We start from the raw sequence: 72089 nt of genomic DNA, 5'->3' as shown, positions 1-72089 counted from the left end.
TATAGCCGTATACTCCGTCCCCCTCACCTTCGGGATCAACGCACTTCCCAAAACAAAAAAGTCTATTCGCGAATAAACTTTGTGGACATAGGAGAAAAACGAAAACTCCTTACTCCTAGGTCTGCTAAATCTCCATGGGTCTACTCCTCCCATCTGCTCCATAAAGTCTTTAAGCACCTTGGCTGCTGCCGGCCTCCTTCCAGTCCTAGACCTCGATCTGTCCAGCCCTGGTTCCAGCACCGTGTTAAAATCTCCACCCATTACCAACTTCCCCACCTCTAGGTCCGGGATACGTCCTAACATGCGCCTCATAAAATTGGCATCATCCCAGTTCGGGGCATATACGTTCACCAAGACCACTGCCTCCCCCTGTAATTTGCCACTCACCATCACGTATCTGCCCCCACTATCCGCCACTATGGTCTTTGCCTCAAACATTACCCGCTTCCCCACTAGTATAGCCACCCCCCTGTTTTTCGCATCTAGCCCCGAATGAAACACCTGCCCCACCCATCCTTTGCGTAGTCTAACCTGGTCTATCAGTTTCAAATGCGTCTCCTGTAACATATCTGCCTTAAGTTTCTTAAGGTGTGCGAGTACCCGTGCCCTCTTTATCGGCCCGTTCAGCCCTCTCACATTCCACGTGATCAGCCGGGTTGGGGGCCTCTTTACCCGCCCCCCCTTGTCGATTAGCCATCCCCTTTTATCCAGCTCCTCACCCGGTTCCCACGCAGCTGTGTCCCCCCCCAGGCGGTGTCCCCCCACCCACCCCACCCCATACCAGCTCCCCCCTCTCCCCAGCAGCAGCAACCCAGTAAATCCCCCCTCCCACGCCCCCCCCCCCGCTAGATCCCCCACTAGCGTAGTTACACCCCCCATGTTGCTCCCAGAAGTCAGCAAACTCTGGCCGACCTCGGCTTCCCCCCGTGACCTTGGCTCGCACCGTGCGACGCCCCCTCCTTCCTGCTTCCCTATTCCCGCCATAATTATCATAGCGCGGGAACAAAGCCCGTGCTTCCCTTTTGGCCCCGCCCCCAATGGCCAACGCCCCATCTCCTCCACCTCCCTTCCTCCCTCCCCCACAACCTGTGGAAGAGAGAAAAGTTACCGGGTCGCAGGATGAACAACATAAAACTCATCTTTCCCCCCTTTTTCCCCCCTCTTCGCCCCCCATATTCGCCCCACCACTTTGTTTCAAACGTTCTTTTTTAATAACCCGCTTATTCCAATTTCTCTTCAACAATAAATGTCCACGCCTCATCCGCCGTCTCAAAGTAGTGGTGCTTCCCTTGATATGTGACCCACAGTCTTGCCGGCTGCAGCATTCCAAATTTAATCTTCTTTTTATGAAGCACCGCCTTGGCCCGATTAAAGCTCGCCCTCCTTCTCGCCAGCTCCGCACTCCAGTCTTGATAAACGCGGATCACCGCGTTCTCCCACCTACTGCTCCGAATTTTCTTTGCCCATCTGAGGACCATCTCTCTGTCCTTAAAACGGAGGAATCTCACCACTATGGCTCTGGGAATTTCTCCTGCTCTCGGTCCTCGCGCCATCACTCGGTATGCTCCCTCCACCTCCAGCGGGCTCGCCGGGGCCTCCGCTCCCATTAACGAGTGCAGCATCGTGCTCACATATGCCCCGACGTCCGCCCCTTCTGCACCTTCAGGAAGACCAAGAATCCTTAAATTATTCCTCCTCGCATTATTCTCCAGCACCTCCAGCCTTTCCACACATCGTTTATGGTGTGCCTCGTGCATCTCCGTCTTCACCACCAGGCCCTGTGTATCGTCCTCATTCTCGGCAGCCTTTGCCTTCACGATCCGAAGCTCCCGCTCCTGGGTCTTTTGGTCATCTTTTAGCCCTTCAATCGCCTGTAATATCGGGGCCAACAGCTCCTTCTTCATCTCCTTTTTAAGCTCTTCCACGCAGCGTTTCAAAAACTCATGTTGTTCAGGGCCCCATATTAAACTGCCACCTTCCGACGCCATCTTGGTTTTTGCTTGCCTTCCTTGCCGCTGCTCTAAAGGATCCACTGCAATCCGGCCACTTTCCTCTCCTTTTTCCATCCGTATCCAGGGGGGATCCCTTCTGGTTTACCGCACAGTGCTTTTAGCCGTTAAAATTGCTGTTGGGGCTCTTATTAAGAGCCCAAAAGTCCGTTCCACCGGAGTTTTATGTTATTAATCCTGCAATGTGGTAACTTTTCTCTCTTCCACAGATGGTGGTGGGGGGAGGAAGGGAGGTGGAGGAGGTGGAGGAGATGGGGCGTTGGCCATTGGGGGCGGGGCCAAGGGGGAAGCGCGGGCTTGGTTCCCGCACTATGATAATCATGGCGGGAATAGGGAAGCAGGAAGGAGGGGGCGTCGCACGGTGCGAGCCGAGGTCACGGGGGGAAGCCGAGGTCGGCCAGAGTTTGCTGACTTCTGGGAGCAACATGGGGGGTGTAACTACGCTAGTGGGGGATCTAGCAGGGGGGGTCGGAGGGGGGAGTTATTGGGTTGCTGCTGCTGGGGAGAGGGGGGAGCTGGTATGGGGTGGGGTGGGTGGGGGGGCACTGCCTGGGGGGGACACAGCTGCGTGGGAACCGGGTGAGGAGCTGGAAAAAGGGGATGGCTAATCGACAAGGGGGGGGGGTAAAAGGCCCCCAACCCGGTTGATCACATGGAATGTGAGAGGGCTGAACGGGCCGATAATGAGGGCACGGGTACTCGCACACCTTAAGAAACTTAAGGCAGACGTGGTTATGTTACAGGAGACGCACTTGAAACTGATAGACCAGGTTAGACTACGTAAAGGATGGGTGGGGCAGGTGTTTCATTCGGGGCTAGATGCGAAAAACAGGGGTGTGGCTATACTAGTGGGGAAGCGGGTAATGTTTGAGGCAAAGACCATAGTGGCGGATAGCGGGGGCAGATACGTGATGGTGAGTGGCAAATTACAGGGGGAGACGGTGGTCTTGGTAAACGTATATGCCACGAACTGGGATGATGCCAATTTTATGAGGCGCATGCTAGGACGCATCCCGGACCTAGAGGTGGAAAAGTTGGTAATGGGGGGAGATTTTAATACGGTGCTGGAACCAGGGCTGGACAGGTCGAGGTCCAGGACTGGAAGGAGGCCGGCAGCAGCCAAGGTGCTTAAAGATTTTATGGAGCAGATGGGAGAAGTAGACCCGTGGAGATTTAGCAGACCTAGGAGTAAGGAGTTTTCGTTTTTCTCCTATGTCCACAAAGTTTATTCGCGAATCGACTTTTTTGTTTTGGGAAGGGCGTTGATCCCGAAGGTGAGGAGAACGGAGTATACGGCTATAGCCATTTTGGATCACGCTCCACATTGGGTGGACTTGGAGATAGGGGAGGAAACAGAAGGGCGCCCACCCTGGAGAATGGACATGGGACTAATGGCGGATGAGGGGGTGTGTCTCAGGGTGAGGGGGTGCATTGAAAAGTGCTTGGAACTCAATGATAATGGGGAGGTCAAGGTGGGAGTGGTCTGGGAGGCGCTGAAGGCAGTGGTTAGAGGGGAGCTGATATCAATAAGGGCACATAAAGGAAAGCAGGAGAGTAGGGAACGGGAGCGGTTGCTGCAAGAACCTCTGAGGGTGGACAGGCAATATGCGGAGGCACCGGAGGAGGGACTGTACAGGGAAAGGCAAAGGCTACACGTAGAATTTGACTTGCTGACAACGGGTACTGCAGAGGCACAGTGGAGGAAGGCACAGGGTGTACAGTACGAGTATGGGGAGAAGGCGAGCAGGTTGCTGGCCCACCAATTGAGGAAAAGGGGAGCAGCGAGGGAAATAGGGGGAGTGAGGGATGAGGAAGGAGAGATGGAGTGGGGAGCGGAGAGAGTGAATGGAGTGTTCAAGGCATTCTATAAAAGATTATACGAAGCTCAACCCCCGGATGGGAAGGAGAGAATGATGGGCTTTCTGGACCGGCTGGAATTTCCTAAGGTGGAGGAGCAGGAGAGGGTGGGACTGGGAGCACAGATCGAAATAGAGGAAGTAGTGAAAGGAATTAGGAGCATGCAGGCGGGGAAGGCTCCGGGACCGGATGGATTTCCAGTTGAATTTTATAGGAAATATGTGGAGTTGCTCGCCCCGCTACTGATGAGGACCTTTAATGAGGCAAAGTAAAGGGGACAGCTGCCCCCGACTATGTCAGAGGCAATGATATCGCTTCTCCTAAAGAAGGAAAAAGATCCGCTGCAATGCGGGTCCTATAGACCTATTTCCCTCCTGAACGTAGACGCTAAGATTCTGGCCAAGGTAATGGCAATGAGGATAGAGGATTGTGTCCCGGGGGTGGTCCATGAGGACCAAACTGGGTTTGTGAAGGGGAGACAGCTGAATACGAATATACGGAGGCTGCTAGGGGTAATGATGATGCCCCCACCAGAGGGGGAAGCGGAGATAGTGGTGGCGATGGATGCCGAGAAAGCATTTGATAGAGTGGAGTGGGATTATTTGTGGGAGGTGCTGAGGAGATTTGGTTTTGGAGATGAGTATGTTAGATGGGTACAGCTGTTGTGTAGGGCCCCGATGGCGAGTGTGGTCACGAATGGACGGGGATCTGCATACTTTCGGCTCCATAGAGGGACAAGGCAGGGATGCCCTCTGTCCCCATTATTGTTTGCGCTGGCGATTGAGCCCCTGGCAATATCATTGAGGGGTTCCAGGAAGTGGAAGGGAGTACTCAGAGGAGGAGAAGAACACCGGGTATCTCTGTATGCGGACGATTTGTTGTTATATGTAGCGGACCCGGCGGAGGGGATGCCAGAGATAATGCGGATACTTCGGGAGTTTGGAGAATTCTCAGGATATAAACTGAACATGGGGAAAAGTGAGTTGTTTGTGGTGCATCCAGGGGAGCAGAGCAGAGAAATAGAGGACTTACCGCTGAGGAAGGTAACAAGGGACTTTCGTTACTTGGGGATCCAGATAGCCAAGAATTGGGGTACATTGCATAGGTTAAATTTAACGCGGTTGGTGGAACAGATGGAGGAGGACCTTTCGAGATGGGACATGGTATCCCTGTCATTGGCAGGGAGGGTGCAGCCGGTTAAAATGGTAGTCCTCCCGAGATTCCTCTTTGTGTTTCAGTGCCTCCCGGTGGTGATCATGAAGGCTTTTTTCAAAAGGATTGAAAAGAGTATCATGAGTTTTGTGTGGGCCGGGAAGACCCCGAGAGTGAGGAAGGGATTTTTACAGCATAGTAGGGATAGGGGGGGCTGGCACTACCGAGCCTAAGTGAGTACTACTGGGCCGCCAATATCTCAATGGTGTGTAAGTGGATGGGAGAAGAGGAGGGAGCGGCGTGGAAGAGATTGGAGAGGGCGTCCTGCAGGGGGACTAGCCTACAAGCTATGGTGACGGCCCCATTGCCGTTCTCACCGAAGAAATACACCACAAGCCCGGTGGTGGTGGCTACTTTGAAAATTTGGGGGCAGTGGAGACGGCATAGGGGAAAGACAGGAGCCTCGGTGGGGTCCCAGATAAGAAATAATCATAGGTTTGCCCCGGGGAGAATGGATGGGGGATTTGGAACATGGCAAAGAGCAGGAGTAACACAATTGAAAGATCTGTTTGTGGATGGGACGTTTGCAAGTCTGGGAGCGCTGACCGAGAAATATGGGTTGCCCCAAGGGAATGCATTCCGGTATATGCAACTGAGGGCTTTTGCGAGGCAATAGGTGAGGGAATTCCCGCAGATCCCGACGCAGGAGGTGCAGGACAGAGTGATCTCAAAGACATGGGTGGGGGACCGTAAGGTGTCAGATATATATCGGGAAATGAGGGACGAGGGGGAGATTATGGTAGATGAGCTGAAAGGGAAATGGGAAGAAGAGCTGGGGGAGGAGATTGAGGAGGGGCTGTGGGCGGATGCCCTAAGTAGGGTAAACTCATCGTCCTTGTGTGCCAGGCTAAGCCTAATACAATTTAAGGTGTTACACAGGGCGCATATGACTGGAGCACGGCTCAGTAAATTTTTTTGGGTAGAGGATAGGTGTGCGAGATGCTCGAGAAGCCCAGCGAATCACACCCACATGTTCTGGTCATGCCCGGCACTACAGGGGATTTGGGTGGGGGTGACAAAGGTGCTTTCGACGGTGGTGGGGGTCCAGGTCGAACCAAGCTGGGGGTTGGCTATATTTGGGGTTGCAGAAGAGCCGGGAGCGCAGGAGGCGAGAGAGGCTGATGTTTGGGCCTTTGCGTCCCTAGTAGCCCGGCGCAGGATACTGTTGATGTGGAAGGAAGCCAAGCCCCCGGGTGTGCAGACCTGGATAAATGACATGGCAGGGTTTATAAAGCTGGAACGGATTAAGTTCATCCTAAGGGGATCGGCTCAAGGGTTCACCAGGCGGTGGCAACCGTTCGTCGAATACCTCACAGAAAGATAGAGGGAATGGAAAAGAAGAAGACAGCAGCAGCAGCCCGGTTTTGGGGGGGGGGGGGGGGAAGGGGTGGGGCGGGGGAGGAACCAGAAGGACTCTCAGGGATGTTAATATATATGTATAATATGTATAGGCTGTTGTTATAGATAATTGTATATTGGGCTGTTAAATCATATTTTTGGAGAGTATTTATCTGGGACAAGGCAGTTGCCATTTAGTTTTTGTTATATATTATTTATTTCTTATTTATAAAACTGGCCATTGTTATTTATACTGTTATATTACTGTGTAAAGGATACACAATGTACTGTGATGGTTGGCCAAAAATTTTCAATAAAATATATTTAAAAAAAAGAAGGCATACGGCGTGCTTGCCTTCATTGGCCGGGGCATTGAGTATAAGAATTGGCAAGTCATGTTGCAGCTGTATAGAACCTTAGTTAGGCCACACTTGGAGTATAGTGTTCAATTCTGGTCGCCACACTACCACAAGGATGTGGAGGCTTTCGAGAGGGTGCAGAAGAGATTTACCAGAATGTTGCCTGGTATGGAGGGCATTAGCTATGAGGAGCGGTTGAATAAACTCGGTTTGTTCTCACTGGAACGAAGGAGGTTGAGGGGCGACCTGATAGAGGTCTACAAAATTATGAGGGGCATAAACAGAGTGGATAGTCAGAGGCTTTTCCCCATCGTAGAGGGGTTAATTACTAGGGGGCATAGGTTTAAGTTGAGAGGGGCAAGGTTTAGTGTAGATGTCCGAGGCAAGTTTTTTTTACACAGAGGGTAGTGGGTGCCTGGAACTCGCTACCGGAGGAGGTGGTGGAAGCAGGGACGATAGTGACATTTAAGGGGCATCTTGACAAATACATGAATAGGATGGGAATAGAGGGATACGGACCCAGGAAGTGTAGAAGATTGTAGTTTAGTCGGGCAGCATGGTCGGCACGGGCTTGGAGGGCCGAAGGGCCTGTTCCTGTGCTGTACATTTCTTTGTTCTTGTTGTTCGAAACTCCATCTGCCATTCATTTGTCCGCTGGCCCAATTGATCAAGTCCCGTTGCAATCCTAAATAACCTTCTTCACTCGTCGTTAAGCCACCAACCTTGGTGTCATTTGCAAACTTACTAACCATGCCCCCTACATTCTCATCCAAATCATTAATATAAATAACAAATAAAGTGGACCCGTAATTGATCCCTGAGGCACACCCTTGGTCACAGGCCTCCAGTTTGAAAAACAACCTTCTACAACCACCCTTTGTCTTCTGTCATCAAGCCAAATTTGCATGCAAAAGTAGGCTTCAAATGAAGTTACTGTGAAAAGCCACTAGTTGCCACAGTCCGGCGCCTGTTCGGGGAGGCTGGTACGGGAATTGAACCTGCGCTGCTGGCCAGCATTGGTCTGTTTTAAATGTCAGCTATTTAGCCCTGTGCTAAACCAGCCCCTGAACCTACCTCACCCTGGATCCAGTGAGATTTAACTTGTGCAACAACCTACCACGCGGTACCTTGACAAAGGCTGTGCTAAAGTCCATGTTGACAACATCGACTGCACTACCCTCATCTACCTTCAAAAAACTCAAATCAAATTCGTGAGACATGATTTTCCACTCAAAGCCATGCTGACTGTCCCTAATCAGTCCTTGCCTCTCCAAATGCCTGTAGATCCTGCCTCTCAGAATACCTTCTAACAACTTACCACCCACAGACGTTAGGTTCACCGGTCTGTAGTTCCCAGGCTTTTCCCTCTGGCCTTTCTTAAACAAAGGCACAACATTTGCTACCCTCCAATCTTCACTGTGGCTGTCGACGATTCAAATATCTCTGCTAGGGAACCTGCAATTTTCCCCCGAACCTCCCACAATATCCTGGGATACATTTCATCAGGTCCCGGGGATTTATCTACCTGGATGTGCTCTCCGCTTTGTGGGTAATCTGCGATCCCAAAACCAGATTTTAACAGTCCCAGCTCTTCATACCTTCCATACTGTCTCTCCTAGCCTTGGCATCTAGGGATGGTTTTGCGAACCTGCCTGTGTATCTGCACCGAGCAGTGTTTGATGATAGAGAGGAATTGGAGCTTTGCTCTGTATCTAACCCCGTGCTGCACCTGGCCTGGGAGTGTTTGATGGGGACAGTGCAGAGGAGGATATACTTTGTATCTAACCTTGTGCTATACCTATCGTGGGAGTGTTTGATGGGGACAGCATCGAGGGAGATTTACTCTGTATCTAACACCATTTTGTATCTGCCTTGGGAGTGTTTCATGGGACAATGTAAAGGGAGCTGTGCTGTAACTGATTGGAGAATGGTTCAAGCTGGCACTTGGTACTCATCCATCTAACCTGTGCAGTTTTGGACTGTGGGAGGAAACTGGAGCACCCGGAGGAAACCCACGTAGACACGGGGAGGAAGTGCAAACTCGACACTGTAACCCAAGGCCGGAATTGAACCCCCTCCCTCTGATCTCCAGTCAGCCTCTGTTCGAATGAAAAGAGCCCCAGTTTCTCTAATCTCACCTGATAACTAAAGCCTCTCTTCCCTGGGATCATCTCAGTGAATCTCTTCTACACCCTCTCCATGGCCTTGACATCCTTCCTGATGTAAGATCCCCAAAACCTGATCTAATATTCTAACTGCAGCCGAACCAATGATTTGTACAGGTTTACATGACCTCTGTCCTTTTGTACTCCACACCCAGAATTATGAAACCTTGGATCCCATGTGTTTTTTAAACACTTTATCAACTTGTCCTCCCACATTTCAAAGTTTATGTATCTGAAACTCCTTTTAGGGTTTTGGAGACATTAACATAACATGGCTGAAATACATTGACACACAATGTCTGCTATAATGTGTGTTATGGGAGAGAGAAGTTTAGTCTGAGTTAGAAACTCAAGCAGGTGCTTCACTGCAGACAGATCACCGTGGAAACGCTGATCAGACATTCCTTCACTGCAGACAGGTCACCGTGGAAATGCTGATAAGACATTCTATTCCACAGAATCGTCCCATTGGAAACTCTGATCGGATCGGTGAGAGGACAGAGTTTGTTTGTTATTAACCTCGACATAAACTTAAACCAGAGTGCATAATGGAACAGATTAAATTCTAATGTGTGATGTTTATAGCTACAGTAATGGAATTATCAGAAATAATAGAATTAACAGGCAGGGTAGTTTAGGGAAAATGAGGAAATTACCGAAGAAACTTAACTGCTGGGAACCAAGAATGTGTCCTTGTGTCCTTGGGCAGCACGGTAGCATAGCGGTTAGCGCAATTGCTTCACAGCTCCAGGGTCCCAGGTTCGATTCCCGGCTGGGTCACTGTCTGTGCGGAGTCTGCACGTTCTCCCCGTGTGTGCGTGGGTTTCCTCCGGGTGCTCCGGTTTCCTCCCACAGTCCAAAGATGTGCAGGTTAGGTGGATTGGCCATGCTAAATTGCCCTTAGTGTCCAAAATTGCCCTTAGTGTCCAAAATTGCCCTTAGTGTTGGTTGAGTGGGGTTACTGGGTTATGGGGATAGGGTGGTGTGTGCTTGGGTAGGGTGCTCTTTCCAAGAGCCGGTGCAGACTCGATTGGCCGAATGGTCTCCTTCTGCACTGTAAATTCTATGAATGAAATCACAGATTAGAGAAATTCCTGCTGTCTTTTCCTCACTTGCTGCATGAACTATGTTCCGTACTGGGCACCAAACCTCAGGAAAGATACATTGCACTTGATAACAGACCAGTACACATTGACCATGATGAAGTGAGGTTGGTGAACTGAGTGAATCCCTTCCCACACACGGAGAACATTAACGGTCACACCTCAGTGTGAACAGGTCGATGAATCTCCAGGTCTGATTAAATCTATTCCACAATCCCCAGATTTCCAAGGTTTCTTCCAGCGTGACTACATATCGTTCGAAAGGTCAGACCATCGGCTAAAATGTCATCCACATTCCGAACACGTGAACTGTTTCTCCTACATTGAACAGGGTCTTTGAACAAAGAACAATACAGCACAGGAACAGGCCCTTCGGCCCTCCAAGCCTGTACCGGTCATAATGCCAACCTTTGCCAAAACCCTCAGCGCTTCCTTGTGCCGTATCCCTCTATACCCATCCTATCCATGTGTTTGACAAGATGCCTTTTGAACGCCATTAATGTACCTGCTTCCACAACCTCCCCGTGGCAATGCGTTCCAGGCACTCGCCACCCTCTGCGTAAAATAACTTGCTCGCACATCTCCACTAACTTTGCCCCAGGGACCTTAAACCTACGCCCCCTGGTGATTGATCCCTCCACGCTAGGAAAGAGTGCCTGCCCATCCACTCTGTCGATGCCCCTCTTAATCTTGTCGACCTCTATCAGGTCACCACTTAACCTCCGACTTTCTAACGAAAACAGTCCTAGTCTACTCAGCCTCTCCACACCGCTAACACCCTCCTGACTCGGCAACATCCTGGTAAACCTCCTCTGCACCCTCTCCAAAGCCTCCACATCCTTCTGGAACTGTGGCGACCAGAATTGTGGATAATATTCCAAGTGCAACCTTAACAAAGTTCTATACAACTGTAGCATGACTTGCCAGTTTTTATATTTGATGCCCCGACCAATGAAGGCAAGCATTCCGTATGCTTTGTGTTTAAAAACACTTGTCTTTGCAGGGGCAGGCCAGTCGATTTCGGTGGGAGAGGAGCTGGTGATTCAATTTCAGCGGCGGCAGTGCGGAAGTGATTGCTGGGAGGTAAGTCTGTCCTTTAAAAACACTTGTCTCTGCAGGGGCAGGCCAGTCGATTTCGGCGGGAGAGGAGCTGGTGATTCAATTTCAGCAGGGGCAGTGCGGATGTGATTGCTGGGAGGTAAGTCTGTCCTTTAAAAACACTTGTCTTTGCAGGGGCAGGCCAGTCGATTTCGGCGGGAGAACAGCTGGTGATTCAATTTCAGCGGGGGCAGTGCGGAAGTGATTGCTGGTAGGTAAGTCTGTCCTTTAAAAACACTTGTCTTTGCAGGGGCAGGCCAGTCGATTTCGGCGGGAGAGGAGCTGGTGATTCAATTTCAGCGGGGGCAGTGCGGAAGTGATTGCTGGGAGGTAAGTCTGTCCTTTAAAAACACTGGTCTTTGCAGGGGCAGGCCAGTCGATTTCGGCGGGAGAGGAGCTGGTGATTCAATTTCAGCGGGGGCAGTGCGGAAGTGATTGCTGGGAGGTAAGTCTGTCCTTTAAAAACACTTACCTGGTCCAGTTTTTGGTCCCTCTTTTCTGTTTTTTTTTATATTTTAGTATTTAAGGCGGGAACAGGAAGTTCGACCCGCGGACTTCTGGGAAGACCCTCACCAATAAATTCTGGTGGCGAGGAAACCCGAGACACTACGCGTGTAGTGTCTCCCACCCGCCCTCCTCCTCTAACCTAATAATAAAACCCATTGGTGTGAGGTAAGTACCATATTTTGTTATTAATACTAAGAAGGTAAGTAAGTGATTTTTACTCATTTTTACTTTTGTACCTTTTTCAAATTGTGTGTATGGTGGGGGGAAACTGAAGTGACATAACAGAAAAGCTGTGGCCTGAGTGGCTAGTTGGGATTCTACATTAAATTAAAAAAAATTGAGCTTTGGTAACTAATTAAACATAATTACTTAATTATAATTTAGAGGGATATCTAAGCCAGAGATCGGAGAGTACTATATTTAGCTTTCGCATTTCTATTAGAAATCTAGTGCTAGGAAACAGATAGTTAACAGTAACTTTGAAATTTAAAAAAAATATATTAAAAAAAAAAATTTAAATTTAAATTTTAATTAATTGACGCAATGTCAGTTAGAGGGGTGCTGTGCTCTCATTGTGAGATGTGGCAGGTCCGGGAGGCTTCCAGCGTCCCGGATGGCTTCATCTGCAGAAAGTGCACCCAACTGGAGCTCCTCACAGACCGCATGGTTCGGTTGGAGCAGCAATTGGATGCACTTAGGAGCATGCAGGTGGCGGAAAGCGTCATAGATCGCAGTTATGTAAATGTGGTCACACCCAAGGTGCAGGCAGAGAAATGGGTGACCACCAGAAAGGGCAGGCAGTCAGTGCAGGAATCCCCTGTGGTTGTCCCCCTCTCGAACAGATATACCCCTTTGGATACTGTCGGGGGGGATAGCCTATCAGGGGAAAACAGCAGCAGCCAGAGCAGTGACACCACCCTGTCTATGCCCCTCATAATTTTGTAGACCTCTATCAGGTCACCCCTCAACCTCCGTCGTTCCAGTGAGAACAAACCGTGTTTATTCAACTGCTCCTCATAGCTAATGCCCTCCATACCAGGCAACATCCTGGTAAATCTCTTCTGCACCCTCTCTAAAGCCTCCACATCCTTCTGGCAGTGTGGCGACCAGAATTGAACACTATACTCCAAGTGTGGCCTAACTAAAGTTCTATACAGCTGCAACATGACTTGCCAATTCTTATACTCAATGCCCCGGCCAATGAAGGCAAGCACGCCATATGCCTCTTGACTACCTTCTCCACCTGTGTTGCCCCTTTCAGTGACCTGTGGACCTGTACACCTAGATCTCTCTGACATTCAATACCCTTGAGGGTTCTACCATTCACTGTATGTGCCCAACCTTCATTAGACCTTCCAATTGCATTACCTCACATTTGTCTGGATTAAACTCCATCTACCATCTCTCCGCCCAAGTCTCCAAATGATCTAAATGCTGCTGTATTCTCTGACAGTCCTCATCACTAACCGCAATTCCACCAACCTTTGTGTCGCCTGCAAACTTACTAATCAGACCAGTTACATTTTCCTCCAAATCACTTATATATACTACGAACAGCAAAGGTCCCAGCACTGATCCCTGTGGAACACCACTGGTCACAGCCCTCCAATTAGAAAAGCATCCTTCCATTGCTACTCTCTGCCTTCTATGCCAGTTCTGTATCCACCTTGCCAGCTCACCCCTGATCCCGTGTGACTTCACCTTTTGTACCAGTCTACCATGAGGGAAGTCCATATAGACGACATCCACTGCCCTACCTGCATCAATCATCTTTGTGACCTCTTCGAAAAACTCTATCAAGTTAGTGAAACACGACCTCCCCTTCACAAAACCATGCTGCCTCTCACTAATACGTCCATTTGCTTCCAAATTAGAGTAGATTGTGTCTTGAAGAATACTCTCCAGTAATTTCTCTACCACTAACATAACGCTCACCAGCCTGTAGTTCCCTGGATTATCATTGCTACCCTTCTTAAACAAAGGAACAACATTGGCTATTCTCCAGTCCTCCGGTACATCACCTGAAGACTGTGAGGATCCAAACATTTCTGTCAAGGCCTCAGCAATTTCCTCTCTAGCCTCCTTCAGTATTCTGTGGTAGATCCCATCCGGCCCTGGGGACTTATCTACCTTAATATTTTTCAAGACGCCGAACATCTCGTCTTTTTGGATCTCAATGTGACCCAGGCTATCTACACACCCTTCTCCAGACTCAACATCCACCAATTCCTTCTCTTTGGTGAATACTGATGCAAAGTATTCACTTAGTACCTCGCCCATTTCTTCCGGCTCCACACATAGATTTGCTTGCCTATCCTTCAGTGGGCCAACCCTTTTCCTGGCCACCCTCTTGCTTTTAATGTACATGTAAAAAGCCTTGGGATTTTCCTTAACCCTCTTTGCCAATGACTTTTCGTGCTCCCTTTTAGCCCTCCTGACTTATTGCATAAGTTCCTTCCTACTTTTCTTATATTCCACACAGGCTTTGTCTGTTCCCAGCCTTCTAGCCCTGACAAATGCCTCCTTTTTCTTTTTGACGAGGCCTACAATATCTCTCGTTATCCAATATTCACGAAATTTGCCGTATTTATCCTTCTTCCTCACAGGAACCTGCCGATCCTGAATTCCTTTCAACTGACACTTGAAAGCCTGCCTCATGTCAGATGTTGATTTACCCTGAAGCATCCACCCCCAATCTAGGTTCTTCAGTTCCCGCCTAATATTGGTACAATTAGCCTTCCCCCAATTTAGCACATTCACCCTCGGACCACTCTTATCCTTGTCCACCAGCACTTTAAAACTTACTGAATAGTGGTCACTGTTCCCTAAGTGCTCCCCTACTGAAACTTCTACCACCTGGCTGGGCTCATTCCCCAATACCAGGTCCAGTACAGCCCCTTCCCTAGTTGGACTGTCTACATATTGTTTTAATAAGCCCTCCTGGATGCTCCTTACAAACTCTGCCCCGTCTAAGCCCCCAGCACTAAGTGAGTCCCAGTCAATATTGGGGAAGTTGAAGTCTCCCATCACAACAACCCTGTTGTTTTTACTCTTTTCCAAAATCTGTCTACCTATCTGCTCCTCTATCTCCAGCTGGCTGTTGGGAGGCCTGTAGTAAACCCCCAACATTGTGACTGCACCCTTCTTATTCCTGATCTCTACCCATATAGCCTCACTGCCCTCTGAGGTGTCCTCCCGCAGTTCAGCTGTAATATGCTCCCTAACCAGTAGCGCAACTGCGCCATCCCTTTTACATCCCTCTCTATCCCACCTGAAACATCTAAATCCTGAGCATTTAGCTGCCAATTCTGTCCTTCCCTCAACCAGGTCTCTGTAATGGCAAAAACATCGTAGTTCCAAGTACTAAACCAAGCTCTAAGTTCATCTGCCTTACCCGTAATACTTCTTGCATTAAAACATATGCACTTCAGGCCACCAGACCCGCTGTGTTCAGCAACATCTCCCTGTCTGCTCTGCCTCAGAGCCACACTGTCCCTATTCCCTAGTTCTCCCTCAATGCTTTCACCTTCTGACCTATTGCTCCGGTGCCCACCCCCTTGCCATACTAGTTAAAACCCTCCCGTGTGACACCAGCAAACCCCGTGGCCAGGATATTTATGCCTCTCCAGTTTAGATGCAACCCGTCCTTCTTATCCAGGTCACACCTGCCCTGGAAGAGCTCCCAGTGGTCCAGATAACGGAAACCCTCCCTCCTACACCAGCTGTTTAGCCACGTGTTTAGCTGCTCTCTCTTCCTATTTCTAGCCTCCCTGGCACGTGGCACAGGGAGTAATCCCGAGATTACAACCCGAGTGGTCCTGTCTTTTAACTTTCTGCTGAGCTCCCTGAACTCCTGCTGCAGGACATCATGCCCCTTCCTGCCTATGTCGTTAGTTACAAAATGATCAGGGGGTTGGATAGGGTGGACAGTGAGAGCCTTCTCCCGCGGATGGATATGGCTGGCACGAGGGGACATAACTTTAAACTGAGGGGTAATAGATATAGGACAGAGGTCAGAGGTAGGTTCTTTACGCAAAGAGTAGTGAGGCCGTGGAATGCCCTACCTGCTACAGTAGTGAACTCGCCAACATTGAGGGCATTTAAAAGTTTATTGGATAAACATTTGGATGATAATGGCATAGTGTAGGTTAGATGGCTTTTGTTTCGGTGCAACATCGTGGGCCGAAGGGCCTGTACTGCACTGTATTGTTCTATGTTCTATGTTCTATGGACAACGACCTCTGCCTGTTTGCCCTCCCCCTTCAGGATGTCTGCTACCCGTACGGAGACCCCATAGACCCTGGCACCAGGTAGGCAACATACCATCCTGGAGTCTCTTTCACGTCCACAAAAGTGCCTATCTGTGCCCGTGACTATAGAGTCCCCTATGACTATTGCTCTTCTGTGCTTTGACCCTCCCTTCTGAACAGCAGAACCAGCCGTGGTGCCACTTCTCTGGCTGCTGCTGTTTTCCCCTGATAGGCTATCCCCCCCCGACAGTATCCAAAGAGGGTTCGAGAGGGGGGACAAACACAGGGATCCTGCACTGACTGCCTGCCCTTTCTGGTGGTCACCCATTTCTCTGCCTGCACCTTGGGTGTGACCACATTTATATAACTGCTATCTATGACGCTTTCAGCCACCTGCATGCTCCTAAGTGCATCCAACTGCTGCTCCAACCGAACCATGCAGTCTCTGAGGAGCTCCAGTTGGGTGCACTTTCTGCAGATGAAGCCATCCGGGATGCTGGAAGCCTCCTGGACCTGCCACATCTCACAGTCAGAGCACTGCACCCCTCTAATTGACATTGCATCAATTAATTAGTAACTTAAATTTAAGAATTAAAAAAAAAAGTTTACTGTTAACTATATGTTTCCTAGCACTAGATTTCTACTATAAATGTGAAAGCTAAATCCAGTACTCTCCGATCTCTGGCTTAGATACCCCTCTAAATTATAATTAAGTAATTCAGTAATTATGTTTAATTGGTTTAACAATGTGGAATTTTTAAATTTAGTTTAGCTTCCCTGCTGTTATTGCTGCTGTTAATCACATACAAGGTTGATAGTCTTACAATATTTGGTTATTTCTGCTGATGTCAACAACCCGTAGAACTGGCTGCAGTTTAATAGTCTGGATTCGTCACTGATTTTTGGGGCTGCAGTATCTCTTTTTAAAAACATCTTTCGTCTTTATTCAAGATCTTTCCCAGGAACACACTTGCAATAGCGTTATGAACTTTTACTTTAATCTTAAATAGTTTTTGGTGCAAAATCTATAATTCAGTTTCTGAAACATTCTACTGTTCTCCAATTGGAAAATGCTGATTAATCATTGCTGACAATTCTTTCTGACTTACACATTCTTCCCTGTGACACCACCATTATGAAACTAAATTATCAACATGAAATAAAGCCGTAAAATATTTTACTGGCTCATCAATAGAAACGTAATCAATCAACATTGTTACCGATGAAGTTTGGAAGTCACTGAGTTGAACCATTTCTGACACAGCAGCAGCAACATTTGGTAAAGGTGGAACCCACAACAAAGACTGGTTTGAGACCCACTCAGCAGAGATGACATCTCTTGTTGAAGCAAAAAGCAAAGCCTACCCGATGCCCAACATAAACCCAAGAGCTAGAACAGTGCATCACTTGGGACTTGAACATTGCCAAGACCATTGTGTAAAAGATGGAGATGCTGTGCAAATAAACACTGGAGCAGCCGACGTCAAGGAATCTGAAACAAAAGATGGTTTCAGATTTCTTTTGGTTTCAGATTCCAGCATCCGCAGTAATTTGCTTTTATCAAGAAATATAAACTGCCTTTGATTATGGATTATTTTTTAAAAATGTATTTAATAACTGGGTGCTGCCTTCTCTGTCTCTGAATTTACTCCACTCTTGTTCACTCCCCACTTTTGTAATAAGCATTGCCATTAGGATGGCACGGTAGCACAGTGGTTAGCACTGTTGCGCCACAGCGCCAGGGTCCCAGGTTTGATTCCCGCTTGGGTTACAGTCTGTGCAGACTGCACATTCTCCCTGAAAGACTTGCTTGTTGAAAGACACCTTCATGACCTGCTCCTCCTCTGTTGTTAAGTTGTCGGCTGTACCTCATTTCGAGGGTGACATCTACTCAGGGTCATGTGTTTTCTTGTGTGGTCTTTCTGAGATTGGCGAAGGTGTTTCTTGACCCGCAGATCTTTGGCAGAGATCCCTCTCTGCCTCTTCATTGAGGCATTGGAATTCAAAAGTAATAATAATAATAATATTTATTATTGTCACAAGTAGGCTTACATTATCACTGCAATGAAGTTACTGTGAATATCCCCTAGTCGCCAGTCTCCGGCGCCTGTTCGGGTGAATTCAGAATGACCAATTCACCTAACAAGCAAGTCTTTCGGGGAGAACGTGCAGACTCTGCACAGACAGTGACCTGGGACACTGGCGCTGTGAAACAACAGTGCTAACCACTGTGCTATTGTGCCGTCCTAGTGATGCAGTTTGATGGGCACGCTGTCATGATAGTGACTGATTGGCAGCAAACTCTTGCCAGTCATTACGGTCAATGTTTATTACATAAGTGGGGAGTGAAGAGGCAGGAGTGGAGTACATTCAGAGACAGGCAAGGCAGCACCCAGTTATTAGTCTTGTCCAGAACACCAGCTTTTACAGCATTGTTTCTCCAGAGTTATTAAAGCTTTTGATTGTCTCACAGGAAGGAAACACAGGCTCAGGTGCTGATGGAGACCTCGTGCATCCTCAGCCATCAATCGTAATTATATATAAAACCGAGGATTTGAAATATGTGAAGGTACAATCGATAAGTTTGCAGATGGAAAATTGTTGGTGTAGAAACTAGCGAGGCAAAAGCCTTAAATTATGGGATGATACAGATGGGCTGGTTATATGGGCAGAACAGTGGCAAATTGAATTTAACCAGGAAAAGTGGTAGCTCTTGTACAGAGTCAGTACAGACATGGTGTGCGGGTGACTTCCATCAGTGCTGGATCATTTTAGATAACACTGAACATTCAGTATCACGAGCAAGAGGGAAGAATATGGAGGAATTACTGATTCTGGGATTGAACCCAACAAGAATTTGCATCTTCTGGGGAGGAGAAAAAGGACCCATTGGGGAAAAAAACCTTAAGTTCTGCACTGTTCCACAGGAGAGCAGCATTTAATCATTTTGAGAAATGAAGAATAGCAGAATATGCATTGATAATTTGTTTGATTATTTTATTGGTAATCACGTTATTTTGTATTAACTGCTTGCGATGTCAATGGTGCGGCTATTACCCAACATTCCCTGCGACTGTGAATGTGCCCTAGTCACTCCACAGGAGCCCAGATACGCCCAGCAGTCGCAATGCTGGGCGTATCTGGAGCATGCGCAGTGTCACTTTGCTCGGAGGTCCGCGAGTGAGGGAGCGGCCGTTTCGGGCGATGAGAGTTGGTGAGGCGGAGGGAGGAATGGAGCCGGGAGTCGGGGTGGGGAGGGAGTGAAGGCTTTATAAACACCTCCTGGTCACAAGGCCGGAATAAGACCCTGCAAATCCCGCGTTTGCAGCTGCAGAGCTCTTATCCGGTATCAGGCCCAGTTACACGGCCGCCATCTTTGTTTAGGGGCGCGGCTGAGGGGCCATCTTGATGACGTAACAGAGGCGGTCCTGGTGACCAGGAGAGAAAATCATTGTCTCGATGATTGACAGGCCCCTGCAGAGGACCATGTGTGGCAATCTGAAAAACAGAAGAATAATAACATCAGAATTAGCAACAGGAGTAGGCCATTCAGCCTATTGACCCTGCTCTGCCATTCAATAAAGGCATGGCTGATCCGAATGTACCCTTAATTACATTTTCCTGCCTTCCCAAAAAACCTTGTCAACCCAGTGTATAAAAAACTTAACTTTGAGTTTATTCAGTGACCCAGTGCCACTGCTCTCTGGGAAAGAAATTCCACAAACTCAGCTTTGACAAAGCGTCATCCAGACTCAAAACGTTAGCTCCCTTTTCTCTCCACAGATACTGTCAGACCTGCTGAGATTGTCCAGTATTTTCTGTTTTTGTTTCAGATTCCAGCATCCGCAGTAATTTGCTTTTATCCACAGACTGATGACCCTCTGAGAGAAGACATTTGAAAAATGAAATGAAATGAAAATCGCTTATTGTCACAAGTAGGCTTCAAATGAAGTTACTGTGAAAAGCCCCTAGTCGCCACATTCTGGCACCTGTTCTGGGAGGCTGGTTCGGGAATTGAACCGTGCTGCTGGCCTGCTCTTAAAAGCCGGTGATTTAGCCCAGTGTGCTAAACCAGCCCCTTTCTCCTTATCTCAGTGTCAAATTGGATAATTCTTATCTTTAAACTGCCCCCCTTAGTTCTTGAATCCCCATGTGGGAAAATATTATTTCATCAAAAGCCCTCAGAATCTTAGATGTTTCAATAAGATCACCTCTCATTCTTCTAAACTCCACCGGGTACAGACCAATCAGGCTCAATCTTGCTCCATAAAACAAACTCTCCCATCCCAGAAATCAGACTAGTGAAACTTCACTGAACTGCCTCCAAAGCAAGTATAACCCACATTAAATAATCCTGGGACTGGCAACAGGGGGAAAGAATGTTTGGAACTTCTATCCTGGACTCGAAGAGTGATGGATTTTGGAAACTCCTTTTACCAGGGGTTAGGGGAGGATTTACACCCAGTAAACTCAAACTAAGATAAATGTTTGTCTGATCTTAATTTCTAACCTCAACTAACATTTCTGACCATTGTAATTTCCTTTTACAGCTGCTTCCAAAGCTTCTGATATCTTTCCAGCCGAAGGTTGCAGCAGGAGATTGTAAACTTGGAAACACTGAAATTGTTACAGAGGTGAGTATTATTATTATTTATTATAAATTTAGAGGACCCAATTATATGTTTCCAATTAAGGGGCAATTTAGCGTGGCCAATCCGAAGCTGGCACTCCCAGGGCAAATTTTGGTGTTGTGAGGTTGTTGCTGTGGTGAAAAGTGGCTGCTGCTCTCTCTCTCTCTCTCTCTATGTTGCTGCTGCCGTTGCTCAGTTTGCTGCCTGTTTCCAGTGCTGAATGCTGCTGAGCTGCCTGGAGGAAGGAGAGGTGAGAGAAGGACAACAACAAGGAGGCAACTTCAAAAACAAGAGGGGAGTAAAGCCCTTTGAACTGCTTGTTTGCTGGGCCCCTCCCGGGATGAGGGCCCGGCTCTGCCCAGTTCTCCCAACTGATAACATCTGCCTTCAGCAAGGACAAAACCCTCCATATTCTATCTGGTGTGCTTGTTCCAGCGCAGGGAGGATCGAGTGGGCAGTGTGTTTGCTGAGCCCCCTCCCGGACTGAAGACCTCACACACCAGCCGGGAGGAAGTGGATTCCATTGGGTGGGTGTTCCAGGGTGGGAGCACTGACTGTGTTTTGCTGAGTCCTACTTGGGCCGAAGACCTCGCGAACCAGCCTTGTGAACCTGCTTCTGGGCCTGGTGAAGCATGTCAGTTATAGGTCCAGGCAGCGGGCAACCGAGGGGGTCACCTGACCAGACTGTTTGCCCCTTTTCTGCGACTACACTCGCAGCTCGGTGTCCCTAGGAAGGGAGCATGCAGTGTCCATGGGCACCATCATAGCCTCACATGCCCTGTGGGTACCGCAGGGGTTGGGGTGCTTTATTCACCCCTTTAAATGCACTCTCATTAGATTTTTTAAGTTTCTGCTGATCTTTGTCACATTCAGGCAGTGCCCCTAACTGGAGCGGCCCTTTTTGCTTTGTCCCTAAGTTTGTTTCCTTGGTTCTATTTTGTTGGTGGACCTCAAAACAGTGGCCAATCCACCTAGTTTGCACATCTTTGGGTTGTGGGGGTGAGACCCATGGAGACACGGGAGAATGTGCAAACTCCACATGGCAGTGACCCGGGGCCAGGATCGAACCTGGGTCCTCAGCACCGTGAGGCAGCAGTGCTAACCACTGCCACCGTGCCACCCTTTGTCATGATGGTTCCAGTCCTATTTTATCACACACCTCCCAGTGACACTCATTGTAACACAGAAACCTCAAAATATCACTGCTACCTTGCATCTTGCCGTCCTATTATTGTCTAATGATAACAGTAACAGAGTAACACACACCAGAATTGGAATATCAGATAGGTTGTTGTCTAATAATAATAGTGACAGACTTCCGGTGACGGCGGGCGGGAGGCGGCCGCACAATGGAGAGCCCCCGCTCGGGAACGGCAATTTCGGGGCTTTAAGCCCGGTCCCAGGGTCCGCGGAGGCGGCAGAAGAAGGGAGAAGGAACGGAGGAGGCACTGAGAAGACACAGGAGGAAAAAAAGAACAAAGAAAAATGTCGAGGGTGAGCAGAAAAACGGCCGGAAAAAACCCAGCTGGAGGTTCGTCGGGGAGTGGAAAGGTCACCGCGGGGTCACCAGGAAAAATGGAGGCTGGAGCACCAGGGAAGGCCGCACTGCTTAAAGCTGAAGAAATAACCAAGGTGATGGCTGCGGAATTTGAAAAGCAGTTGGCGCAGATTGCGAAATGCATGGAGACGGTGAGGAAGGAGATGAGGGAGGTTTTGAGTGTGCTGGTGGAGGAGGCGATTTCCTCGGTGGGGACGGAGGTGGCCAGCGCAGTGGCGGAGGTGCGAGAGCAAGGGGAGGCGCTGAAGGAAGTGGAGGAGATGGTATTGCAGCACGGTGATCAACTTACCTCGATGGGGAAAGAGATGCGGAAGGTGATGGACACGAACAAGAATCTGCGAGGAAAAATGGAAGACCTGGAAAACAGATCCAGGCGACAGAATTTGAGGATTGTGGGGCTGCCCGAAGGAGTTGAAGGACCGAAGCCGACTGAGTATTTTGCTACGATGCTGGCAAAACTACTGGGGGAGGGGTGGACCCCTCCCGATATGAAATGGATCGGGCTCATCGGTCGTGGAGGCCTGTACCAAAGGCGAGTGAGCCGCCAAGGGCAGTGACTCTGTGCTTCCGTAAGTACAGGGTGAAGGAGAAGGTCCTGAGCTGGGTCAAGCAGAAGCGGGTGGTGCAGTGGGCTGGAGCTGGTATACGTGTATACCAGGACTTTACGGTGGAGCTGGCAAGGAGGCGGGCTGCCTTCAACCGGGTGAAGAGGGCACTGTACATTAGCAAGGTGCGGTGCGGCATTGCATATCCAGCGAAGCTGAGGGTGACTTACAAACTCAGGGACTTTTATTTTGGAACGGCGGAAGCAGCGGAGGAGTTTGCGAAAGCAGAAGGACTGTGGCAGAACTGACAAACTGAGGAATGGCCATGTGCCGATGTAACCTCATGACTGTAGTTTCTTCTTTTTTGTATCACTGCGCGCAGGTGTAGAGACTAAAGGAGCCAATGTGGTATATATTTGGACGAGGGAAGGGATGGGATTCTCACTCGAAATGAGAGTTCTTTGGGGTGTAGGTGGATAGGCGGGGTTTGTGAGCTAAAAGGGGATCTTTGGGCTTTCCTGGGGCCGGGCAAGTGGGAAAGGGACTCGGGCGGGGGCCTCCACGCTGGCCGGTGTGTGCCGGCCAGTGAACGGGAGTGAGGTGGGGGGAGGGGCTGCGGCCATCGGAGCCTGGCAGAACAGGGTCCAAGTGGTCTAGCCGGGGTGGAAAGTTGGGGGGGAAGGAACCGAGGGTAGGGGGAGGAGTTTTACAAGAGGCAGTGGACGGGAGGAGCTGGAGGCCTGGGGTGGGGGGGTGGGAGCTGTGTAAGATTAAGGGTGACTACGGGTAATCCCTGATTTATTTTTGTCATTTGTTTATGTAAACATGCGGGTTGAGGTTTGGGGGTTGGTGGGTAGATGGGATCGTTGTTGTTATTATGGGGACTGACATATCTTGCTGATTATTGTTTATTGTTGATGGATGTAAATGTGGGAGAAAATGTGAAAATGGAGGAGAATAAAAAAAAATAATAATAATAGTGACAGAGTAACGTACACCAGAATTGGAATAACAGGCAGGTTATTGCCTAATCATGACAGAGTTACGGGGGTGGCTCGGTAGCTAGCAGTGTTGCCTCAAGCACTAGGTACCTGGGTTCGATCAAGACCTTGGGTCACTGTCTGTGTGGAGTTTGCACATTCTCCCCGTGGCTGTGAAGATTTCCTCCCACAGTCCAAAGATGTGCAGGTTAGGTGGATTGTCAGTGCTAAATTGTCCCTGGGTGGGGTTACGGGGTTAGGGTGGGGGTTTGGCCAAGGTAGGGTGATCTTTCAGAGTGTCGGTGTAAACTCACTGGGCCAAATGGCCTCTTTCAGCACTGTAGGGATTCTATGATTCTACACTGGATCCAATGATGTGTTCACTCACACACTGCAGCCTGACCTATTGGAACAGACAATGTGTTTCTTACACTCAAAGTAAGTGAATCCTTTGCTGTTTATCCTCTGGGTCCCATCTCCACTATTATTGTCTGATTGTCCCACTGAGACTCTCACTGTTATTATTGGACAGTCAGCGAGTCAGCCTGAGCCTGTGGCCGCTCTCACCATCTGGAACCGTCACAATGTCCAGGTGATTGACGGCAGCTCCGGACCAATAGGAAGAGGAGGGGTGGGACTGGAGGACTGACTGGGAGCAGCTGGTCCTCCAACTAATCGGTGTGAATGAAGGGCGGGGCCCGCTGTGATTGAAGCATGCGCAGTGTGGGTAATAGCGAAGGAGAAGAGCGTCTTCTTCAGATCCGAAATTGGTGAGAGGCGTTTAACAATATGGAGGGAACGAGAGATCGCGGGGGTGGGCGGAAATGTTGTGTAAAGTTGTTGTAAGCTGCAAACCTCGGAAAAGAGTTTCCGGGACCCCATTTGTACCGAGCGGAGCTGCAGCTTCTCATGTTCGGCTCGGGTTAACGGCCGCCATCTTTATTGGACGTGCATCAGGGCGCATGCGCGTTTGTCATCTTTGTCGGAGCAATGTTTCAATGAGTGGGAGGAGCTTGTTCCCTATTGTTCAGAATGAAGACAACTTGTCCATCAACCTGGATTAGTCTTTGAGTCCCAATGTCTTATTGATGATGGAAAGCGGTGGCAGAGATGGAAAGGAAAGGAAGCAAATCCTGCTCTCCGGATTTCACTGTCTTATTAGACATTCTGTCCCATGTATTCAAAGCTCTGCGACTCTGTTCAGTCACATGAAGACCCAGGATGGAAATTCACAACTCTGAGTAGACGTCACCTCAAATCGAGGGACTGCTGATGACAAAAGGGTCAGTGTGCAGCGGGGGGCATGAGCAGTCATCCTGGACCAGGGACCAAGAGGAGAGAATGGTGTGAATTTCTATCCTGGACTGGCAGTGATTAATTTTGGAAACTCCTTTTACAAGGGATTAGTAGGGGAGGATTTACACACAGCATATTCAAACCATGAGAAATATTTATCTTGCCTGAATTTTATTTCTGGACTGACAGTGATGCCTTTGTAAACCTCTTTCACCTATCTCTGGATCTGTAAAGACTTAATTGCCTGCAAATGCTCACATTCTAAGCATTGTCCTGCATCTTTGAATTTGTCTACATATATAATTCATCTGAGGAACGAGCAGTGCTCCGAAAGCTAGTGTTTGAAACAAACCTGTTGGACTTCAACCTGGTGTTGTAAGACTTCTTCCTGTTCTTTCACAGGGGCTTAGAAAGAGATTCACAGACAGCAAACTCACAACCAGTCCTCACATCAAATTCTTCTAACACCACTGTTCAAGTTACCAGGACCTGGAGATTATAGACCTTTGTGTGTAAGCATTGAGTTCTATATCATTATCACTCACTGTATAAAAGTCTACCTCCCATCTCCCCTGCAGATCTTGTTGACAATCTTAAATCTGTGAACCGTAATCCTTATACAATCGACTGATGGGAACAGTTTTTAAAACTCTTTTGCTGGGTTTGCCGTTGTCGTTTCTGGTGCCTGGGTCGATGACGGGTGGTCCGTCCGGCTTCATTTTTTTCTCATGTTTTTGTTGTGGTTGAATCAGCTTGGACCAGTCCATTTACGATCCAGAACACAATTGAAGTTTCCTCCAAGAATCAATTGATCTGTATCCAGGTCTGGGATGGATTCCAACAATTATTTTTTACAAATGTTTCTATGAGATCCCCTCATTAAAAAAAAAGATAGAGAAGCAGAATTAGCCCATCGAGTTTGCTCTGCCATTCGATCATGGCTGATATGTTTCTCATCTCCGTTCATCTTGTACCTCTCTTGAAATGAATGCGAACATTGCATTTGCCTTTCTAACTGCCAACTTTCCTTTATTTGTTCTTAGGGTGTGGGTGTTGCCTTGGCCCAATGTTACTAATCGTAATAATGTTGCTAACTTTGGTTGGCTCTTAATTTGTTGCCCGTTGTGTCTTTACTTAATTTGCTCTGTTTCTATAACCTTTGCTCTAGACTCGCCAGGTATCTTTATGATACCGCCACGAGGTTCACGTTCAAGTGCTGATCAATAACTCAATACACCAGTTAGTAAGTTTCAAATCAAAACACATTTATTACACACAGTCAATCACTACTCATGCATAAACTCTACTTACTAGACTATCTCTAACACTATAAGGCCTATACTTAGCTTTGGAACTGGCCCACCAGGTCAGGGGAACAAATGGCCTTTTGTTCGATTCTGAGTCTGCAGGATTCAAAGCTGGTATAGACTGGTAGCTAGGGACGCCTATCTCGTAGCGTGCGTAGACTGGAGACTTACTTGGTTGATGCGGCAGCTCGGCAGGTCACTGTCAAGGGTTGTTTCGAGCTGCTGAGTGACCCTGCCAAGAAGGACGAATTGAACTTGGGGGCCCTACTTTATAGTCCCCAGGGGCTTCGCGCCAATCGAGGCGGACCCTGTACCTGGTTCCAAGTGATTGGACTACGTTCCGATCACTTGGATCGATTTCTCCAATACTGGAGCTGTTCCCTGATCGCTAGGCGGTTCCTGAGTGTCCGTTGACCTTCCTTTGTCTTGGCTCCTGCTGGCGCCGAGGAGTCTGGCTTGGCCTTATTTCCCTTAAATGTTTCCAATTGTTCCCGGGGATCGCTCATTAATATGCAGATGGATGTTGGTTTCAGTGCTGTCTGGGTTTCTGTAAGTTCTAATACACAGGAAACTTTGCACCTGCTAGTTTTTTTCCTGGCTTGACTGAATTTCCCTACATTCTTTGCGGATCTCCATTTTAAGTTGGGAAGTGGCCAACCCAGGTGGCTACATAATCAGTTCGCAAAGCATAATTTATATCAAAAATATCCATTTCAGTGGCGGGTTTATTACCCAACATGTGTAGCAGTTGAGAATGTGCTCTATCCACATGACAGAAGCTCCTCGCACATGCGCAGAGTCCGGCTGTGACTAGAACATGCGGCGTTCGGGCTGTGACCAGCGCATGTGCAGTGCAGGTTGTCGCTGACGGTGCGAGGAGCGGGAAACAATCAAGCGACTTTCAGGATTGGAGCCGGTGGGTGGCCGGGGAGCAATAGAAGCTGCGGAGTGAGCCGGGAGGCTTCATAAATACCCCGTGGAGGCTTCAACTCCCGAGTAAAATGTTAACGGTCCCGTCTTAAACAGCACCGAACAGAGTGAGAGCTGAGCGGTGACAGGCCCGGATTACCGGCCGCCATCTTTACAGAGGACAATGCGCCGCAGGGAAGGGGCTGGTTTAGCACAGTGGGCTAAGACAGCTGGCCTGAAATGCAGAACAAGACCAGCAGTGCGGGTTCAATTCCCGTTCCAGCCTCCCCGAACAGGCGCCGGAATGTGGCGACCAGGGACTTTTCGCAGTAACTTAATTGAAGCCAACTTGTGACAATACGTGATTATTATTATTATGCGCTGCGAGGCTAGACCGGATGCCAACTCTCCCGGATTGACTGGCTGGAGTCTCCAGGATTTTATTTGTGGGAGTCACTGGCTGGGCCAACATTTATTGCCCGTCCCTAATTTCCCTTCTACCGAGTGGCATCTCGGAGGGCATTTAAAGAGTCAACCACATTGCTGTGGTTTGGAATCGTGTCGGCCAGACCAGGTAAGGATGGCAGATTTTCTTTTCTGTTCGTTCACGGGATGTGGGTGTCGCTGGCTGGGCCAGCATTCACTGCCCAGCACTAATTGCCCTTGAACTGAGTGTATCTCAGAGAGCATTTTAAGGGTCAACCAGCTGACTGTGGATCTGGAGTCACGTGTAGGCCAGACCAGGTAAGATAAGAAGATTTCCTTCACTGAAGGACAGGAGTGAACCAAATGGGTCTTTGCAACAATCGACAATGATTTCATAGTCATCAGTAAACTTTCAATGAATTCCAATTTTACCTTCTGCCTTGGTGAGATTCATGTCTGGGTGTCTGGAAAATCATTGGGACAGTAAAGATTTTTGAACATTTCCCTTCAGTGGATATAAAAATATTGAAAATGGGATAAAGGTTGTTTGGCTGACAGTCAATCACTGTCTTGTGAGGTAACGAGTCCTTTTGCTTCCTAATTGGCCGAGGAAGGCAGTGTGTCACAAGGATGGATGCGTTGACCGATTAATGGCTGGAGGATGGGGGCAGGTCATGTGATCAAACCTCCAGGAATACGTTTCATCAAAGTTGGCGAGGAGAGAATGTTGTGAATTTCTATCCTAAACTGACAGTGAGGTTTCTGTAAATTTACAGGATAATGGAAGTGGAGGTTTAACAGACGGGATACTCAAACCAAACGTCACATCGCGATCTGACAGTCACTCGATTCATCAGAACCTGAATTTCAGCAGCATCTGGGTGTGGAAGGTAAAAGGTTTGTCTGTTCTGTCTGTGAGGGACGATTTCAGGTCTCAGTGTGACTGGAAAAGCCCCGAGATTCACAAACCCTGGTTAGACCAAACCTGGAGAACTGTGTTCAGTTCTGGGCAGCAAACCTGAGGAAGGAGAGAATGGCCTTGGAGCGAGTGTAGCACAGATTTACCTGAGTGATATCTGAACACCCCGGGGTTAAATTACAAGGCGAGATTGGACAAAAATGTCAGAGTCAGCTGCCTTACAGCGCCGAGGTCCCAGGTTCGTCCTGGTTCTGGATCACTGTCCATGTGGAGTTTGCACGTTCTCCCCGTCTTTGCGTGGGTTTCGCTCCCAAAACCCAAAGATGTGCAGGCTCGGTGGATTGACCACGCTAAATTGCCCCTTCATTGGAAAAAATGAATTGGGTACTCTAAATTTATTTTTTAAAATAAAAAAAAACATTATGGGCAGAGAAGGGCATTCGGTCCATTGAGTCCATGCTAGCTCTCTAATCGGCACGGTGGTTAGCACTGTTGCTTCCCAGCGCCAGGGAACCGGGTTCGATTCCCGGCTTGGGTCACTGTCTGCGGAGTCTGCACGTTCTCCCCGTGTCTGCTGTGGGTTTCCTCCGGGTGCTGCGGTTTCCGGGTGCTTGTTAGGTGAATTGGACATTCTGAATTCTTCCTCTATATAGCCGAACAGGCGCCAGAGTTTGGTGACTTGGGGATTTTCACAGTAATTTCAGTGCAGTGTTAATGTAAGCGTACTTGTGACACTAATAAAGATTATTATTAACTGGAGCAATCCAGAGTCATTCTCCTGCTCTGTCTCTGTATCCTCACAGCTTTATCTCTCTCAGGGATCTATCCAATTTTAAAAAACTGATTTATTGTGTCTATTTCGAAACTCCATCATAGGCAGCAAGTTTAAGGTTATTGTCACTGGCTGTGTAAAAACATTCTTCCTCATACCTCCTGGACCATTTACATGCATAGATACGGAGCAACGTAGAAAATAGAAGCAGGAGGAGACCATTTGGCCCTTCGAGCTCCACCATTCATTACGATCAGAGCTGATTAGGCTCAATAGTCTAATCCCGCTTTCCCCCCATATCCTTTGATCCCCTTCACCCTAAGTGCTGTATCTAACTGCTTCTTGAAAACATGCAATGTTTTGGCCTTCATTAATTCCTGTGGCGATGAATTCCATCGGCTCACCACTCTCTGGGTGAAGAAAGTTCTCGTCATCTCTGTCCGAAATGGTCTACCCCGTATCCTCAGACTGTGACCCCTATTTCTGGACACACCCACTATCGGGAACATCCTTCCTGAATCTACTCTGTCTCGCACTGTTTTTTTAAAAATATATAGATTGAGTTCCCAATTCTATTTTTGCAATTAAGGGGCAGTTTTAGCGTGGCCAATGTACCTACCCTGCACATCTTTGGGTTTGTGGAGGCGAGACCCACGCAAAAACAGGGAGAATGCGCAAACTCCACACACAGACAGTGGGCCGGGATCGAACCCGGGTCCTCGGCGACATGAGGCAGCAGTGCTAACTACTGCGCCACCCACTTTTTATACGTTTCTGTGAGATACCCTCATTCTTCTGAACTCCAGCGAATACAATCCTAACCGATTCAACCTAATCTGCACATCCTTGAACTGGGAGGAAACCGGGGCACCCGGAGGAAACCCACACAGACACGGGGAGAAAGTGCAAACTCCACACAGTCAGGGTGGGAATTGAACCCTGGTGCTGTGAGGCAGCAGTGCTGAGCACTATGCCACCCTCTGTCTTGCAATCCTCAAGAGAAAAACAAATCCTTATCTCCATCTGAAATGGGTGACCCCTTATTTTTCAACAGTGACCCCCTTGTTCCAGAGTCTCCCACAAGAGGAAACATCCTCTCCACATCCACCCTGTCAAGACCCCTCAGGATCTTATATAGTTCAATCCAGATTTTCCCCCAAACTTTAAATCTGTGTCCCGACTGCTTGTACGATCAGTGAATGAAAACAGTTTATTTGTCCACCCAATCGAAACCTGGCATAATCTTGTGTATCTGAATCAAATCTCCCCTCAACCTCCTTTGCTGGAACCATTCTGGTAAATCTCCTCTGCACCTTCTCAAGAACCTTCAGATCCTTCCTGAAGAGTGGTGACCAGAGCTTTATAAAGATTCATAGAATAGAATTAGAGCCATAGAATTCCTACAGTGCAGAGGGGGGCCATTCGACCCATCGGGTCTACACCTATTCTCTGAAAGGACACCATGCCTAGGCCCACACTCCTACCCTGTCCCTGTAACCCCATAGCCCCACCTAACCTGCACATACCCGGACACTAACGGGCAATTTATCAAGGCCAATCCACCTAACTTGCTCTTCTTTGAACTGTGGGAGGAAACCTGAGCACCGGGTGGAAACCCACGCAGAGATGGGGAGAAAGTGCAAACTCCACACACAGAGTCACCAAGGCCGGAATTGAACCCGGGTCCCTGGCACTGTGAGGCAGTAGTGCTAATCACCACCAGAAGCATAGTTTTGGTGTCAATATTACTGTTTATGAAGCTCAAGATCGAATTTGCTTTGCCAACTACTCTCTTAATATGTCTTGTAGATACACAAAACCCCTCTTCACCTCTTTCTCTCTCCTCCCAAAGAGGTCAGTTGGGTTTTTGTGACAATTCAGCAGTTTTCATGGTCACTTTTTCCCAGTGCCGGCCCCACAAATGACCAGATTCATTCAGGTAAATTTCACAACCTCACCAACACCTCACTCCCTATTTTCTGTTTTCAATCCATTTCACAGGGTGGTCGAAGAGGAGGCTTCAAAGTCTGGAGAATCAAACCAAGCTCACATCAAGATCTGACAGAGTTCTCAATTTATCATACCCTAAACATCATCGGAATATCATTGAACATGGAACGAGAAAGCATTGTTGATAGTGCGGGGAAACCGTACATGTGTTGTGTGTGTGGACGAGGATTCAGTCGATCATCAGGCCTCAGAAGCCACAAATGCTGTCACACTGAGGAGAAACCGTGGAAATGTGCGGACTGTGGGAAAGGATTCACTGTCCCATCCAAGCTGGAAATTCATCGACGCAGTCACACTGGGGAGAGACCATTCACCTGCTCCAAGTGTGGGAAGGGATTTACTAAGTCATCCCACCTGCTGAGTCACCAGCGAATTCACACGGATGAGAGACCGTTTCAATGTCCAGACTGTGGGAAGTGCTATAAAGGTTCTGCGGAACTGATGCGCCATCAACGTGTTCACACTGACGAGAGACCGTTCAGGTGCTCTCATTGCGGGACTGGGTTCAGACGATCATCTGACCTCACTGTACATCAGCGAAGTCACACTGGCGAGAGGCCATTCACCTGCTCCAAGTGTGGGAAGGGATTTACTATTTCAGCCCACCTGCTGAATCACCAGCGCGTTCACACTGATGAGAGACCGTTTCAATGTCCAGACTGTGGGAAGTGCTATAAAAGTTCTGGGAATCTGACAAGCCATCAACGTGTTCACACTGACGAGAGACCGTTTAGGTGCTCTCACTGTGGGACTGGGTTCAGACGATCATTTCACCTCACTGCACATCAGCAAATTCACACTGGGGAGAGGCCATTCACCTGCTCCAAGTGTGGGAAGGGATTCACTCAGTCATCCGCTCTCTCCACACACCAGCGAATTCACACTGGGGAGAGACCATTCGCCTGCTCAGAGTGTGGGAAGGGATTCACTCAGTCATCCACCCTGCAGAACCATTATCGAATTCACACTGGGGAGAGACCATTCGCCTGCTCCAAGTGTGGGAAGGGATTCACTCAGTTATCCCACCTGCTGAGACACCAACGAGGCCACAAGTAACCATAGTGATTGGATTTTGCTGTTAACTCACATTCAGGACTGAACCATGGTCATTTGGGTCTCTTTCTGCTGATGACAAACTCCAGCCCATTTACAGGGGCGAATATTCTGGCTAACAGTCAAATAAATTAGATTTGTGTGAAATACGCAGTGTGTTGAAACTTTTAAATATCTCTGACACAATGAAATGAAAAATGATAATGTCTTATTGTCACAAGTAGGCTTCAAATGAAATTACTGTGAAAAGCCCCTAGTCGCCACATTCCGGCGCCTGTTCGGGGAGGCTGTTACGGGAATTGAACCGTGCTGCTGGCCTGCCTTGGTCTGCTTTCAAAGCCAGCGATTTAGCCCTGTGCTAAACAGCCCCTGTTAGTTAGTTCCTTTTGAAATACTCTCGCTCTCCCCCCGTCTCTTCCATCCTCACCTCCAACAAGAAGTGTAAGGAGCTTGTGGAGCTTCTTTGTGACTGAGATTGAGTAAATCCAATCAGCTGCCTCTGCTGCTTCCCTCCCTTCCACGAGCCCACCGGACCAAATTGTCTCTAAATGTCATCCTTTCCCGAGCCCTGAACCCACATCTTTCTCTAGTTTCTCTCCCATCTCCCCTCATGCCCTCACAGAGCTCATCTTGTCCATGAGACCCAGCTGCTGCTCCATCGACCCTATTCCCACTGAGCTGCCGATCAGCCAACTACCCTGTGTCCGTGGATATTGTCAACATTTCTCTCTCTTCAGGTACTGTCCCTCTGTCCTTCAAATCTGCCATCATCATCCCCTCCTCAACAAAACAAACCCTTGACCCTGCCATCCTTACAAATTCCTGCCCCATCTTTTTTTAATAAATATTTTATTGAACATTTTTGGTCAACCAACACAGTACATTGTGCATCCTTTACACAATATTATAACAGCACAAATACAATGACCTATTTTATAAACAAAAAATGAATAAATAATAAATAACAAAAATGAAAACTAGCCCTAATTGGCAACTGCCTTGTCACAAGTAACACTCTCCAAAAATATAATTTAACAGTCCAATATATAATTATCTGTAGCAACGACCTATACATATTATACAGTATATATTAACAACCCTGAGAGTCCTTCTGGTTCCTCCTCACCGCCCCCCCCCCCCCCTCGATCCTGGGCTGCTGCTGCTGCCTTCTTTTTTCCATTCCGTCTATCTTTCTGCGAGGTATTCGACGAACGGTTGCCACCGCCTGGTGAACCCTTGAGCCGACCCCCTTAGGACGAACTTAATCCGCTCTAGCTTTATAAACCCCGCCATGTCATTTATCCAGGTCTCCACCCCCGGGGGCTTGGCTTCTTTCCACATTAGCAATATCCTGCGCCGGGCTACTAGGGACGCAAAGGCCAAAACATCGGCCTCTCTCGCCTCCTGCACTCCCGGCTCTTGTGCAACCCCAAATATAGCCAACCCCCAGCTTGGTTCGACCCGGACCCCTACTACTTTTGAAAACACCTTTGTCACCCCCATCCAAAACCCCTGTAGTGCCGGGCATGACCAAAACATATGGGTATGATTCGCTGGGCTTCTCGAGCACCTCGCACACCTATCCTCCACCCCAAAAAATTTACTGAGCCGTGCTCCAGTCATGTGCGCCCTGTGTAATACCTTAAACTGGATCAGGCTTAGCCTGGCACACGAGGACGACGAGTTTACCCTGCTTAGGGCATCTGCCCACAGCCCCTCCTCGATCTCCTCCCCCAGCTCTTCTTCCCATTTCCCTTTTAGTTCATCTACCATAGTCTCCCCTTCGTCCCTCATTTCCCTATATATATCTGACACCTTACCATCCCCCACCCATGTCTTTGAGATCACTCTGTCCTGCAGCTCTTGTGTCGGGAGCTGCGGGAATTCCCTCACCTGTTGCCTCGCAAAAGCCCTCAGTTGCATATACCTGAATGCATTCCCTTGGGGCAACCCATATTTCTCGGTCAGCGCTCCCAGACTCGCGAACTTCCCATCCACAAACAGATCTTTCAGTTGCGTTATTCCTGCTCTTTGCCACATTCCATATCCCCATCCATTCCCCCCGGGGCAAACCTATGGTTGTTTCTTATCGGGGACCCCCCCAAGGCTCCAGTCTTTCCCCTATGCCGTCTCCACTGTCCCCAAATCTTCAGTGCAGCCACCACCACCGGGCTTGTGGTGTAGTTCCTCGGTGAGAACGGCAATGGGACTGTCACCATAGCCTGTAGGCTAGTCCCCCTACAGGACGCCCTCTCTAATCTCTTCCACGCCGCTCCCTCCTCCTCTCCCATCCACTTACTCACCATTGAAATATTAGCGGCCCAATAATACTCACTTAGGCTCGGTAGTGCCAGCCCCCCACTATCCCTGCTACGCTGTAAGAATCCCTTCCTCACTCTCGGGGTCTTCCCGGCCCACACAAAACCCATGATGCTCTTTTCAATCCTTTTTTAAAAAGCCTTCGTGATCACCACCGGGAGGACCAGCATCTTAACCGCCTGCACCCTCCCTGCCAGTGACAGGGATACCATATCCCATCTCTTGAGATCCTCCTCCATTTGTTCCACCAACTGCGTTAAATTTAACCGATGCAATGTGCCCCAATTCTTGGCTATCTGGATCCCCAGGTAACGAAAGTCCCTTGTTACCTTCCTCAACGGTAGGTCCTCTATTTCTCTACTCTGCTCCCCTGGATGCACCACAAACAACTCACTTTTCCCCATGTTCAATTTATACCCTGAAAAATCCCCAAACTCCCCAAGTATCCGCATTATTTCTGGCATCTCCTCCGCCGGGTCTGCCACGTATAGTAGCAAATCGTCCGCATACAAAGATACCCGGTGTTCTTCTCCTCCTCTAAGTACTCCCCTCCACTTCTTGGAACCCCTCAACGCTATCGCCAGGGGCTCAATCGCCAGTGCAAACAATAATGGGGACAGAGGGCATCCCTGCCTTGTCCCTCTATGGAGCCGAAAATATGCAGATCCCCGTCCATTCGTGACCACGCTCGCCACTGGGGCCCTATACAACAGCTGCACCCATCTAACATACCCCTCTCCAAAACCAAATCTCCTCAACACCTCCCACAAATAGTCCCACTCCACTCTATCAAATGCTTTCTCGGCATCCATCGCCACTACTATCTCCGTTTCCCCCTCTGGTGGGGCCATCATCATTACCCCTAACAACCTCCGTATATTCGTGTTCAGTTGTCTCCCCTTCACAAACCCAGTTTGGTCCTCGTGGACCACCCCCGGGACACATTCCTCTATTCTCATTGCCATTAGCTTGGCCAGGATCTTGGCATCTACATTTAGGAGGGAAATAGGTCTATAGGACCCGCATTGTAGCGGGTCCTTTTCCTTCTTTAAGAGAAGCGATATCGTTGCTTCAGACATAGTCGGGGGCAGTTGTCCCCTTTCCTTTGCCTCATTAAAGGTCCTCGTCAGTACCGGGGCGAGCAAGTCCACATATTTTCTATAGAATTCGACTGGGAATCCATCCGGTCCCGGGGCCTTTCCCGCCTGCATGCTCCTAATTCCTTTCACCACTTCTTCTACCTCGATCTGTGCTTCCAGTCCCACCCTTACCTGCTCTTCCACCTTGGGAAATTCCAGCCGATCCAAGAAGCCCATCATTCTCTCCCTCCCATCCGGGGGTTGAGCTTCATATAATTTTTTATAAAATGTCTTGAACACTCCATTCACTCTCTCCGCTCCCCGCTCCATCTCTCCTTCCTCATCCCTCACTCCCCCTATTTCCCTCGCTGCTCCCCTTTTCCTCAATTGGTGTGCCAGCAACCTGCTCGCCTTCTCCCCATATTCGTACTGTACACCCTGTGCCTTCCTCCATTGTGCCTCTGCAGTGCCCGTAGTCAGCAAGTCAAATTCTACATGTAGCCTTTGCCTTTCCCTGTACAGTCCCTCCTCCGGTGCTTCCGCATATTGTCTGTCCACCCTCAAAGGTTCTTGCAGCAACCGCTCCCGTTCCTTACTCTCCTGCTTCCCTTTATGTGCCCTTATTGATATCAGCTCCCCTCTAACCACCGCCTTCAACGCCTCACTGACCACTCCCACCTGGACCTCCCCATTATCATTGAGTTCCAAGTACTTTTCAGTGCACCCCCTCACCCTTAGACACACACCCTCATCTGCTATTAGTCCCATGTCCATTCTCCAGGGTGGGCGCCCTCCTGTTTCCTCCCCTATCTCCAAGTCTACCCAGTGTGGAGCGTGATCCGAAATGGCTATAGCCGTATACTCCGTTCCCCTCACCTTCGGGATCAATGCCCTTCCCAGCACAAAAAAGTCTATTCGCGAGTAGACTTTGTGGACATAGGAGAAAAACGAGAACTCCTTACTCCTAGGTCTGCTAAATCTCCACGGGTCTACACCTCCCATCTGCTCCATAAAATCTTTAAGTACCTTGGCTGCTGCCGGCCTCCTTCCAGTCCTGGACTTCGACCTATCGAGCCCTGGTTGCAACACCGTATTAAAATCTCCCCCCATTATCAGCTTTCCCATCTCTAGGTCCGGAATGCGTCCTAGCATCCGCCTCATAAAATTGGCATCATCCCAGTTCGGGGCATATACGTTTACCAAAACCACCGTCTCCCCCTGTAGTTTGCCACTCACCATCACGTATCTGCCCCCGTTATCCGCCACTATAGTCTTTGCCTCGAACATTACCCGCTTCCCCACTAATATAGCCACGCCCCTGTTTTTCGCATCTAGCCCCGAATGGAACACCTGCCCCACCCATCCTTTGCGTAGCCTAACCTGGTCTATCAGTTTCAGGTGCGTTTCCTGTAACATAACCACATCTGCCTTAAGTTTCTTAAGGTGTGCGAGTACCCGTGCCCTCTTTATCGGCTCGTTCAGCCCTCTCACGTTCCACGCGATCAGCCGGGTTGGGGGGCTTCCTACCTCCCCCCCCCCCCCCCCTTGTCGATTAGCCATCACCTTTTTCCAGCTCCTCACCCGGTTCCCACGCAGCTGTATCTCCCCCAGGCGGTGCCCCCCCGCCCATCCTCTCCCATACCAGCTCCCCCCTCTCCCCAGCAGCAGCATCCCAGTAATTCCCCCCTCCCACCGCCCCCGCTAGCGTAATTACTCCCCCCATGTTGCTCCCAGAAGTCAGCAAACTCTGGCCGACCTCGGCTTCCCCCCGTGACCTCGGCTCGCACCGTGCGACGCCCCCTCCTTCCTGCTTCTCTATTCCCGCCATGATTATCATAGCGCGGGAACCAAGCCCGCGCTTCTCCCTTGGCCCCGCCCCCAATGGCCAACGCCCCATCTCCTCCACCTCCCCTCCTCCCCCCATCACCACCTGTGGGAGAGAGAAAAGTTACCACATCGCAGGATTAGTACATAAAACTCCTCTTTCCCCCCTTTTTAACCCCCCTCTTTGCCCCCCACATTCGCCCCACCACTTTGTTCAAACGTTCTTTTTAATAACCCGCTCATTCCAGTTTTTCTTCCACAATAAAAGTCCACGCTTCATCCGCCGCCTCAAAGTAGTGGTGCCTCCCTCGATATGTGACCCACAGTCTTGCCGGTTGCAGCATTCCAAATTTTATCTTCTTTTTATGAAGCACCGCCTTGGCCCGATTAAAGCTCGCCCTCCTTCTCGCCACCTCCGCACTCCAGTCTTGATAAACGCGGATCACCGCGTTCTCCCATTTACTGCTCCGAGTTTTCTTTGCCCATCTAAGGACTATTTCTCTATCCTTAAAACGGAGGAATCTCACCACTATGGCTCTGGGAATTTCTCCTGCTCTCGGTCCTCGCGCCATCACTCGGTATGCTCCCTCCACCTCCAACGGACCCGCCGGGGCCTCCGCTCCCATTAACGAGTGCAGCATCGTGCTCACATATGCCCCGACGTCCGCTCCCTCCACACCTTCAGGAAGACCAAGAATCCTCAGGTTGTTCCTCCTTGCGTTGTTCTCCAGTGCCTCCAACCTTTCCACACATCGTTTCTGATGTGCCTCATGCGTCTCCGTCTTCACCACCAGGCCCTGTATGTCGTCCTCATTCTCGGCTGCCTTTGCCTTCACGACCTGAAGCTCCCGCTCCTGGGTCTTTTGTTCCTCCTTTAACCCTTCGATCGCCTGTAGTATCGGGGCCAACAGCTCTTTCTTCATTTCCTTTTTGAGCTCTTCCACACAGCATTTCAAGAACTCTTGTTGTTCAGGGCCCCATGTTAAACTGCCACCTTCCGACGCCATCTTGGTTTTTGCTTGCCTTCCTTGCCGCTGTTCTAAAGGATCCACTGCAATCCGGCCACTTTCTCCTCCTTTTTTCATCCGTATCCAGGGGGGATTCCCTTCTGGTTTACCGCACAGTGTTTTTAGCCATCCAAATTGCCGTTGGGGCTCCTATCAAGAGCCCAAAAGTCCATTTCACCGGGAGCTGCCGAAACGTGCGACTCAGCTGGTCATCGCCGCACCCGGAAGTCTACTGCCCCATCTTCAACCTCTCTCCAAACTCTTTGAACATGTTGTCACCTCCCAAATCCTTGCCTATCTTTCCCAGAACTCCCATGTCTGAATCCCTTCAATCAGGTCTCTGCCCTGTCACAGTCGTGAAATGCAAGAGACAATCAGAATCTCACCCGGAGAGAAAGACAGACAATCCGGGAACTTGGCTCCAACACGGATATGTTCATAACCAGAAGACAAGGATAGCAGCACAGTCGTTATCGAGAGACAACAATACCTGCTGGAGACAGACAGGCAACCAAACAACACGACGCACAACACAAAACTGCCTAGACCCATATGCCCGAGACAGGAAGGAGAATTGGAGACAGACTGGAAGAACACAGACTCCAGACACATTAACCAAAAACAGATGAGAATATTTGAGGGGACAACAGATAGGACCAAGGAGGTTCTACCTGCTCCTTAAAATACCCAAACACAGCATAATAATTTTTATTATTGTCACAAGTAGGCTTACATTAACACTGCGTGAAGTTACTGTGAAAAGCCCCCAGTCAACATACTCTGCCGCCTGTTTGGGTACACCAAGGGAGAATTCACAATGTCCAATTCACCTAACAAGCGCATCTTTCGGGACTTGTGGGAGGAAACCGGAGCACCCGGAGGAAACCCATGCAGACACTGGGAGAAAGTGCAGACTCCGCACAGACAGTGACCCAAGCGAGAATTGAACTCGGAACCCTGGCACTGTGAAGCACAGTGCTAACCACTGTGCCGCCATCAGGGAAATACCACCAGGCAGACTCATCGGATCAGACCGTGAGAGAGAAAATCATAGAACATATATAGAACATAGAACATACAGTGCAGAAGGAGGCCATTCGGCCCATCGAGTCTGCACCGACCCCTTAAGCCCTCACTTCCACCCTATTCCCGTAACCCAATAACCCCATCTAACCTTTTTGGTCACTAAGGGCAAGTTAGCATGGCCAATTCACCTAACCTGCACGACTTTGGGCTGTGGGAGGAAACCGGAGCACCCGGAGGAAACCCACGCAGACACGGGGAGAACGTGCAGACTCCGCACAGACAGTGACCCAGCGGGAAATCGAACCTGGGACCCTGGCGCTGTGAAGCCACAGTGCTATCCACTTGTGCTACCGTGCTGAAATCCTGCAGAATCATTCAATTTACAGTGCAGAAGGAGGCCATTCGGCCCATCCAGCCTCCACCGGACCTTGGAAAGATAACCTTAAGCGCATGCCTCCACCCTATTAAGGGGCATCTTGACAAAATACATGAAAGGATGGGAATAGAGGGATACCGACCCCGGAAGCATAGAATATTTTAGTTCAGATGTGCAGCATGATCGACGCAGGCTTGGAGGGCCGAAGAGCCTTTTCCTGTGCTGTACGTTTAGCCGTTCTTTGTTCTTTGTTTATCCCCGTAACCCAGTAACGTCACCTATCCTTTCTTTGGGCAATAAGGGGCAATTTCGCGGGGCCAATCCACCTAACCTGCACATCTTTGGACAGTGGGAGAAAACTGGAGCAGCCGGAGGGAACCCACACAGACACGGGGAGAATGTACAAACTCCACACAGTCACCCAAGGCCAGAATAGCTGAAACATCAACACACTGCTCCTGGTAGTTGATGGTACAGTGGTTCAATAAATATAATTAGTGGATTGAAAAGGTGTGCAATATAGAGTAAAAACGAATATGCTAGATTAACTCAACAGGTCTGGCAGCATCATAGAATCCCTACAGTGCAGAAGGAGGCCACTCGGCCCATCGGGTTTGCACCAACGCTACACAAGAGCTCCCCACCCAGGCGCACTTCCCCCAACCTCTCCCCGTAACCCCACTTCACCATTGGACTCTAAGGAACAATTTAGCAAAGCCAATCCACCAAACCGGCACATCTTTGGACTGTGGGAAAACTGGAGCACCCGGAGGGAACCCACACAGACACGGGGAAATGTGCAAACTCCACACAGTCACCCAAGGTCGGAATTGAACCCAGGTCGCTGGTGCTATGAGGCAGCCGTGCTAACTACTGTGCCACATCTGTTGCGAGAGAAACAGAGTTAACGTTTGTTGTTCCTTGTTGTAACAGTTCTGTAAAAGGGTGAATGGACTCTAATTTAAAGTCCATTGAAGTGGAAAGTGTTTCACTCAGAGCTTTGACACAGGAAGAACTTTTAGTCTGTGTGAAGCTCAATCTTCACTTACACAAAGCCCGCAGTCTGATTGGCTGGAGGACCAGAGTCCATCCGGTCTTCCAAATCCTCCCATTGGCCGACATCGTTCAGGCAGGAAATGAGGTTTTGGAACCCGCGCCCATGTGGCCAATGGGAAGAACTCAAAATGATACATAGTCTCAGCCAATGAGGGAGATCCGGGATCAGCCCCGCCCCTCGTTCACTCCGATTGGTTGGAAGACCAGCTCGACCTTTAAGAAATGAGTGTTTATAGCTGCGCCATAAGAGGCGGGTCAGGTAAAGGGATGTTCCCGCGCCAGAAAGAATAAGGCGGGAAGACAGGCGCAAGGCGGATGGGAGTTCCCTACACGGGGGGGTCGAGGAGTGAGCAGGAGTAGCCGGGGTCAGTTGAAGTCAGCTGACTTACGGAAGTAATATGGGGGGAGCAATCATGCGAGAAAGAGATCTAGCGGGGAGGGGGGGGGAGGGGGGGAGGGGGAGGGGGGAGGGGGACAACTGGGTTGCTGCTGCGGAAATCCAAAAGGAAATGGCTAAAGAGTGGGTGGGCGAGGATGGTGTGCAACGCTGGGGGAGCGAGCGGGAGCGTGGAGGCGGGATATGGGACTGGCCTAGAGAAGGTAATGGCTAGTCGACACGGGAGGGGGGCAGGTAGCCCCCTAGTGAGGCTGATCACGTGGAACGTGAGAGGCCTGAACGGACCGATAAAAAGGGCCCGAGTGCTCGCGCATTTGAAAGGACTAAGGGCAGACGTGGTTATGCTCCAAGAGACGCACCTAAAGGTGGCAGACCAAGTTAGGCTAAGGAAAGGATGGGTGGGACAGGTGTTCCACTCAGGACTGGACGCAAAGAATAGAGGGGTGGCCATTTTGGTGGGGAAACGGGTAGCATTTGAAGCAAAGAGCATCGTAGCAGATAGCGGAGGTAGATATGTAATGGTGAGTGGCAGGCTGGAGGGAATGGAGGTCGTGTTGGTTAATGTGTATGCCCCAAACTGGGACGATGCGGGATTTATGAGACGGATGCTGGGGCGTATACCGGACCTGGAGGCAGGAAACTTGATTTTAGGAGGGGACTTTAATACGGTGCTGGACCCGGGGCTAGATAGATCCAGCTCAAGGACCGGAAGAAGGCCGGCAGCGGCCAAGGTACTTAAGGGGTTTATGGACCAAATGGGGGGAGTGGATCCATGGCGATTTCTTAGACCTAGGGCTAGGGAGTTTTCCTTCTTCTCCCATGTCCATAAAGTGTACTCCCGGATAGATTTTTTTGTTTTGGGAAGGTCGTTGATCTCTAGGGTGGAAGAAGCTGAGTACTCAGCCATGGCGGTTTCGGATCATGCCCCACATTGGGTGGACCTGGAATTAGGAGAGGAAAGGGAGCAGAGAACACTCTGGCGATTAGATGTGGGACTGATGGCGGATGAGGGAGTGTGTACAAGAGTGCGGGGGTGTATTGAGAGATACCTGGAGGTCAATGACGACGGCGAGGTCCCTGTGGGAGTGGTATGGGAAGCACTAAAAGCGGTGGTCAGAGGAGAGCTGATCTCCATTGGGGCCCACAAAAGGAAAACAGAGGCCAAGGAAAGGGAAAGATTACTGGGGGAGATTTTAAGGGTGGATAGGGAATTTGCAGAGACCCCGGAGGAGGAATTGTACAGGGAGAGGAGACGACTCCAGACGGAATTTGACCTTCTGACCACCAGAAAGGCGGAGGTACTGTGGAGGAAGGCACAGGGGAGGAGGTATGAATATGGGGAAAAGGCTAGTCGCCTGTTGGCTCATCAATTGCGAAAGAGGGCAGCAGCGAGGGAGATAGGAGGAATTAGAGATGAAAGGGGAGACACGGTGCGAAGGGCAGGAAAGATAAATGAGGTGTTCAAGACCTTCTATGAGGAACTGTATAGGTCTCAACCCCCAGAGGGAGAGGAGGGGATGCGGCAGTTCCTGGACCAATTGAGGTTCCCGAAAGTGGAGGAGCGGAGGGGTGGTAGGCCTGGGGGCACCGATTGGGGTGGACGAGGTTATTAAGGGACTGGGAAGCATGCAAGCAGGGAAGGCCCCAGGACCAGACGGGTTCCCGGTGGAGTATTACAGAAAATATGTGGACTTGTTGGCCCCGTTGATGGTGAGGACGTTCAATGAGGCCAGGAAAGGGGGGACTCTACCCCCGACGATGTCGGAGGCGACGATATTGTTAATTTTGAAGAGGGATAAAGATCCGTTGCAGTGCGGGTCCTATAGACCCATTTCATTATTGAACGTGGACGCCAAATTGTTGGCAAAGGTACTGGCATCGAGGATAGAGGACTGTGTCCCGGGGGTGGTGCACGAAGACCAGACAGGGTTCGTAAAAGGGAGACAACTGAATGTTAACGTGCGACGACTATTAGGGGTGATAATGATGCCCCCAGTGGAGGGGGAGGCAGAGATAGTGGCGGCAATGGACGCAGAGAAGGCATTTGATAGGGTGGAGTGGGAGTATTTATGGGAAGTGTTAAGGAGGTTTGGGTTTGGGAACGGGTTTATTAGCTGGGTTAGACTTCTTTATGGGGCTCCAACGGCAAGCGTAGTTACAGGTTGACATAGATCGGAGTATTTCCGACTATATAGGGGAACAAGACAGGGATGCCCGCTGTCTCCATTGTTGTTCGCGTTGGCAATTGTACCTCTGGCCATGGCGTTGAGAGACTCCAGGAAATGGAGAGGGGCGATTAGAGGGGGAGAAGAACACCGAGTCTCGTTATATGCGGATGACCTATTGTTATACGTGTCGGACCCAGCGGGGGGGATGATAGAGGTTATGCGAATTTTGAGGGGGTTCGGGGATTTCTCGGGGTATAGACTAAACATGGGGAAGAGTAAATTATTTGTGATACATCCAGGGGACCAGAGTAGAGAGATAGAAGGCTTGCCTCTAGGGAAAGTGGAAAGAAACTTCCGATACCTGGGGATTCAGATCGCTAGGAGCTGGGGAACCTTGCACAGACTTAATCTGACACGGTTGGTAGAACAAATGGAGGAGGACTTCAAGAGGTGGGACATGCAGCCTCTATCGCTGGCGGGCAGGGTGCAAGCAATTAAGATGATGGTCCTCCCGAGGTTCTTATTTGTATTTCAATGTCTCCCTATACTAATCACCAAGATCTTTTTTAATAAAATAGACAGGAGCATCACGAGCTTCGTGTGGGCAGGGAAAGTTCCGAGAGTAAGGAGGGGGTTCCTTCAGCGTAGTAGGGACAGAGGAGGATTGGCACTACTGAACTTGGGCAATTACTATTGGGCCGCCAATGTGGCAATGATACGTAAATGGATGATGGAGGGTGAGGGAGCGGCGTGGAAAAGACTGGAGAGAAAGTCCTGTAAAGGGACGAGTTTAGAGGCGCTGGTGACGGCGCCGCTACCGATCTCACCTAAAAGGTTTACCACGAACCCGGGTGGCGGCAACATTGAATATCTGGGGACAGTGGAGGCGACAGAGAGGGGTGCGGGGAGCCCTGGTGGGGTCCCCAATCAGGAACAACCATAGGTTCGCCCCAGGAAGAATGGATGGAGGATTTCAGAGCTGGTACCAGTTGGGAATTAGGAGGGTGGGAGATTTATTTATAGATGGGACTTTTGCGAGCTTTGGAGCATTGGAGGAAAAGTATAACTTGCCCCGGGGAAATTTCTTGAGATATATGCAGGTGAGGGTGTTTACTAGACAACAGGTGAGGGAATTTCCGTTGCTCCCGACACAGGGGATACAGGACAGGGTGCTTTCAGGGGTGTGGGTCGGAGAGGGCAAGGTGTCAGAGATTTACCGAGAGATGAGGGAAGAGGGGGAGGAGTCAGTGGGTGAACTAAAAGGAAAGTGGGAAGAAGAACTAGGGGAGGAGATAGAGGAGGGTATGTGGGCTGATGCCCTAAGCAGGGTAAATTCCTCTTCCTCATGCGCCAGGCTTAGCCTGATTCAATTTAAGGTGCTACATAGAGCACACATAACGGGAGCAAGATTGAGCAGGTTCTTTGGAGTGGAGGACAAATGTGGGAGGTGTGGCGGGAGCTCGGCAAACCACGCACATATGTTTTGGGCGTGCCCGACACTGGAAGGGTATTGGAAGGGAGTGACGGGAGTGATTTCGCGGGTGGTGAAGGCCCGGGTCAAACCAGGCTGGGGGTTAGCTCTATTTGGAGTTGCGGAAGAGCCGGGAGTGCAGGAGGCGAAAGAGGCCGACGTTGTGGCCTTTGCGTCCCTAGTAGCCCGGCGCAGGATCCTACTCATGTGGAAGGAGGCGAAACCCCCCGATCTGGAGGCCTGGTTAAATGATATGGCGGGGTTCATTAAACTGGAGCAGATAAAGTTTGCCCTGAGAGGATCGGCTCAAGGGTTCACCAGGTGGTGGCAGCCATTTCTCGACTACCTAGGGGAACGTTAGAGGGAAGACAGATGACCAGCAGCAGCAACCCAGGGGGAAGGGGGGGGGGGGTTTAGTTTAGTTTAGGTCAAAGATAAAGGGGTTTTGTTACTTGTGTATTGTTAAAAATTTCTGTATTGTTATTGTTGCGTTTGCTTTGTAAGAGGGGAAAAATTGTTGTTTGGGAAAAAAATTTCAATAAAACATATTTTAAAAAAAAGAAATGAGTGTTTATCAAATAGCTGCAGTGATATCAGAGTGTGGGTGGAGCTGGGCTGTCTGACTTCACTACAGCTATTGGATAAACACCCAGTTCTTAAAGGTACTCTCACATGACAATTCTGAATTCTCCCTCTGTGTACCTGAACAGGCTCCGGAATGTGCTGACTAGGGGCTTTTCACGGTAACTTCATTGCAGCGTTAATGTAAGACTACTTGTGACAAAGATTAGGATTGTAAAAAACAATATTTCGGCAAATTTCCATCCCGCCCGCGATGATTTGCGCGGGAATATGACCCCAACAAATGGGATGAAGCCAAATCTTTAAAAGTTAAAGTCTTTATTTCAAATTGTTGCCGTGCTGTCAGGGAAAGGGTTAACTTCTCTGCTTGTTTACAAAAGGGAAGAGGAAACATTCGCAAAGCTTCCCACAGATTGTGAACTCCGAAACATAACTTCAAGGCTTAAGTTTATCTTCAGAGATTGAAACGTTTTGGTGCCTTTTCCAATTGTACCAGTAAATTGTGATTCACAATGAAAGGTTCACTTTCACTCAGTAATTAGAACATTTCACTTTCTCAGCACTCACCCTTTAGATCAATTCCCAATTGTTCTCTTCCCTTGTAGCTGGTGTGTGGAGAAGATCATGTTCATTGTGGATCTGTCAGCACAGAAACCGCACTGTGCTTCTGGATACACTCAGTCTGCAAGTAGATGAATCTTTTAAACATCACCCAAGTGAACGTGTTCCCCTGACTCTAAGGAGTGAGATGTCCCTGTAGTTGATGCTGTCTCCTCTGTCACTGCTGTTTTTATTGCATCACACATGTTCCGTGGACCAGTCTCACAGCCCAAAAGGGGCGGGCAGGAAGGTGTGACAGTCGATGGGACTTTCTGTGTGTGAGCAGTTCAGCTGGAATTCCATCCTTGCCGGGCACCTTTCTGCTTGCTCAGCAATCAATGGCCTTTTCCAGCTCAAATGATGAGAGTTCCTTGTCCAACTCAACCAGGCCAGGAAGCTGGAGGAGAGTCAAACAGAGACTAGGAGATGCCCTTCTCACAGGGGTACAGCTCACTATTGTGTTCAACCCAGCTCCTCCTCACTCTTTTACCATGACTGAACTGAGCATGCTCAGAGCACACACCCACACTGCACCTGCGCACTGGCCTCGTACACTCACTGACCGGGAACTTTCTGCAGCGTGGGGGATTCTGGGAAACACAGCCGCCATAGAGAGCAATTAGGAAACAGGAAGATTCTATTTCCCAGTTAGCAAAACAGAAGATCCACAGTTAGGCAAGATGCTGGGCATGAAGCACAATGAGAGGTTTGGATACTTTATTTAATACAGAAGCACATTATTCTGATATCACTGCGACATGGGCAGCAAGCAGGCTGATCTACAGTATGTACAGTATTTACAACACCTGGGACACGGTAAATCATCTCATCAAACCAGTGATAGGTTTGTTTACTTTTCATAATCGTGAATGGGTCACACTCACGATTCATGCAAAATGCAACTCCAGGTTTTTTGACCCACTCCCTCCAGACCTGTTTTCACTCCAAGGGTCTTGACATCTGCATTAGTTTTTATCCAGCCCTGTATGTTCAGCTCACACTGGCCAACAACCAGCCCCTCCTGCACTGGGCCACAGGGTTTCCATCACCAAAAATCCGTCCTGATCCACGTACATCGACGCTACCACCAAGAAAGCACAACAGTGCCTATACTTCTTCAAGAAACTAAGGAAATTTATCATGGCCACACTGACTCTTTCCAACTTTTACAGATGCACCACAGAAAGCATCCTATCTGGCTGCATCACAGCCTGATATGGCAACTGCCCGGCCCAAGACCACAAGAAACTTCAGAGAGTAATGAACACAGCCCAATCCATCACACAAACCTGCCTCGCATTGTAATTGAAAATATGGAAAGATGTGTCATTTGAAACATGGAAGTCTGGCAATATCTGGTCTGAGAGAAACATGAGAGGATACAGGGAAAGATCCCATAAAGGGTTAACAACTGCTGCAAAGAGCAGGATTACAAAATGCAGATTCCTTCTTCCAAACAGACTTAGCAAACAAACAGGATTTTTGTATGAAGCTAAAAACAATGGCTCACACCTTCATTGAAATTAACCATCTTAGTAAGCATTTGGAAAAGCATGGATGAGGGTTTCAGTTGAGTTAGGTGATAAATGTAAACCTTTCAAGTCATAACCAAGTGGATTTTAGCATAGAGCTAAAAGCAATGATTCACACCTTCATTGAAGTAAAATCAGCAGATAGAAAAATATATAGGTATGAAATTCTGTTAACACCAGGTAAATTAAAGAAAATTGGAGACTATCAGTCTACGAGAAACATAATTTAAAGCCAAAATCAAAGTCAAAATTATGAGCTGGGGACACAATTGGAAAATAAAACTATAGAAATGACAGGAATTAAAAGTAACACATCCTGAAATCAAAGCATTTTGTACATCACAAAGGAAGAATGTAATTGGATCTATGAACTGAGGTCATGCCCAAAATAAAAATTTAGTTGTGTGAGAAAAATTCAGATTAAAGGTACCTTTTACAATCCAAGTGAAATAAAAGTTACTTTACAATAAAGTCATAAAAACTTAATAACTGTTAGAAAGATATATAAACCCTGAGAAAGGGGACAGGAGATTAGGAAGTCCAGGAGAGAAGCAGAGAAGGAACAAGCAGCTCAGAGTCAGCTCGGTCATGGGAAAGGGACAAAGCAAAGTAGCCGAGCTAAAACAGCTAATACATCTAAGGAAGACCAGAATTTAAAGAGGAGGCAGAGTCAGCTCAGACACAGCCAGCAGAGCCAGCTCTCACAGCTTGGTACATGGGAAAGATAGGACATAGCAACCGAGCAGAACAGCGAATACATCTGAAGACGACCAAAATAATTTTAAAAGACATTGTCAAGGTGGGCCTGAAGGTCCCTTCAAACAACCAGAAGGATCCAGAAGCAAGATCTTTTTACCTTTCTGTAAAGACCGTCATTGCAGCTTTTAAAAGAAATAAATATAATAATAAAATAACTTAAAAGTTTTAACCTGAAACAGTGGTTATTCCAAAGTCTACTTTACTTACTTAGCAATGCAGGACCCAGGATCAATGCTACCAAGTGGTAAGTAGATGAAATCTTCTGTGAAGGTATGGGTTATACCGGGGGATAACTTGAAAACATAGTTTGACCTGAATAGCACAGACTGAAGCCTGCATCGGAGTCAGGGAGTGAGAATCCCTGTTCACCATTTAGAATATCGACCCTTTTTGGTATAGGGGGAATTCTAAGAATAGTGGTGAGTTTTCAACAACACCATCCATTGACTCTATCCACAACTCCTGCTGCCTTGGGAAAGTGGGCAGCATAATCAAAGACCCCTCCCACCCAGCTTACTCACTCCTCCAACTTCTTCCATCGGGCAGGAGATACAAAAGTCTTAGAACACGCACAGATTGAAAACAGCTTCTTCCCCGCTATTACCAGACTCCTAAATGACCCTCTTATGGACTGACCTGATTAATACTACACTCCTGTATGCTGCACTCAATGCCTTTGTCCATTCACCTGAGGAAGGAGCAGCGCTCTGAAAGCTTGTGATTCGAAACAAACCTGTGGGACTTTAACCAGGTGTTGTAAGACTTCTTACTTTGTCTATATATTTACATTGTGTACCTTATGTTGCCCTATTATGTATTTTCTTCTTAGTTTACTTTCTTTTCATGTACGAAATGATCTGTTTGAGCTGCTCGCAGAATAATACTTTTCACTGTGCCTTGGTACACGTGACAAAAGTCAAATCCAATCCAAATCGAGGGAGCAATCTGCCTCTCTTGCATTGGTGCACTGCATTTCCCTCATAACACAGTGGCATAGAAAGGTGACAGCACAACACAAAGGCACTCAACAACTTGTCTCTGTGCCAACTTTCTGCAACAGACACAATCCGCTGTCATTGGCCCTGAACTCTGCAGATATTTTTCTCTTCAAAAGATACGAACAGGTGACCAAGGAGCTGGACTTGGCTATTCAACCCAGTCTGCTCCACCATTTAATAAGGTCATGGCTGATCTGACAGTAACAGATAGTTGTCCAATTCTCTTTTCAAGGCATCAATTGAATCTGCCTCCACCACATTTTCGAGCAGTGCATTCATGATCCCACATGCAGCACAGAATGTTTTTCTTCACATCATAAGACGTAGGAACAGAATTAGGCCACTCGGCCCATTGAATCTGCTCCGCCATTCAATCATGGCTGATATTTTTCTCATCTCCATTCTCCTGCAATCTCCCCATAACCACTGATCCTCTTATTAATCAAGAACCTATCTATCTCTGTCTTAAAGACACTCAGTGATTTGGCCTCCATGGCATTTTGTGGCAAAGAGTTCCACAGATTCACCACCCTTTGGCTGAAGAAATTCCTCATCTGTTTTAATTCCTCCTCATCACCTGAAGAAGTAACTGTGCCCCGAAAGCTAGTGAGTCAAAACAAACCTGTTGGACTTTAACTTGGTGTTGAGACTTCTTACTCTGTTTCAAGGATCGCCCCTTTAGTCTGAGATTGTGTCCTCTGCTTCTAGTTTTTCCGACAAGTGGAAACATCTTGTCCATGTCCACTCTACCCAGGCCTCGCAGTATCCCGTAAGTTTTAATAAGAAACCCCCCATATTCTTCTAAACTCCAACGAGTACAGACCCAGAGTCCTCAACCTCATGACCTCATTAACACTACACCCTGTATCCTTCATCCGATGCCAGTGCTTATGTAGTTACATTGTATATCTTGTGTTGCCCTATTATGTATTTTCTTTTATTCCCTTTTCTTCCCATGTACTTAATGATCTGTTGAGCTGCTCGCAGAAAAATACTTTTCACTGTACCTTGGTACACGTGACAATAAACAAATCCAATCCAATCGTTCCTCATACGACAAGCTCTTCATTCCAGGGATCATTCTTGTAAACCTCCTCTGGAACTTTTCCAAGGACAACACATCCTTCTTAGATATGCAGCCCAAAACAGCTCATAATACTCCAAATGGTGTTTGATCAGAGTCTTATACAGCCTCTGAAGTTGTAAGAATCTGTAATTGATGGGATCTTAAACTGTCGAACTACGCCAAGTTTGGGGGAAGCTTAGTTGATGAATCAAAGTCAAACCTGGCGCAATACGACAAGTTGTAAGATTTGTAATATTTCTGGACTATGCCAAGTTGTTCGATTCCTTGTATTATTCGACTGCGTAAAGTTGAAGGAATTTATATCATTTCTGCTATTCGGTTATCAGTAGCACTTTGCGAATACTGGAACTCAGCAGAAATTTCAGTTAAAACTTCTCAGGTGCCAAAAATAATTGTTTTATTTGTAGTCGCTTGATTACAATTTGAAAGTTATTTAAAAGGCAATTCGTAGACAATTCGAAGCTTTCAGAGAATTACAGGCATTATCTTTCTTTGCTTAGGCAGACAGCTCGAAAGTAACTTTTAAAAGGTCAAAGTCTGGCAATGAAACATGAAGAGAGAGAGAGAGCTAATCTTCAGCTAAACTCAAACTCAAAGTCAAAATTGCATTACATCACTGACACAGGCTGACAGAACCCCCAAAAGACATCTCTAAAATGGCGACTAGAATCAAAGACAGAAATTAAGGACAGACAACACAAAAGACAAGGCACCAAAGACAACACCTTAAAATGGCGGGCGGAAACTTTTCAGTTATACACTTTCATATCTGTCTTAAGTCATCTAATCACACCCCAATATAATCCTAATTGGTTTGGGTTAGACTCAAACACATTTGATTTGATGGCAAGCCGTCCATCTTCAATGTGCAACATCAGCTTTTTAATTGTTTCATGTCTAAATGTTATGGAATGTGGTATTCTGCTAATCTTTACCAGCAATAGACTGGTTGTAAGATGGCTTGGCTAATGTAACAATGGAACATAGAACATAGAAAATACAGCACAGAACAGGCCCTTCGGCCCACGATGTTGTGCCGAACATTTGTCCTAGATTAATCATAGATTATCATTGAATTTACAGTGCAGAAGGCGGCCATTCGGCCCTTTGAGTCTGCACCGGCTCTTGGAAAGAGCACCCTACCCAAACTCAACACCTCCACCCAACACCAAGGGCAATTTGGACATTAAGGGCAATTTATCATTGGCCAATTCACCTAACCCGCACATCTTTGGACTGTGGGAGGAAATCGGAGCACCCGGAGGAAACCCACAAAGACACGGGGAGGACGTGCAGACTCCGCACAGACAGTGACCCAAGCCGGAATCGAACCTGGGATCCTGGAGCTGTGAAGCAATTGTGCTATCCACAATGCTACCGTGCTGCCCTTGAGAACAAATAAATCTACACTATATCATTTTACCATAATCCATGTACCTATCCAATAGCTGCTTGAAGGTCCCTAATGTTTCCGACTCAACTACTTCCACAGGCAGTGCATTCCATGCCCCCACTACTCTCTGGGTAAAGAACCTACCTCTGATATCCCTCCTATATCTGTTGATCTCCTATTTTCTTTCTCTGTCAGTCTGGCCTCAATAAAAGTTGAGACGGATTCGCACGTAAACAGAAGTTATTTATTTAGCTTGCAAGCTTTATCATCTTACAGAATGTAACAGGACGTCCTGCCTCTTACACTCCAGAAAACGACTGAACTAACAGACAAAGGAATCTCTGCAAAATCAGTTCAAATGGTATCAAGTTTCACATACTCGACGGACATAGGTCAGCCTAGGTCCCTCCTGACCTGTTTAATCCATTCTGATTGGCTCACTTCCAATCCCTTTCTCTGGCCCCTATCAATGCATCCTCACTCTTATAGACACACCTCTTCCTGCTTTTTCCATGCGGTCCCAAATTCCTTTGTCCCTAACTGCAAAAATCAAAGTGGCTTATTTCTACATTACATTAACTAGTATCTCTAAAGTAACTATTTTATATCACATTCGTCATTCCCTCCTTTTATCATTCCATGATAACCGAACTATCCAATCTATAGCTACGGTTCCTCATCTAAAAAGATTCGTCGCTGCATTTCCAATTCCTGTCTTAGCCCCCCTTCATCTGCTTCACCCTCATGGATTTTAACAGTTAAATTTTTTTGGCCGGTGATTGGGGTGGTGATCTGATCCAGTGCACCCCGCATTCTACCCATCACACATTTAAGGATGGCCAGGCCCACAAAGATGCAGCCGATAGCTACCACTAGATACATGGCCATATTTATCAACCAGTCCTTCCATCCCCCAAATCCCCAGTTACCCCAAGAGCCAGGATCCTGCATCCCGTCCAAGTGATCCCGTATGCGATCCATAAATTTAGTGATGTTAGCGGTCAAGTCTTGAACACCCATAATACACTTGCCCTGTACTATGGCGCATACCCCACCCTCACGGGCCAGAAGATAGTCAAGAGCATACCGGTTCTGCATTGCAAACAACCGTAGCTGAGACAACTCCTTAGTTATTGCCCCGAGGCCTCCCAAGGTTTACTACCCGTGTTTTCCTCAGTTTGGCCTTTAACTAACTTAAGTGTATCTCCCGGTAACCTACGTTCTAGCTGTACTTCCCTTCTCATACGCCCCATCCTCTCTCTAGTCCCTTTCACTTCCTCATAGCCTCTTCCTACGCTCTTCTGACAGCCTGATATTACCTTTCTTGCACCACTCTTAACACATCCAAAATCGAATTTACATGTATTCCAAAAACAAGGCAATGTCCATATAATGTTCCCTTCCCATCGCCGGGACCGGTGCAGCTGCTTCATGACTCCCGCATTCTCCTTAACTTTGATGACCTTCCATGAGTCGATACCATGTCCTCGTATATGGGGGCAGTGAGGAACATCACCTGTGCATAGGTGATGTATCCTTGTAGATTGGTTGGGGCTACACAGATACATAATATTCCCCTTTTCCATGTCCATCGCCAATAACACGCCAAGCGAAGTGAGGCCAAATATCAGACAGACGATGCGTAGCCACTCCATCATGCTCCACACCTGTAAAATAGCACTGGAGAAGGGAGGCAGGTTAGTATCCGACCTTTTACAGTAGTGGAGATGGACTCAATGTACAGTGATGTAGGTGCACCCAAGCACTTCGCCCCTCCACTTTAACTGCTGTGGGGGTGGCAAGGAGAACTTGGAAGGGCCCGTCCCATCGCGGCTCCGACCCCTTCCTAGTCCAATTTTTGACCATTACATAACTACCGGGCTGGACTGAAAGTGAGCTAGGTACTGGGGGCAATGGCTGGTGAGCCGCGCGGACCTGGCCATGGAGTTCCTTGAGCACTTGCGTAAGGGCCAGAACATAGGTGGTCATTTCCTCAGTCATCTGATGAAACTGAACCCGTCTGGGAACCTGCAGGCTCCAAGGAGTTCTAAGAGGCCTGCCATAAAGAATCTCGGCGGGAGAAAGCCGGACCGGTCCCGCAGGTGTAACCCGCAGCTGGAAGAGGGCAACGGGGAGCAACTTAAGCCATGTCAGTCCCGTGTCTGCTCTTAATTTAGCCAATTTAGTTTTGAGGGTCTGATTGTGTCTTTCAACCAACCCGGCTGCCTGCGGTCTGTAAGCACAGTGTAACTGCTGGCGTATGCCCAACTGGGAGCAAAACTCCTTGTTAATTTGTCCAATAAAATGAGGCCCATTATCAGAACTTAACTGAGCTGGTATACCGTACCGGGGAATGATTTCCCTCATCAAGACTTTAACCACAGTAGCAGCTTTACTATAGATAGTCGGATACGCCTCAACCCATCTGCTGAACACATCCACAATGACCAAAACATATTTATAACATTGACACCTTTCCAACTCAATGTAATCCATTTGGAGCGTCTCAAAGGGACCACTGGGCAACGGGGTTTGCCCCTTCCCACAAGGGATACCTTTTCCGGTGTTATATTGCTGACAAATCAAACACCGATTACTGATACTTTGGGCCAACCCCTGCATTTTAGGGTGCCACCAAGTGTCCAGCAACAAATCACTAGTCCCCCGAGCCCCACAATGAGTTGCAAAGTGTACACATTCGATGACCCATAAAGCCAGCACATCAGACATACAAGTCTGATGTGCAGGCGTGGTCCATAAAGAGGAAACAGAATCATATGTACAACCTAACCGTTTCCACATTTGTTTATCACTCTCAGGAGCGTCCTCCTGTAACCTTATGACGTCTTGGATGGTTGGCATTGGCTTGTCAGAAGCAGACACATTCATAGTAGATCGTTTAGTCTGACTTAACATTTTAGGCACCATCACTTGCTGAATTTGTGCGGCTGTGCGCGCTGCACGATCTGCTCGTTCATTACCAACGTCAACTGGGGTTGTACCATTCGTGTGGGCAGCGCATTTAACAACGGAAATCTGCGCTGGCAGAAGGAGGGCCTGCAGTAGGTCATTAACTAAACCCCGGTGGGATATTTGACCACACATAATCATGTCAGGTTGTTCTGACGAAATGTCACTCAAATCGCCCCTTATTGTGGTAGTTTCCTGAATCAAGGCTAACCAGTCGTGGCCAGGTGCGTCTTCATGGATAGGGGGACCGCTAAGAAAACAGGCTGGATTGATAGTGGTACAGTATTTAAATGTCAGACGTGGATTGTTCAAAAGGTATATCTCATACCTATTCTGACGAGCTGCGGTAAGATGCTGACCATTCGCCCCATATCCCTGGCATGGTACCGGTCATGGACCTGACGTGTAATATGAGGGCTTACCGAAGCTGACTGTGGCCATAAATGTGGTGATATTGTAACAAAATCGGCTGTACCTTCTTTTCCCGTGACTGTGGCTGTAACCTTGACTGGCCATTCGGTCTCAAGTAATGGCCAGTATTTGTCCTCCAACTCCCTGTTTCGTCCAGTTCTGTCATAGGCCAGGGTAACGTGATGCAGTGATAGTGGCTGTTCAATGTCTAACGTCCACCACTGGGGGGTGATAGAAATATAGCACTGTTGTCTCATTCTCCATGATGTAACCGTTACCCCCTCATCTCCGCATTCTAGCTGTAGCTGGAAGATACACAGTAAATCTCGGGCCAACAAATTACAGTCCAATCCAATAGTCACTACAACCTGATGCTCTGCAGACTTATTCTCGTAAGTGACTGTCACAGGTTCAGAAATAGGATACTCACACACCTGTCCTTGGAACCCTGACAATTGCTGCGTGTGGTCGGATAATGGTAATTTAAGTGCTGATTGCACAGAAGACATGGCTGCCCCGTCCTCTTCTTCCAGTAGACCAATGGCCCCTCAGAGGGGGCTGCGGTTGTAGAGCTGTTGATTCGTTCGGTGGGCCATAAAAAGGGGGTGAGGGTCCCTTTGGGTGGGTTTGGTATCCTCCTCTTCGCTGATCCACCCACCCAAAGTCACTATATTGGGGCTCCTGCTGGTAAACTACCATTTCTGCCGCTTGTTGGGGTCGTAGATCATCCTTTTTCATTACATACTCAGTCTTAACCTTTGTAACTGAGCCTCCTTCTGGGCCTACACCCTCCTTCCAGTAAAATCTGACTGCCCTTGCCATCTGGGAAGGGTCGTTCTCCGTCCAATTCATGTTATTACATTTCACAGCAGTAACCACAGAAGGTGGTAGGCAATGCATTAACATAGCACAGTATTGAGGGGAATTCTGACCATTTTGATACAGCAAATCGCCTGACTGCCCCCGGTAGATTTCATTAAAACGCCCCAGAAATTCCTCTGGGTCTTCATTCTTCTTAGGTTTTAGGTCTAAGATAACAGAAAGATTTATGGGCCTTTGAAATGTGCTATTCAATGCATTTAAGATCTGTGTCCTTCTATCGTCGTCTAACGCATAGGCCTGCTGGAGTGCGGCATGACTAGCATAATTCAGGTGGTTAAGACAAGTGCGGTACTCTGCTGGGGTTAAAATCTGCTGAACTAGGGCCCAGAGGTCCCTTGAATCAGCTTGATAAATTGAGATAGTAGTTCTCAATGAATCCACAAAGGCAGCAGGAGATTTTTTTCTATCTGGGATTGTAGTCATAATAGCCATCATCTCACTGGGTGTCCATGGGAAGTAAACGTCTATTGTGGGGTTTGCAGCCGCCGTCCCTGGATCGGGGTTTCTCATCTTCCTAATCGGTAACTGTCTCCGAATGTCACCAGGGGGCACTCTAGGTATTTCCCCTGGTTGTTCCAATACTTCAACGTCTCTCCCTGTCACTAGGGGGAGTTCTTTCTCTTCAACCGAAGTTGTTTCAGCTTTCTTTGTTCCCAACTCTTGTGATTTCTCCTTAGTTTGGGGAGACTGAGGTGATATGCTTAATTGTTTCTGGTGAGCTTCAAGCCCCTCTCTTGCTGTCCGAGATCTTGTCCTAGAGCTAACTGGGCTTGTGGGACAAAGTTCCTTTTGCTCTTTCGGTTGTGAAGTTGGTAAAACAGGACCCACACTATCACCCAAAAGGGCTTGAGTTTCTGGCATATTTGAAATCTGGGGAGCAATGACTGGGTATATATTATTGTACTCTGGTGGTTCTGGAATGAGCGCAGACCATGCTATGGGTGCAGACGGAACTTTTACTGACTTTTCCAAATTATTGAATTTTTCTTCTTCTGTCAATTCAAGGCCAGCCATTAAACTACGTAGCTCATCTCTTGTGTGACCCGTGTCCTTCCTCTACTTGCGCTTTTTTTTAAAACTTAAAAATGTTTGAAAATTCAAATTGGATTACTGCAACTTGCAAGCTCAGCTCTGATCTCAACTCAGAACTAAATTTACAATTTGCTTAACACAAACTTGTACAACATTTACAACTTAATTATTTCTTTATCTTAACAATTTTTCTTTTAACAAGTTTTTTTTCTTTTACATACACATAAGTATTAGCAAAATCAACTATAATTTCCAGATTTACACTTTTTAAAATGGTGTCCATGATCTTCTTTAAGTTTCTATTAATCTCCAGATAAAATGAGATAAACCTTATTTCAAGTAAGTAAAACTTAAGATTCTGGCAATTTCAATCAATTGCTTTCGAAAATAATAACTTTTATCAAAGAGGTGGAGAAACCCACTGGTTTCCTTTAATTAATTCAAAACGTAACTTTGCTGGTGTTCACTGACTCAAAGGAAAGGTATCCGATTACACTGCAGACTGTTATCTCAAGGCCTGAGTGAGAAGCACTGTCTGTGTTCAACTCCGCCTGCTGCTGTTAACCCTTTGAGAGACTTCTGCTTCAACCTCACAATCTCAACTAGACCTCGGAACTTTACAGTCCAAGGAGACAATTTTAGCTTAATCAACTATATATTTAAAACACTCACACATAGAGTTGAACCATCTTCAGATTTAAAAACAGTTATACTGGACTGAACCCCCATTTATTTAAGTCACATCAGCCTCTGAACCCCGATAATAGACTGAACCTTTATTATTTAAAGTCACATCAGCCTCTGAACCCCGATAATAGACTGAACCTTTATTATTTAAAGTCACATCAGCCTCTGAACCCCAATAATAGACTGAACCTTTATTATTTAAAGTCACATCAGCCCAAAACCCTAACCCAAGCCGAAACAACAATATGAAATCCCATCAATTAAAGTGCTAATCCCCAGACTGACCTGTGATTTCGTCGAGGCGGTCTTTCTGTGCCAACCGCGAGTGACCAGACTAATCAGACAATAAGAAGAGGGGAACAATCAATGCTGGTCGTTTTCCATTTCTACATTGAGGGCCCTTTGTTCCCGTCCTCCTGTTCATAATCAGTCTAATTCTGATTTCGCAGTTGGAACAGGATCGCCCAGAGAAATCCCGGTTTTCGGCACCAAATGTTGATCTCCTATTTTCTTTCTCTGTCAGTCTGGCCTCAATAAAAGTTGAGACGGATTCGCACGTAAACAGAAGTTATTTATTTAGCTTGCAAGCTTTATCATCTTACAGAATGTAACAGGACGTCCTGCCTCTTACACTCCAGAAAACGACTGAACTAACAGACAAAGGAATCTCTGCAAAATCAGTTCAAATGGTATCAAGTTTCACATACTCGACGGACATAGGTCAGCCTAGGTCCCTCCTGACCTGTTTAATCCATTCTGATTGGCTCACTTCCAATCCCTTTCTCTGGCCCCTATCAATGCATCCTCACTCTTATAGACACACCTCTTCCTGCTTTTTCCATGCGGTCCCAAATTCCTTTGTCCCTAACTGCAAAAATCAAAGTGGCTTATTTCTACATTACATTAACTAGTATCTCTAAAGTAACTATTTTATATCACATTCGTCATATCTTTCACCTTTCACCTTAAATTTATGTCCCCTTGTAATGGTTTGTTCCACCCGGGGAAAAAGTCTCTGACTGTCTACTCTATCTATTCCCCTGATCATCTTATAAACCTCTATCAAGTCGCCCCTCATCCTTCTCCGTTCTAATGAGAAAAGGCCTAGCACCCTCAACCTTTCCTCGTAAGACCTACTCTCCATTCCAGGCAACATCCTGGTAAATCTTCTTTGCACCTTTTCCAAAGCTTCCACATCCTTCCTAAAATGAGGCGACCAGAACTGTACACAGTACTCCAAATGTGGCCTTACCAAAGTTTTGTACAGCTGCATCATCACCTCACGGCTCTTAAATTCAATCCCTCTGTTAATGAACGCGAGCACACCTTAGGCCTTCTTCACAGCTCTATCCACTTGAGTGGCAACTTTCAAAGATGTATGAACATAGACCCCAAGATCTCTCTGCTCCTCCACATTGCCAAGAACTCTACCATTAACCCTGTATTCCGCATTCATATTTGTCCTTCCAAAATGGACAACCTCACACTTTTCAGGGTTAAACTCCATCTGCCACTTCTCAGCCCAGCTCTGCATCCTATCTATGTCTCTTTGCAGCCGACAACAGCCCTCCTTACTATCCACAACTCCACCAATCTTCGTATCGTCTGCAAATTTACTGACCCACCCTTCAACTCCCTCATCCAAGTCATTAATGAAAATCACAAACAGCAGAGGACCCAGAACTGATCCCTGCGGTACGCCACTGGTAACTGGGATCCAGGCTGAATATTTGCCATCCACCACCACTCTCTGAATTCTATCGGTTAGCCAGTTCCTTATCCAACTGGCCAAACTTCCCACTATCCCATGCCTCCTTACTTTCTGCATAAGCCTACCATGGGGAACTTTATCAATTGCCTTACTAAAATCCATGTACACTACATCCACTGCTTTACCTTCATCCACATGCTTGGTCACCTCCTCAAAGAATTCAATAAGATTTGTAAGGCAAGACCTACCCCTCACAAATCCGTGCTGACTATCCCTAATCAAGCAGTGTCTTTCCAGATGCTCAGAAATCCTATCCTTCAGTACCCTTTCCATTACTTTGCCTACCACCGAAGTAAGACTAACTGGCCTGTAATTCCCAGGGTTATCCCTAGTCCCTTTTTTGAACAGGGGCACGACATTCGCCACTCTCCAATCCCCTGGTACCACCCCTGTTGACAGTGAGGACGAAAAGATCATTGCCAACGGCTCTGCAATTTCATCTCTTGCTTCCCATAGAATCCTTGGATATATCCCGTCAGGCCCGGGGGACTTGTCTATCCTCAAGTTTTTCAAAATGCCCAACACATCTTCCTTCCTAACAAGTATTTCCTCGAGCTTACCAATCTGTTTCACACTGTCCTCTCCAACAATATCGCCCCTCTCATTTGTAAATACAGAAGAAAAGTACTCGTTCAAGACCTCTCCTATCTCTTCAGACTCAATACACAATCTCCCGCTACTGTCCTTGATCGGACCTACCCTCACTCTAGTCATTCTCATATTTCTCACATATGTGTAAAAGGCCTTGGGGTTTTCCTTGATCCTACCCGCCAAAGATTGTTCATGCCCTCTCTTAGCTCTCCTAATCCCTTTCTTCAGTTCCCTCCTGGCTATCTTGTATCCCTCCAATGCCCTGTCTGAACCTTGTTTCCTCAGCCTTACATAAGTCACCTTTTTCCTCTTAACAAGACATTCAACCTCTCTTGTCAACCATGGTTCCCTCACTCGACCATCTCTTCCCTGCCTGACAGGGACATACATATCAAGAACACGTAGCACCTGTTCCTTGAACAAGTTCCACATTTCACTTGGGTCCTTCCCTGCCAGCCTATGTTCCCAACTTATGCACTTCAATTCTTGTCTGACAACATCGTATTTACCCTTCCCCCAATTGTAAACCTTGCCCTGTTGCACGTACCTATCCCTCTCCATTACTAAAGTGAAAGTCACAGAATTGTGGTCACTATCTCCAAAATGCTCCCCCACTAACAAATCTATCACTTGCCCTGGCTCATTACCCAGTACTAAATCCAATATTGCCCCTCCTCTGGTCGGACAATCTACATACTGTGTTAGAAAAGCTTCCTGGACACACTGCACAAACACCACCCCATCCAAACTATTTGATCTAAAGAGTTTCCACTCAATATTTGGGAAGTTAAAGTCGCCCATGACTACTACCCTATGACTTCTGCACCTTTCCAAAATCTGTTTCCCAATCTGTTCCTCCACATCTCTGCTACTATTGGGGGGCCAATAGAAAACTCCTAACAAGGTGACTGCTCCTTTCCTATTTCTGACTTCAACCCATACTACCTCAATAGGGTGATACTCCTCGAACTGCCTTTCGGCAGCTGTTATACTATCTCTAATTAATAATGCCACCCCCCCGCCTCTTTTACCACCCTCCCTAATCTTATTGAAACATCTATAACCAGGGACCTCCAACAACCATTTCTGCCCCTCTTCTATCCAAGTTTCCGTGATGGCCACCACATCGTAGTCCCAAGTACCGATCCATGCCTTAAGTTCACCCACCTTATTCCTGATGCTTCTTGCGTTGAAGTATACACACTTCAACCCATCTCCGTGCCTGCAAGTACTCTCCTTTGTCAGTGTTCCGTTCCCCACTGCCTCATTACACGCTTTGGCGTCCTGAATATCGGCTACCTTAGTTGCTGGACTACAAATCCGGTTCCCATTCCCCTGCCAAATTGTTTAAACCCTCCCGAAGAGTACTAGAAAACCTCCCTCCCAGGATATTGGTGCCCCTCTGGTTCAGATGCAACCCGTCCTGCTTGTACAGGTCCCACCTTCCCCAGAATGCGCTCCAATTATCCAAATACCTGAAGCCCTCCCTCCTACACCATTCCTGCAGCCACGTGTTCAACTGCACTCTCTCCCTATTCCTAGCCTCGCTATCACGTGGCACCGGCAACAAACCAGAGATGACAACTCTGTCTGTCCTGGCTTTTAACTTCCAGCCTAACTCCCTAAACTTATTTATTATCTCCACACCCCTTTTCCTACCTATGTCGTTGGTACCAATGTGCACCACGACTTCTGGCTGCTCACCCTCCCCCTTAAGGATCCTGAAGACACGATCCGAGACATCCCTGGCCCTGGCACCCGGGAGGCAACATACCTTCCGGGAGTCTCGCTCGCGACCACAGAATCTCCTATCTATTCCCCTAACCATTGAATCTCCTACAACTATTGCTTTTCTATTCTCCCCCCTTCCCTTCTGAGCCCCAGAGCCAGACTCAGTGCCAGAGACCTGGCCGCTAGGGCCTTCCCCCGGTAGGTCATCCCCCCCAACAGCATCCAAAACGGTATACTTGTTTTGAAGGGGAACGGCCACGAGGGATCCCTGCACTTTCTGCCTGTTTGTTTTTTTCCCACTGACTGTAACCCAGCTATTCTTGTCCTGTACCTTGGGTGTGGTTACCTCCTTGTAACTCTTCTTAATCACCCCCTCTGCCTCCCGGATGATCCGAAGTTCATCCAGCTTCAGCTCCAGTTCCCTAACACGGTCTTTGAGGAGCTAAAGTTGGGTGCACTTCCCGCAGGTATAGTCAGTGGGGACACCGGTGGTATCCCTCACCACCCACATCCTACAGGAGGAGCATGTAACTGGCCTAGCCTCCATCCCCTCTTACCTGACAGAATATAGCTGCCCTGTGGACTAACTAGATCTCCACCCTCCGACCCTGCTCCCAGTCAGCTACACTTTCTGTAAACTCCTGGCTCTCTTCGCACTCTTTGCGGAAATGTCGGAAACAAAATGAAAGGAGCACCTTACTCCCTCCTCACCTAACTCCCTCGGTCACCAAACTCTCACTATCGCTCTCAAATGCACCAAATTCAGCACTCCCTCGGTCACCAAACTCTCACTATCGCACTCAAATGCACCAAATTCAGCACTCCCTCGGTCACCAAACTCTCACTATTGCACTCAAATGCACCAAATTCAGCACTCAGTGCAAACAAAGTCTGCACTGTAGGGGATCACTTTTATACTGTGAATCTAGCCTCTGAAAACTGGCCTAATCCAATTAACTAATTAACAAGCTCCAGCTGCAAGTGCCTACAAGTAGAAGCCTGTTTAAAGCTTATTGAAAATTCACCTTCTTCTAAACCAAACAGCAACTTTTAAGTTAATTAACTAAATAAAAGAAAGACTAAACTTGAGATAAAAATGAAGCCTTATACTCCCTCGGTCACCAAACTCTCACTATCGCACTCAAATGCACCAAATTCAGCACTCAGTGCAAACAAAAGTTTGTAAGAGACTTCATATCGAGAAAGATTGAGTAAAATATATATGATTCAATGCTCTTACAAACTGCATTGGACTCCTGCCACCTCGTTGCCATGGAACTCAGTCCTTGTCCTTGACAATTAGCACAAGCAGTGTCAAATTGTCTTGCAACTGTGCTGTTATAATCTATAATGGAATTTTATGCTGTTTCATGTATCATATTGAAGTCCTGAATTCATGTGTGCTGAAATTCTCATTTTTAAAATGAGTACTTAAACAGCTATCTTTTACCTATACTAGTTGTATTCGAAATACCTGGCTTCTACAGAAGTACATCCCTGGTCTTGTATTCTAGCCCTCTCGACGTGAACACATTGCATTTGCCTTCCTAACTGCCGCTTGAACCTGCACGTTAACCTTTTTTATTAAAATTTTTTTTTTTTAAATTCCAATTAAGGGGCAGTTTAGCGTGACCAATCCACCTACCCTGCACATCTTTGGGTTGTGGGGGCAAAACCCACGCAAACACGGGGAGAATGTGCAAACTCCACACGGACAGTGACCCTAGCCGGGATCGAACCTGGGACCTCGGCGCCGTGAGGCTGCAGTGCACCTGCACATTAACCTGAAGAGAATTTTGAACGAGGTCTCCCAAGTCCCTTTGTGCTTGTGATTCCCTCAGCATTTCCCCATTTAGAAAATAGTCTATGCCTCCATTTCTCCTTCCAAAGTGCATAACCTCACACTTTTCCACATTGTATTCCATCTGCCACTTCTTTGCCCAGTCTCCCAGCCTTGCTCAGCATTGCGTCTCTTTCTAATCACTTTAAATGAATGCCCTCTGCTTATAATCTTGCCTTCAATATGACTTGCTAGATCAAACGTCTATTGCAAATCCTTAGTTTTAATGTGGTCAAGTGCCTTTCCATTTGAGAACTGTTCAATAAAGTTATTCGAATTATTTGTAGCTAGGGCAGCACGTGGAGCAGTGGTTAGCACTGGGACTACAGCGCTGAGGACCCGGGTTTGAATCCCGGCCCTGGGTCACTGTCCGTGTGGAGTTTGCACATTCTCCACGTGTCTGCATGGGTTTTACCCCCACAACCCAAAGATGTGCAGGTTAGATGGATTGGCCATGCTAAATTGCTCCGAGTGTCCAAAAAGGTTAGGTGGAGTTATGGGTTAGGTTGTAGGTATCGGCTTATTTAAGGTGCTCTTTGCAAGGGCCGGTGCACTCGATGGGCCAAATGCCCTCCTTCTGCACTGTAAATTCTATGATTCTGTTTCCGTGTGAACTCGCTCGTGTTTCAGCAGATTCAGTTTACTTTTAAATCTCTTTTCACAATCAGAACATTTAAAAGGTTTCTGATCAGTGTGAACAAGTTGGTGTGAAGTCAGATAGGATGACCGAATGAATTACTTCTCACACACGGGGCAAGTGTACGGTCTCTCCCCAGTGTGAACTCGCTGGTGTATCAGAAGGTCGGATGAACATGTGAATCTCTTCACACACACGGAGCAGGTGAATGGCCTCTCCCCAGTGTGAGTGCGTTGATGTGACAGTAAATTCTTTTTACTTTTAAAGCTCTTCTCACAGTCAGCACATGTAAACGGTCTCTGATCAGTATGAACAAGTTGGTGTGTCAAGAGGTAGGATGACAGAGTGCATCCCTTCCCACACACAGAGCAGGTGAATGGCCTCTCTCCAGTGTGAGTGCGTTGATGTGTCAGTAAATCATTTCTGCTTTTAAAGCTCTTCTCACAGTCAGCACATTTAAACGGTCTCTGATCAGTATGAACAAGTTGGTGTGCAGGAGGTGGGATGACAGAGTGAATCCCTTCCCACACACGGAGCAGGTGAACGGCCTCTCCCCAGTGTGAGTGCGTTGATGTGACAGTAAATCCTTTCTGCTTTTAAAGCTCTTTTCACAGTCAGCACATTTAAACGGTCTCTGGTCAGAGTGGACTTGATGGTGAGCCCGGAGGTTTGGCAAATCATGAAATCCCTTCCCACATTCCAAACAGGTGAATGGCCTCTCCCCAGTGTGAGTGCGTTGATGCAACAGTAAATCCTTTCTGCTTTTAAAGCTCTTTTCACAGTCAGCACATTTAAAAGGTTTCTGATCAGTATGAACAAGTTGGTGTCTCAGGAGTTCGGATGACAGAGTGAATCCCTTCCCACACACGGAGCAGGTGAATGGCCTCTCCCCAGTGTGAGTGCGTTGATGTGTCAGTAAATCCTTTCTGCTTTTAAACCTCTTCTCACAGTCAGCACATTTAAACGGTCTCTGATCCGTATGAACAAGTTGGTGTGTCAGGAGGTGTGATGACCGAGTGAATCCTTTCCCACACACGGAGCAGGTGAACGGCCTCTCCCCAGTGTGAATACTTCGATGAGTTTCCAATTCAGATGGGTAATTGAATCCCATCCCACAGTCCCCACATTTCCACGGTTTCTCCATGGTTATCGACAAGTTATCAGGTGTAGGTGGGATGCAGATTTGAGGTCACTATCGGATCAGCCGTGATGTTATTAAATGGTGGAACAGGCTCATGGGGCTGAATGTCCTATTCCTGCTTCTTGATTCCTTTGGTGCGAATGTCCTTGTGTCTTTCCAACTTGGATCATCAGTTGAAGCCTGAGTACGGTGTCTCCCTGATGCAATTTAATTTCATGCTGTGTGATTGGTTAAAGCTCAGTTCCAGCTACCTGTGGAAAATTACTTAGATGTTTGTGTCTCGGTGCTTTTCCAATAACAGTGATTTTTGAATTTTTTTACGAAAGACAAAACAGACAAATACGTTGAAAGGCCGGTCCTGATGAATCAAGTGACTCTGTCAGATCTCGACATGATGTTTGCATCTGCAAATATTCTGTAAAAGGAGATTACATTGAAATACTGTGAATATATAAGACACAAACAGGCCATTCTGTCACAGATTCTGCTGCTTTCAATACTCGGCACACATCTCCGACTGTCACACCTATCTCATCGCAGCTTTTCAGCTGATTTCTGATTCCATTTTCTCTCATGTGCTTGTCCCGTTTCCTTTTGAAAACATCTCAGCACTTTTCTCAACTCATTTCCATGGTAATGAGTTGCACATTCTGAGCCTGTGATAAATAACTTTGTCTGTATTGTCCGCTTGGATTTATTAGTAACTATCTTGTATTTATGAATTGTTGTTTATTGATAGTCACTCTCTCACATCGCCCCTCTCCAAACTACTGATAATTTAAAAGATTTATAACAGGTCACTGCTTAATTTTTTGTTGTCGATAGAAAAAAGGCCCCACTCCAATTAATCTTTCCTGATTGTTGTCATCTCTCATGTTACAAAAGTCATCACTGTCAATGCAGGGTAGAATTCGCAAAGAGACAAACCTTTCTGTTGGGTTCAGTTTGTTGTATGCAAATTCTACAATTACAACCCCCTGTAAAAGGAGTTTACAAAAGCCATCACTGTCAGTCCAGGATAGAAATTGCCGTGTCGTGAACACAGCCCAGTCCATCACACGAACCTGCCTCCTATCCATTGACTCCATCTACACCTCCCGCTGCCTGGGGAAAGCGGGCAGTATAATCAAAGATCCCTCCTACCCGGCTTACTCACTCTTCCAACTTCTTCCATCGGGCAGGAGATACAGAAGTCTGAGAACACGCACGAACAGACTCAAAAACAGCTTCTTCCCCACTGTCACCAGACTCCTAAATGACCCTCTTCTGGACTGATTTCATTAACACTACACTCTGTATGCTTCATCCGATGCCAGTGCTTTTGTTGTTACATTGTATATGTTGTGTTGCCCTATTATGTATTTTCTTTTATTCCCTTTTCTTCTCATGTACTTAATGATCTGTTGAGCTGCTCGCAGAAAAATACTTTTCACTGTACCTCGGTACACGTGACAATAAACAAATCCAATCCAATCCAATCCAAATTCTGAACAGGCAATTCTAGTTTCTCTGGAATATTTTTTCCTCTCTTGTACCCCAAAGCTGTCAATCCCAGTCCCACACACTCTCCCTCCTCCCTGGGCTGAAATCCAAACACATCTCACCATCTGCACCATTTCTTTCCTCCACTCCCAGTTTTCTCATTCCCTCTCCTCTGCCTGGTTTCAGTTCTCCAGCTCCTGTCTGCAGACTGACAATAAAACCAATGGGTCTTATTGGGGGTTGGGGCCTTCAGCCGGTGTTTGTGAATCCTCCCCGCCCACCTGCCAAGGTTTCCTTCCTTGCCAGAGATCAGAGTCCTCATTGATTTGAGGCATTTGTCAGGGCTAAAAGGCTGGGAACAGACGAAGCCTGCGTGGAATATAAGGAAAGTAGGAAGGAACTTAAGCAAGGAGTCAGGAGGGCTAGAAGGGGTCACGAAAAGTCATTGGCAAATAGGGTTAAGGAAAATCCCAAGGCTTTTTACACGTACATAAAAAGCAAGAGGGTAGCCAGGGAAAGGGTTGGCCCACTGAAGGATAGGCAAGGGAATCTGTGTGTGGAGCCAGAGGAAATGGGCGAGGTACTAAATTAATACTTTGCATCAGTATTCACCAAAGAGAAGAAATTGGTAGATGTTGAGTCTGGAGAAGGGTGTGTAGATAGCCTGGGTCACATTGAGATCCAAAAAGACGAGGTGTTGGGTGTCTTAAAAAATATTAAGGTAGATAAGTCCCCAGGGCCTGATGGGATCTACCCCAGAATACTGAAGGAGGCTGGAGAGGAAATTGCTGAGGCCTTGACAGAAATCTTTGGATCCTCATTGTCTTCAGGGGATGTCCCGGAGGACTGGAGAATAGCCAATGTTGTTCCTCTGTTTAAGAAGGGTAGCAAGAATAATCCAGAAAACTACAGGCCGGTGAGCCTTACTTCAGTGGTAGGGAAATTACTGGAGAGAATTCTTCGAGACAGGATCTACTCCCATTTGGAAGCAAATGGACGTATTAGTGAGAGGCAGCACGGTTTTGTGAAGGGGAGGTCGTGTCTCACTAACTTGATAGAGTTTTTCGAGGAGGTCACTAAGATGATTGATGCAGGTCGGGCAGTGGATGTTGTCTATATGGACTTCAGTAAGGCCTTTGACAAGGTCCCTCATGGTAGACTAGTACAAAAGGTGAAGTAACACGGGATCAGGGGTGAGCTGGCAAGGTGGATACAGAACTGGCTAGGTCATAGAAGGCAGAGAGTAGCAATGGAAGGATGCTTTTCTAATTGGAGGGCTGTGACCAGTGGTGTTCCGCAGGGATCAGTGCTGGGACCTTTGCTGTTTGTAGTATATATAAATGATTTGGAGGAAAATGTAACTGGTCTGATTAGTAAGTTTGCAGACGACACAAAGGTTGGTGGAATTGCGGATAGCGATGAGGACTGTCAGAGGATACAGCAGGATTTAGATTGTTTGGAGACTTGGGCGGAGAGATGGCAGGTGGGAGTTTAATCCGGACAAATGTGAGGTAATGCATTTTGGAAGGTCTAATGCAGGTAGGGAATATACAGTGAATGGTAGAACCCTCAAGAGTATTGAAAGTCAAAGAGATCTAGGAGTACAGGTCCACAGGTCACTGAAAGGGGCAACACAGGTGGAGAAGGTAGTCAAGAAGGCATACGGCATGCTTGCCTTCATTGGCCGGGCATTGAGTATAAGAATTGGCAAGTCATGTTGCAGCTGTATAGAACCTTAGTTAGGCCACCCTTAGAGTATAGTGTTCAATTCTGGTCGCCACACTACCAGAATGGTGTGGAGGCTTTAGAGAGGGTGCAGAAGAGATTTACCAGGATGTTGCCTGGTATGGAGGGGATTAGCTATGAGGAGAGGTTGAATAAACTCGGTTTGTTCTCACTGGAACGACGGAGGTTGAGGGGCGACCTGATAGAGGTCTACAAAACTATGAGGGACATAGACAGAGTGGATAGTCAGAGGCTTTTCCCCGGGGTAGAGGGGTCAATTACTAGGGGGCATAGGTTTAAGGTGAGAAGGGCAAGGTTTAGAGTAGATGTACGAGGCAAGTTTTTTACGCAGAGGGTAGTGGGTGCCTGGAACTCGCTAGCGGAGGAGGTGGTGGAAGCAGGGACGATAGTGACATTTAAGGGGCATCTTGACAAATACATGAATAGCATGGGAATAGAGGGATACGGACCCAGGAAGTGTAGAAGATTGTAGTTTAGTCGGGCAGCATGGTCGGCACGGGCTTGGAGGGCCGAAGGGCTTGTTCCTGTGCTGTACATTTCTTTGTTCTTGAGTGCAAAGTGTAAGCTCTTATTTCTTGTCCCCCCTCCCCCAGCCTCTGATGTGAACCATCCTCCAGTGTCTGAAGCAGGATGGTGCCCGTTAACCTGGGCCTGTTCCCGGGAGGGAGAAGCTCCGCAGCTGCAAACCAGGGAGCTGACAATGATGGTGAAGGGTTTGCTCCAGCTCACAATGCCTGGGGACTGATTGACGGCAGGTTCGGACCAATAGGAAGAGGGGACGGGGTTGGAAGACCGAACAAGAGCCGCTGGTCCTCCAACCAATTAGAGTGAATGGGAGGCGGAGCAAAGCCGGGGCTCTCTTCGGCCACTCGAGCCTGTCTCGGGGAAATGCTCGAGCAGCTTTCGCCGGTTGAACTGCCGTATCCGAACTTGGTGTTCGGAGCTTGGGGTCGACACGGAGTGTTCATGAGGCCTCCCGATCTACCCGCGAGCCCGATCCTTCCCTGAGAACTCATCGCACGGGATCTGACCGGCTGAGGATTTCCACCCGACCGCCTGAATTCTGAACTGTCATCGGCACTGCGCATGCTCCAGTCAACGCGGAAGACCGGGCCAGCCCCGCCCCCCATTCACTCCGATTGGTTGGAGGACCAGCTGACCTGCTGGGTCTTCCAGATGGGCTCCTCTCTTGCAAATGGTCTCGAGCAGCAGTCAATCACCACCCGGCATTGTGAACTGGAGCATGCGCAATGCCGATGATGTACCAGGCTTGGAGGTTTCACTGAAACCCGGTGCAGACTCCAAACCCCAACAAGAAGTTTCCGGGCCCGGGTTTGCATCGAGCGGGGGGACAGCTGCGGCCTGCTCCCGGTGACAGGCCTGAGTTAACGGCCGCCGTCTTTATAGAGGCTGCAAACCCGCAGGGGGCAAAACATCAGAGATAGAGTTTGTTGTGAAACCAATGGGATTTTGTAAAGCAGGAGGTCAGAGTTACAGTCAACAACAACAACTTCTATTTATATAACACCTTTAACATCATAAATCATCCCAGTCAACTTCACAGCAACATTATAAAACAAAGTGAGACACCCAGACACAAAAGGAGATATTAGGGCAGGTGACCAAAAACTTGGTCAAAGAGGTGAGTTTTAAAGAGTCTGAAAGGAGGTGAGTGAGGTGGAGACGGGGAGGTTTCGGGAGGGAATTCAGTGCTTGGGGCCGAGGGAACTGAAAACCATGGCGGAGTAATTAGAATCGGGGGTGTACAAGAGTCCAGGATCAGAGCTGTACAGACATCTCAGGGGGTTGTGGGGCTGGAGGAGATACAGACACAGGGAGAGACGAGGCCATGGAGGGATTTGAAAACAAGGAGGAGAATTGACTGGGAGTGAATGCAAGTCTCGGAGCATATGGAACATAGGGGAAAGGAACTGGCTGCATATTAAGACATGGGTAGCAGACTTTTGGATGGCTTTACGTTTACAGAGGTAGAATGTGGGAGAGCAGCCAGGTGTGTAATGGAATTGCCGAATCGGGACATGACTGAGGTTTCAGCACCAGGTGCACAGACACAGGAGGGAGGCTGGATAATGTAACGTAAGTGGAAACAGGCAGTCTTAGTGATAGTATGGACACGAATCCAAAGATGTGCAGGTTAGGTGGATTGGACATGCTAAATTGCCTTTGTGTCCAAAAAGGATAGGTGGGGTTACCGGATAATAGGGATAGGGTGGAGGTGTGGGCTTAGGTACGCAGCCTTCAGGACGCCCGACAACACAGTATCGCCAAGCAGAAACTGATAGCCAAGTTCCGCATGTATGGGTCCAGCCTCAACTGGGACCTTGGATTCATGTCGCATTACATTCACACCCCCACCATCTAGCCTGGGTTTGCGAAATCCTACTAACTGTGCTGGCTTGAGACAATTCAGATCTCTTTAATCTGTGGTTATCCCTCTCTTCAGTTGCACTGTCTGGACCTGTAAAGATTTAATTACCTGCAACGACTCACATTCAAAGTGTCATGCTTCATTGACTTTGTCTATATATGTGGTTGTGCAATCCACCTCTTTATTCACCTGAGGAAGGAGCTGCGCTCCGAAAGCTAGTGATTCGACACAAACCTGTTGGACTTTAACCTGGTGTTGTAAGACTTCTTACCCTGCCCACCCCAGTCCAATGCCGGCATCTCCACCTCTAGACTAGTGAAGCAGAGAACCAGACTGAAGCTCTGGGGATTGGGGTTCCACACAGCAGATTAACTCAGCAACCCAATTCAAGGGCAATTCAGGATGGGTGTAAATGAATGAAGAAAATGTTATTAATGTAACTTTTCCACACACGGAAATGAATGAGGTCTGATAATGTTTCTGTGCAGTTTTAAACCGAATGCCTTTAAGCAAACATGATAATCACTACACTACAGAAACGGAACAGCGCTTAGCGCACTGACCGAGAATAGTCGTCATTGCACTGAGGAACCTTCTATTGTGGGAGTACAATTTGACTGAAAATTAGGCAATTGGTGGAGAAATTGGTCTGACATGAGAATCATAAAATGCCACAGCACATTAGAAAACCATTCACAACTAACACGGGTGAACTCTGATTGCGATTCCTGCCATTCTCCATCACAGAGTATTTTGCAGAGTATCATTTGGAACTTTGTGGGTGTAAGGTAATGCATTTGT

At 47.8% G+C, this 72089-nt stretch overlaps 1 protein-coding gene across 4 annotated transcripts; it reads left to right on the top strand.

Annotated features, from left to right (window-relative positions):
• Positions 1 to 19051: 19051 nt before the first annotated feature.
• Positions 19052 to 48617, top strand: LOC140421705 (uncharacterized). Of its 4 annotated transcripts, none has more exons than XR_011947019.1 (5): positions 19052 to 19112; positions 20449 to 20532; positions 25311 to 25420; positions 28327 to 28440; positions 47382 to 48617. XR_011947019.1 is itself a non-coding variant. In XM_072506544.1 (5 exons), exon 5 carries the CDS (start codon positions 31354 to 31356, stop codon positions 32305 to 32307), a length of 954 nt encoding a protein of 317 aa, XP_072362645.1. In that variant the 5' UTR covers positions 19052 to 19112; positions 20449 to 20532; positions 25311 to 25420; positions 28327 to 28440; positions 31243 to 31353; the 3' UTR covers positions 32308 to 32451. The 4 variants fall into 4 exon arrangements, 3 of the variants coding, with proteins under 3 accessions (XP_072362645.1, XP_072362647.1, XP_072362646.1); XM_072506544.1 differs by lacking the exon at positions 47382 to 48617 and adding an exon at positions 31243 to 32451; XM_072506546.1 differs by lacking the exon at positions 47382 to 48617 and adding an exon at positions 31243 to 32451 and having other exon boundaries at positions 28327 to 28447.
• The last annotated feature ends 23472 nt before the right edge of the window (positions 48618 to 72089 follow it).

This window comes from Scyliorhinus torazame, chromosome 5 (assembly GCF_047496885.1).
Source record: "Scyliorhinus torazame isolate Kashiwa2021f chromosome 5, sScyTor2.1, whole genome shotgun sequence".
Lineage (NCBI taxonomy): Eukaryota > Metazoa > Chordata > Chondrichthyes > Carcharhiniformes > Scyliorhinidae > Scyliorhinus > Scyliorhinus torazame.
The sequence above is the reverse complement of the archived record's forward strand: the minus strand, read 5'-3'. Positions and strand labels throughout refer to the sequence as shown.

Coding starts and splice junctions, on each gene's coding strand:
- LOC140421705 (XM_072506545.1), top strand. CDS start 31,354: ATGGAACGAGAAAGCATTGTTGATAGTGCGGGGAAACCGTACATGTGT.